Source organism: Cetorhinus maximus, chromosome 23 (assembly GCF_964194155.1).
Source record: "Cetorhinus maximus chromosome 23, sCetMax3.hap1.1, whole genome shotgun sequence".
In the NCBI taxonomy this organism is placed as follows: Eukaryota; Metazoa; Chordata; class Chondrichthyes; order Lamniformes; family Cetorhinidae; genus Cetorhinus; species Cetorhinus maximus.
Genome location: NC_135901.1, coordinates 44,997,275 through 45,069,363, shown reverse-complemented (window position 1 = coordinate 45,069,363; position 72,089 = coordinate 44,997,275).

Below are 72,089 nucleotides of genomic sequence, written 5' to 3'. Positions count from 1 at the left end.
CTGTTGCCCTTATCCTTCTGGATGGTACTGGTCTTGGAATTGGCAGTTGATGTCGAAGAAGCCTTGGTGAATCGCTACAGTGCATTTTGTAGATGGTACACACTGCTGCTACTAGTGCCTCGGTGATGGAAGGAGTGAATATTTGCTGGAGAGGTTGCAAACAATTGGGTTGCTTTGTCCTGGATGGTGTCAGGCTTCTTGAGTGCTGTGGGAGCTGCGCTCATACAGACAAGTGGGGAGCATTCCATCACACTCCTTATTTGAGCCTTGTAGATGGTGGACAGGCTTTCGGGTGTCAAGGGGTGGTCTCACGAACATCTATTTGGAACTTCTATGTGGATACGAGTTGAACTAAATGTGTTACAAATTGCCTTGGGGAAGATAACAGAGGATGCTACTTTTGACTCACGTTGAAGGCTTGACTGAAAATCAGCGAATGCCGAACAGGGGCAGCAGCTTTTTGCAGTCAATAGAGGTTATAGGTTCCTTTGAGATTTGCAAGCTTTACACAGTGACTTACCCTCTTACTCCTTCAAGCCTGCCCACCAACCACAAATCACAGGTCAGGAGTGTGGTGGATGAGCACAACAATCAACAAGCTTGACACCATCCCGGACAGAGCAGCCCACTTGATTGGCGCCATACCGATAAACATTCATTCCCTCCATCACCAACGCACGATGACAAAAGTGAGAGACTATAGGTGAAATGAGGCGAGAATGACTGTCCTTGACATCGAGGCAGCATTGGTCGGAATGCTCCATCAGGAGCCCGAGCAAAAACTGGAGTCAACGTGAATCAGGTGAAAAACTCTCCGCAGGCTGGAGTCATACCAAGTAGAAAGCAATGGCTATCTGTCAGCTGGCGAGGACACAGTACGGCGAACTTACTCAGCTCTGTTTAATGCTGTGAGTGCACCCACGTGCTGCCACTGAAACTTCCCTGGTATCTCCAGAAACTCCCTCGCATGTTTTCGTTACTTGGCCATTTTATTGGTCAGCTTCAGTGGATATTTCAGAATTTTCAAGAATTCTTCTCTGAATTTACTTTGGGTCACTGCATAAAAGCACGTGTTGATGCAGCACCTCAGGTGCTGGAGCATATTTCCGCTCTCTTGGAGAATAAACTTTGGGTCACTGAAACCTGAGATCTTTTAATCCTGCATGGTCCCCACGTAGAGGAAATTCACCTCGTAGGTCATCCATAAGAGGTTGAAACTGCCCGAGATAGTGAAGAGTAGAACGATGGACTTCTTCCAGCTCTCCATCTCTGGATCACTCTGTTTCTCTGCATTGTTCTGGGCCCGGGGCCTCCTGCGGATACTAAGTGTTGCTAGAATATGCCTGACAGTCAGGGCATTGAACAGTAACATCAGGAGGAAGGGGACACATGGAGTCAAAATGCGGTCAATCCAGTCAAATGCTGTCCATGCAAGTTCAGGATAAAAGGCTAGCTTAATGCTACAGTACCACGGGACATACTTAATCATGTACAATGACTCATATATAAAGTACCAGGGGATGTTTTTCAAACAGCTCAGAGCACAGAGCGTTCCTATTACAACAGCTGCCCTGCTGTCCGTGCAGTATTTAGTTTTAAGCTTCTGGCAACAAATGACTACAAATCGATCAAAGGGGAAGGCGATTGTTAATGAGACTGAACTGTCTCTGGCTGCGTAGGTTAAAGCGGTTTTAAGGTTGCAGACTGGAGTGACTGACAGGAAGCGTACTGGAAAAATACATGACACTGATGCGGTTTAATATCACTCCGGTGATAATGACCAACAGATCAGTCACCGCTATTCCAACCTGGTACCGAGTGATACATTGTGAGAGACCACACCTTCCAAGGGACAGGTTCACAATCGTAACAAAATTAGCTGTGCATGCAAAAGAACAGTTGAAACAAATAAATGTTTTATTTCATTGGATGTCACCGTTCATGATCAATTTCGGGTGATAAATTTGTATTTACATTTTAATTTGGAGCTGGGCATTGATGGCCAGTTTTGCTTGCTAGGTGTTCATGGACATGATAATAATTTTATGCTCCGTTCCATTTTATGTTCCATTAAAATTTCACATGATCACACCCTGACATGCAGCACCGAACTTAGCTGCGTACCAGATCCATGAATGTGGAGGGGCCTTAAATGTTTTGGTTAGAAGAGACCTTTCCGAACTGATAGGGCAACGTTCAGTCCGAACATAATTCCTTTTTCCAATCGCATTCAAGGCAATGGTCCGTGCAGTTAACTCTTGTTTTGAGCTTATGTGTCTAATACTGCGGGGCGCCAGTGACACTGACATTGTGAAGGGTGGATCACTCAGGTCATTGCCCAAGGAAGTCCAACTCAAACACGAGACGACCACAAAAAATCAACAATAGTTTTGAGGAAAGCGGCACGACTGTATCATGGATAGAAACGTAATTGATCGACTTGTACACGTTGTGATTAACAGCTCAATGAAATATAAATTAAATGGTTTCCGAAATTAATGAGTTACTTAATTATTAAAGCCAGCCAATGTTATTGATATCACTTCACATTAATGCGAGAAGATGCACTTTCCAAAGTGCTTGCTACTTGATTCTTTTAATTTCGATTGGGAAAACATGGGATGAGAAGTTGCATCTCTAGGTTTTCTTACAGGGTTGATCTCCTTAATTTAGTTCACGGTTTGAGGTGGATACTTTTACCCAGACACATGGAGAGTTCCTGAACTTCAAAAGCTGTCTGAAGATAATTAAGGGGCAGCTGGCATAACTTAGTAGACAACCGGGACCTAGAAATGAGGGACATCTGATGAACAGAAGATTTGACCATGTCATTCATCCCCACGACGCTGGAAAATGCAAATTTCGGACAGCCAGGCCGACATTCCTCTCTCTATGTACGATCCTTGCACCATTCAAGAAGATAAAATTTTTGAACCTCATCTCCGAATTCCAGGGCGAGGGATTCAGTTTACGTGGTTTTTCAATCTATCTGCACAATCTCAATGTTGGCATAGGGAGGCAGTCTGCACTGTGAACCCAAATGTGGCTTTCCCAGCTCAATTACCTACCTCCTCCCGTTACCACGGTTAGCCTCCTCCTGAATTGCAAGTCAATTTCAGCTCAAGAAATTTTCAAGGAGCTGACAGCTGTCCATGCCTCTGGCACTGTGACGTTTGGCATCAATACTGAGAAGCGAAAGGGGGGAATAGTGGGAAATTACACCATAGCATCTGAAAACGTAAACGGCTATTCCGAGAGAGGGCATGTTGTCTTTGATCTTTTCAATGTTCAGTATTTGCACCAAATTGTATTATTTTACGGGAAGGGTCTAAAATCCGAGCTCTTTCTCAAAATGTATGGGAATTCACAAGAACTATTGATGGGTGTAAATGAATGGGGCAAAAAAGGAGCATAAAAGCTGAAAACATTTTATCTTCAACGGTCCTTACAATTTCATAAGATCATCCTCTACAAGCAGTTAGCCAGTTGCTTCGGGATTATACTGGATGCTGTGCGTGGTGTGTGAAGAACTGAATGATCAGAAAGGCTTCAAACAATTTGTGACGGACCTGGATGTAGGGTACCTGATTCCACTTTGTGCTCTTCCCCACTCTATCTCTCATCAGACTGAAGTGAGGCACACCTGAAATTGTTGGTTTTTGATATATATATATATATATGTATGTATACATTGGTATATATAAACGATTTTGAATTTAATGTTGGAAGGGTTTGATCAGTAAACTCGTGGTTGACACGAAAATTCGTAGGGTGGTAAATCGTGATGAGATTAGGATACAGACAGGATGGTCAGATGGTCTGATCAGTGGCAAACGGAAGTTAATCCGGAGACGTGTGGGGACTTGCACTTGTGCAGGACAAACAAGGCAGGGGAATACAGATGGATGGTAGGACCCTGGGAAGTACTGGGGTTCAGCGGGAAGTTGGTGTGCATTTCCACTGGCCCCTTAAGCTAGCGGGGCAGGTAGATAAGGTGGTTAAGAAGGCACATGGGATACTTGCCATTGTTAGCCGAAGCATAGAATATAAGAGGAGGGAGGTTATGCTGGAGCTATATAAAACATTGGTTAGGCCATAGCTTGAGTATTGCGTGCAGTTCTGGGAATCCGCATTATAGGAAGGATGTGATTGCACGAGAGAAATCCTGGTCGGAAGAGTTTTAGTTTTGAGGAGAGATTGGGTAGGCTGTAGATGTTTTCACTGGAGCAGAGTAGATTGACCTGGGGGGTGATGGGTCGGGGAGGCATCATTGAGGCTTATACAATTTTAAGGGGTAGAGACAGGGTAGGCAGTGCGGAACTATTCCCATTGGTGGAGGTATCATATCCAGGGGTCATAGATTTAAGGCAAGGGGCGGGAGGATTAAAGTGGATGCGAGGAAATTTTTTTTTTTCACAAAGAATGTGGTGGGATTCACTGCCTGAAACGGCGGTGGAGGCAGAAACCCTCATAACATTCGGTGGTATTTGGATGTGCACTTGCGATTAGATGGCAGCAAAGGCTATGGGTCTAGTGCTGGAAAATGGTGTTAGAATAGTTAGGTACTTTTTTTAACGGTGCTGACTCTAGTGGCCGAACGGCCTCTTTCTGTACTTTGGGCCTCTATGGCTCCATAATACAAACATTCATTCCCTCCACCACCGATGCACAGTAACATCAGTGTGTACTATCTACAAGGTGCACTGCAGGAATATACCAAGGCTCGTTTGACAGCACCTTCCAAAGTCACGACCACTCCCACCTAGAAGGGTAAGGGAAGCAGATACATGGAAACACCACCATCTGGAAGTGCCCCTCCAAGTCACTCACCATCCTTACTTGGAAATATATCGCCGTTTCTCCACTGTCGCTCTGTCAATATACTGGAATTCACTTCCTAACAGCATTTTGGAATTGCTTACACCACATTGACTGCAGTCGTTCAAGAAAGCAGCTCACCATCAGCTTCTCAATAGCAACTAGGGATGGGCAATAAATGCTGGCCCAGCAAAGCGCACATCCCGTAAAGGAATAAAAACAATCTCTTATATTGATCCAAATCCATTTTCAATGCCTCCACTGCCCATCGTTCTATTTCAATCCAGCTCATAGCCTACTGCCCAACTGCAATCTAATATGAACATAACTACCCAAACCTAATTCTCTGTGAGGCATTCTATCTATCTGGGCTCTAGGGTAGGTGGGCATTGTGCTGTTGTCACTGGATTTGTTATCCAGAGACACAGGATAATGCTTTGGAGATGCGGATTTAAATTCCAGCAAGGACAGAGTGTGGCATTTAAATTCAAATCCATTATAAATCTGGAATTAAAAGTCTATGGATGACCATGAAACCATCGTCCATAGTTGTAAAAACCCATCTGGTTCATTAATTCCCTTTAGGGGAGGGAACCTGCCACACTTCCATGTTCTCAGCTACATGTGACCACCAAAACAACATGATTGACTCTTAATTGCTTTCTGAACGAGGGTAATCAGGGATTGGCAATTAATGCTGGCCAGACTGTATTCCCCACATCCCATGAATGGATAATAATAAATAAAAAAATAACTTTACTATCTCCCTGCAACGCTTTGTAAATAAGAAACGAATGATATCACCATGCTCTCTCTCCACAGCAAACCATGAACTAATCCCAATGCCAGCACTCTCCAGATCACCTGTTTATAAATATTAGATCAATCCCATTGCCCGCCTCCTTCTCAAAAGCTGACATTAATTCAAAATCCGCTCCTTTGTCCCAAACAGTACCAAAGGCCTGGACCAAATTGAATTCAGGTCCACCAGACCTGGCCCTCCCAATATAACTGTCTTCCTCACACACTCATCTGTAAGAGTTGCCACGATCTATATTACATCAGAAACATAACAGGGATTGGATGCCTCAAAGCAAGCAAAACTTCAAAGGATACAATAAGCACGCGAAAATTATCCATTTAATTTCAGTTTTAACAAACTGTAAAATCTTTAAATAACGACACTCTGTATTAACATGGACCGAGACGTATGTAAACACAGAAGTGAGGTGCAGATGACGGTGCCATGAAGTTTCCAACCTGCAGCAGAAATACTCAGTTCAAAGTAGAGTAGTGGTATGGTCACTGGGCTAACCATCTTGCGACTGTAGCTAATGCTCTGGCGACCAGGGTTGAAACCCAGCCAGAGCAGATGATAAAATATTTGAACTAAACAAAAGTCTGATGATTATGAAACCATTGCTGATTGTCATTTAAACTGATCAGGTTCAATGCTGTTCTTTAGGGAAGGAAATCTGCCGTCTTTACCTGGTCTGGCCTACATGTGACTTCAGAGCCAACACAATGTGGTTGACTCTTAAAGTGTCGTCTGAACAGGGGAATTTAGTGATGGGCAGCAAGTACTGGCCTAGCTTGTGCTGCCTACATCCCAAGAACGAATGCAAGAAGTCACTTTTTTCTTTCATGGGATGTGAATGTCACTGGCGAGGCTAGGATTCATTGCTCATGCCAAATTTCCCCTTGAGAAGTTGGTGGTGAGCCGCTTGCTTGAACTGCTGCAGTCCATGTGGTGTAGCTGCACCCAGACATCTTTTAGGAAGGGTTATGGCTCAGCGACAGAGAAGGAACGGTGATATATTTCCAAGTCAGGATGGTGAGTGCCTGGAGGGGAACTTCCAGGTGGTGATTTTCCCATCTATCTGCTGCCTTTTCCCTTCTAGATGGTAGTGGTCGTGGGTTTGGAAGGTCCTAAGGAGCCTTGGTAAATTCCTGCACTGCATCTTGTACATGGTGCGCACTGCTGCCTCTGCACATTAAAGGTGGAGGGTTTGTGGAAGAGGTGCGAATCAAGCGGGTTGCTTTGTCATGGATGTTGTCAAGTGTTGTGGGTGCTTTACTCATCCGGGCAAGTGGGGGTATTCCATGACACTTATGACTTGTGCCTTGTAGATTTTGGAGAAGGATTTGGGGAGTCAGGAGGTGACTTACTTTTTAGAACATTCCTAACCTCTGGCCCGCTTTTGCAGCCACAGTCTTTAAATGCCGATAGAGATTCAATTTCTGGTTAATGGCAACGCCCATGGTGCTGATAATGGGGGATTTAGTGATGGTACTGCCATTGAATGTCATGGGGAGATGGTCAGATTCTCGCTTTTTGGAGATGGCCGTTGCCTTGCTCATCTTTGGTGCGATTTTACTTCTCATTTATCTGATCAAGCCTTCAACATGGCTCCTTCGTCAACACCTTCCAAACCGAAGAGCACTACTACTAGAAAGACAAGGGCAGCAGATAAATGGGTACGCCACCACCTGCAAGTTTCTCTCCAAGTTACTCACCATCCAGACTTGGAAATATATCGCCGTTCCTTCACTATAGCTGAATTAAAATCCTGGAACTCCCTTCCTAAGTGCACTGTGGGTGCCGACACGGAATTAACTGCAACGTTTCAAGAAGGCAGCTCACCACCACCTTCTCAAGGGCAACTATGGAGGGGCAATAAATGCTGGCCCAGCCAGCGAAGTTCGTGAATGAATAAAATTAGCCTGACTATATTTCCAGGAATTGCTGCATTTGAATAACGGCTGCTTGCGTATTTGAAAATGTCTGAATTGTTCTGAACATTCTGACATCAAAAGCCAACAATTTCACCTCTGACGCCTTTAAGGGGGAAGGTCATTGTTAAAGGAGCAGAAGATGATTGGACCTCCATGACAGTTATCATGTGACTGAATCGTCAATGCCTCCCTATCAATAACTTGCTTTGCTTGAATCATTGGGACATTAACAGCAATGTTCAGTAATATTGGGATGTTTGCAATTCTGGCACAGTCATCTTAACTCTCAGTATTGTACTGGATTGTAATGCACAAATTCCTTATTTCAAATTACTGTGACAAACCACTACTTACTGACAAGTTACCTTCCTGTACAAGTAACCCAAGCTTTCCAGTTGGTTGATATGTGACAATAATGTACCAGTGAACCAAACATAGCAATTAGTGACCTTCCTGTGCCAGCAACAGCAACAACCCAATTTATAGACCTTCGTGCGCCAGACACCGGGATCCAAATTTACTGACAGCTGACTGTCCTGAAGCAGAGATACAAACATCACATTTACCATAACATATACAGATAATGCTGGCAAAACTCAGCAGGCCTAACAGCATCTACGGAGTGAAAAACAGAGTTGATAATTTGAGTCCTTATGCCTCTTCTTCAGAGCCGCCATGTGAAGACACTAGGCCTCTCCCTACAGCAGCACCGACTCACCCTACCTCAAAGCTGTCCTTGTCCCCAGTTTCATTTCATTCTTCATCTCATCCGACAAGCACTGAAGAATAGTCATACCGACTTGAAACGTTAAGTCCGCCTTTCTCCCCACAGATGCACTTAGACCTGATGAGTTTTTTCAGCATTTTCTGTTTTTGTTTCAGATTTTTGCTTCCAGAATATTGTGCACTTACCCCAGTTTACCACAACTGTCCCTATTGTGGCATTCTACTGTTTGAAACTATCCTTTATGTCCACAAACAAATGAGATTTTTGGTTCAGTCCACTGAATGGAGAAACATTCCCCCTTCCCAGTAATTTATCCCCATTAAGCAAACAATCTTTGTTTTTGAAACTCAATGCATTCTAACGCAATTCATATCAGGCAGATATAATCACGGTATTTATTCGTATCGTTATATAACTAATTTGCCTATGAGAGCAAGCGGATGGTGCAGCATATTATTTAATTGCTCCCTGAATTTCCTCTGGGTAACTGCATAAATAAACGTGTTTGTGCAGCAGCTCAATAGCTGGAGCATATTTGCACTTTCTCGGAGAATAAATTTGGGATCACTAAAACCTTTGACTTCATAATCAGTCATAAATTGTTCAAAAACGAACTGCACAACATACGCCGTCCACAGTAGGAGGAAACTTCCCGAAATGGAGAAGAGCAAAACGATGGACTTTCTCCGGTTCTCCATCTCTGGGTCTCTCTGTTTCTGCCCATTGCTTTGTGAACGCAGTCTCCTGCGGGCCCGAATGGCCGCGACAATGTGTCTGACTGTAACAGCATTGAGCAGAAGAATCAGAAAGAACGGGAGACAGGGAGTTAAAATACGGTCACTCCATTGGAAAGATGCCCACACTGGTGAAGTAAAAGTGATTTCCTTCAGTCTACAGTACCACAGGACATTGTTAATGATGTAGATATGTTCGTGCATGAAATACCACGGGATATTGATTAAGCACGCCAGCGCACAGACCGTCCCAATAACTATGGCCGCCATTTTCGCTGTGCAATATTTTGTTTTCAGCTTTTGACAACAAATGGCGATAAATCGATCAAAGGTAAAAGTGACTGTTAACCAGACAGAAGTATCTCTGGCTGCATAAATTAACACAATACTGAAACTGCACACAGGAGTGATGGACAGGAAGCTACTGGGAAAATAAATAGCAGGGATCCGGTTAAAAAGCACAGCAGTGACAATGACCAGGAGATCCGTCACCGCCATGGAGGCCAAATACCGCGTGATACAACTGGAGAGGCCGCACTTTCCTCGGGACAGGATCACAATCGCCATATATTAACTGCATATAAAAGAAAAATCTAGATGAGCTACATGATACATTCCTTGTGGAAATAATATTTCGATTTTAGGGGAAAGTCCCCACAAATGACAAGAAGACGATTGATCTGTTTTGACAAAAGGTCACTGACCTGACACATTAACTCTGGTTTTCTTTTAAAATGTGCTGGATGACCTACTGACTATTTTCATCATTTTCTGTTCCATTATATACGATTACTCTATCTGACTACATAGATGTTACATATACACGTACACATATGCACACACACACGGATATGCACATGCACATGCAAACACAGACAAAAATGCTTAAAGCGTCAGGAGACCTTCTGTCCTTTCTTCAACATAATCATTAACCTCCTTCCAAACCACCTAGCTGAGGCATTGGTTTATGACCCCATATGTGAGCAGAGGTTCCACATTTAAACAACCCTTCTATACTTCCTTTTCTTAAGCTAGGCGACGGTTATTTTTCAAACTGTGAACTCTCAAACGAACAGTCTTCCCAACTGAGTGAAGAATATACAATTTCAAAGAAATATAAGAAATTGAAGCAAAGGACCATGCACAGAATATCTTCAGACACTGGGGAAGGGGCTTATGCCTTTGGGTTCCTTGGAAATACCTTCCAATCTTAGCTTTAAATCGAATGGTTGAGTCGGGTGATCTTTGCAACTTGAAAGACCTTTTAATGGAAGCGAGCAGCACAAAATGGTTTGATCGCGTGTTGAAACACGCAGAGCACGGGGAAGGAAAGTGTTAGCATTGGAAACGTCCAAAAAGCTGTAGAATGCGCGGATGAGGATGTGCCTTCATACGAAGTTTGTTTTCAGCAGAGAAAGTGGGAGTGGGCAAATGCGGAAGGTGAGTGATGGATAAATAGACTGGATGGCAGGAGGGAGAGGGGAGAAAAATTAAGCCCATGACATCAGGAGCCAGGATGTGTTAGGCTGTGAAATGGATTAATTAGCAGTATAGTCACTTGCTGCGTTTGCCTTAATATTTAACACGACACTGAGCCAAAAATTCCCGGCCATAATTTCCTAACTTGATTTGTCAGTTCGCCTGTTGGTTATTTAATATTTTTTAATCAAACTGTTTACTTATTAATACGTTTGAGGAATTCAACAATAAATGACATAATGTTGGAATTAACATAACAAGTGCTTTAATTATTAAATGTGATTCGAAGCAAATCGTAACTCAATCCATGCAGCATTTCCATCAGATTTCCTCAATGCCATTTGATAATGCATGCCCCTTTCCTCCATATAAACCCTGTTGCCTTGTCTCTTAATTGAACCATGTTCGTACGCATACCATTTGTACACCCGTGTCCAGTGTTCTACTCAATTTGTTAACAACTTATCCATACTTCAAATTCCATTAAAGGACCGACCTTTTCTTACGTTGCACTCCAACAATTATGGCTTTGATTTGATGCCCTTTCATTTCATTGTTATTCGTACAGCCATGGATACTCATAGCTGTCCCCTTAGTTTCGCGCGGCTGTCGAATTTTGAGATGCTCAGGAGGTCGCATCCACCTCTTCCAATCATTTTCACTGGCGGCCCTTCAGTTCACTGGCGGAATTGACTTTGAACAGGTGGACGGAAGGTTTTGGGACTTGACACAATGTAGCACTCGTTGCCGTTCACTGTTTGTTTCTCCAACTGTCAGTCCCGTTGGAAAAAAAAACGAGAAAAGAAGGGCATTCAGCCCCTCGCTCCTGGTGTTTCATTCAATAAGGTCATAGTTAATGCGCATTTCACCTCCAATTGCCCGTGAACTGTTCCAAGTAACTTAACAAACTTTTCTCACAAAAATCTGCTGACACTTTCAAGTGACGACTGATTTTTGACGAAGCGTGTTCCAGACTAAGCCTAAACCTTTGTGTGAAGAAGATTACAAACTCGCTTAAGAACCGTCTACCTCTCGCTTTCAGGCCACGTTACCGTCCTCTTGCATCCTTCACCAGTAGGGTGGAAACGATGCCTGGAACAACCTTGGCAAATATTTTGCTTGTCTAAATACACCATAACCTTCCACACCTTGTCTATCCAATCAATTCTCCACAACTAAAACTCCAGGCCCCAGTATCAATCTGGTGAACCCCGGATTCACCCCTGGCAAAGCCAAAGGCAATGGCTGAGTTGTGGTGCCAGAAGGGCATGTCTTACTTTGGTTGGATTTTTATCTAGGGTTTCATTTATCCTGCCTCGTAGATAAAAATGATAAGAGATAAATATTAGCACCTTGCAAAAAAACTTCACCTGGAACAGCGATAACTGCAAGGACAGTGTAGTAAATGGCATATCCCAGGCCTCTGGGTGGAGCGTGCATTTTCACGGAGTGGCAGCTGTTCTGAATCGAACAAGGGCTGTGTTCGACATTCAAAGGCTTCTTTATTATACCTAACCTTAAAGCCCCGGGGGCGCAATTAGATAGCAGCATCACCAGTCACATGTTAGGTGACATCAACATTTACATTAGGTATAGTCACTGAACAAATAGTTTTGACTGCATCAACATGAGTATTAGTTACAGCCATTAAACAGATAGCTTCATGCAGTTTATTTTTAGCTTTAATTTTGATGCAATAGCATGGACATGCAGAGAGGAAAGGCTATGTTACTTAGGGAAGAAGAAACTCTTATCCTTACCATTATGGTCTACATAATAAGTGAATCATAGGAAGTTTAATGAACAGAAAGATGCCACGTGACCCATAACACCTACACCTGCAACCGAGCCAACCAGCCCACTTCCATTGTCCAGCATTTCATCCGTAGCCCTGCAGGTTACTGCACTTGAGGTGCGTACCTAGACACCTTGTAAATGAGTTGAGGGTTTCTGCCTTTATTACACTTTCAGACCTGAAAATTCTTCTGAGTAAAAAGGAAATCCTCATTCCCCCTCTAATCCACATGCCAATCACTCGTCACTGACCTGTCTGCTGAAGGAAATAGGTCCTTCTTATCCTTTCTATACAGTGCCCTCCCCAGATGGTACATCCCAATCAAATATCCCCTCAACCACCTCTTGTCCAAAGAGAACATGCCCAGCATGTCCAATCTCTCCTCATATTTTCAGTTTCCAAGCCCTAGCAGCATTTTTATAAATCTCCTCTTTACCCTCTCGAATGCAGTTGCCCCCTTTTGTCATGAGGTGACCAGAACAGCATGCAGTGCTCACCTTGTGGCATAACTAATATATAATATAGATTCAGAATAATCTGCCTGCTCATATGGCTCATCTCATAAAAGAAAAAAAAGATTCTACATGCCTTCTATAGATGTGGCTCCAATATCACTCAAATTTTTAAATGCTCTCTGAAGTGACAGTGCATGTAAGCCATTTAAAGCAAACAGCGACAAAGGAACAAAGACTGGGGGCCCTTTAGATATTGGGCTCTGGCCTGAAAGTGCAATGTCGATACAGGAACGATGCACTCAGCCCAGCCGAGCTACAAATTCACTCGCCCCAATAATTGGAACCGGGGCCAAGATTGGTGCACTCACGGCTTAATTCAAAATCAGCCCTTTCCGCCGTCCACCTGCACTCCTCCCTCACCAACTTGCGAATGTCGTGTACCGCTGGTAGGACAGAACTGCGTGTTTACAGTGGCCATGAGAATCCATAACAGTTCATAATTTCAGCGCAAACATAGGGAAGTGAACCTCCTGCTGGTTACTACCTCTGTCCCTCTCACAGCTAATGAAACAACGGTGAATGCTTTATGTTGAAATATACAGCAAGACAGCAACGAGGATGGAAAAAATAAATATAGAACATAACACATTGGGGTCCTTCAGTTTGAATCGCCTAGAGTAGCTTGTTAGTCCTGGCTGAACGAGATGGGACCTGCAGGAGATAGCTGAGATTCTGTGCTTGTGACACGTTGTCAGTTTTTTAACGTGGAAAAAAAAAGTAAACTGTTAGGCCTCGTCCTCACCAATGTTCCTGCCGGAGGTGCATCAGTCCTGTCTTCATTGCTAAAAATGACCTGTGAACAGTGCTGTGGAAGGCATGTCAGCCTTCAGAATATAACACACACGTGACTCTACAATATATGCGACAGTGCAAGGCAGACAGACAACTGGCCTTCATGGGTGTAATGTGCACCATCGAAAAAAGCAAACTTTTCTTTCTCACATTAAAACCTGCAAGTCATTGTAAAGGGGTTAACCTTATCAGGCTCCAGCACATCGCTCACCCTTCACCGCTAAGCCTGATGGTCAACTACTGGAGAACAACGAGGAAAGAAAATATTCCTAAAATGCATCATCATGCTACTTCAAAATGATGTAGCAATCAGGGTATTTTATTTTACATTCGTCATGGGGTGTGTGCATCACTGGCAATACAAATATATAGTCCACACCCACAGTTGCTCTTGATAAGTTGGTGGTAAGCGGTTTCCAGAATCCGCTGCAGTCCGTATGATTGAGGTACACTCATTGTGCCTTTAGTGAGAGAGTTCAAGGGCTTTGGCCCAGTGAAATTTAACGAACGGTGAAATATTTCCAAGTCAGAATTGTGAGTGGCTCAGTGAGGAAATCGCAGGTGGTGGTATTCTCATGCAATTTCTGCCCTTGTCCTTCTAGGTGGAAGAAGTCGTGGGTTTGGAATATGCTGTCGAAGGAGCCTTGGTCAGTTCCTGCATTGCATCTTGCAGATGATACACACTTCTGCCACTGGCATTTGTAGTGGAGGGCGTGAATGGTTATGGTGATAGAAGCCAATCAAGCGACCACTTTGCCCTGAATGATGTCAATTTTCATGAGTGTTGTGGGAGGTGCACTCATCCAGACCAGTGGAGTTAATCAACGTACAATTCTCAGTCTCTGACTTGCTCTTGTGGAGGGTTGGGGTTGGGTGTTGGTAGCATAGAGCTGTTGTCACTGAAATTGCAATCTAGAGGCCCGGGGTAATGCTTTGGAGACACAGATTTCAAATTCCTGTGAAGTGTCCTGATGAGTGCAAGGTGAAAAGCTTTAACATGTCTTCTTTTTTCAGCTTTGCGGAATGGGAGAAGCATAAGACAGTAAAGCTTGTGAAGCCATTCAATTTGTACATGGCTGATAAACAGCTGTCCAGTCCTTCTCCAACTAACTTTGAGTAAATGCCAATGCACATATAAAAATCTTTTATTTTACAATTCAGCTTCTAATATTCCTTGTTGACCTTTATGCTTCGTCAGAACATTCTGCTCAATAAAAAAAAAACAGTGAGTGCCTGCCTCTAATTGCACCTGAAAAGGTCGGGCTGAGATGCCTTCTTCAACCCCTGCAGCCCATGAGGTGTAGGTACACCCACAGTGCTGTAAGGAAGAGGGTTCCAGGATTTTGACTCAGTGACATTGATGGTACTATGGTATTTTACCAAGTCAGGATGGTGAATGGCCGGGAGGGGATCATCCAAGTGGTGGGTTTCCCATGTGTCTGCTGCCCATGTCCTTATATATGGTAGGTGTTGTGGGTTTGGAAGATGCTGAGTAAGGAGGCCTGGTGATCTCCTGCCGTACATCTTTTAGGTGGTACACGCTGCTGTTATTTGCGTGAATGTTTGTTGGTGGAGTGCCTATTAAGGGGCTGCTTTGTCCTGCACGGTGTCAAGCTTCTTGTCTGTTGTTGTAACTGCACTCATCTAGGCAGGTGTAGAATATTCTACCACACTCCTGACCTGTGCATTGTAGTTGATGGTCAGTTGGTCGCCGCGGATTTACAAGCCTCTGACATGCTCATGTAGCCATATTATTTACAGGCCTAGTCCACTTCAGTGTCTGCCGATTGTATACTCCGAGATGGTGATCGTGATTGATTCAGCGATGTTAATGCCATTGAATGTCAAGAGACGATGGCGGGATTCTCTCTTATTGGAAATGGTCATTGCCTAGCACTTGTGTGGCGCAAATGTTATTTGCTACTTGTCAGCTCAAACCTGGATATTGTCCAGGTGTTGCCACATTTGGAAATGGACTGCTTCAGTATCTGAGGAGTTACGAATGGTGCTAAACATTGTGCAATCACCAGCGATAATCGCCACTTCCGACCTAAATATGGAAGGAAGGTCATTGATGAAGCAGCTAAAGTTGTCTCGGTCGAAGGCATTATCCTTAGGAGCACATACAGTGATGTCCTGGGACTGAGATGATGCACTTCGCACTACCACACCCATCTTCCTTTGAGCTAGGTACGATTTGAACGAGCAGAGAGTTTTCCACCTGATTCCCATTGACTCCAGTTTTGCTAGAGCTGCTTGATGCCACACTCGGTCAAATGCTGCATCGATGTAAAGGGCAAGCACGTTCTCGTCACCTCTGGAGTTCAGTTCTATGGCCCTTGTTTGATCCAAGGGTATCATCATGCCATAAGCTGAGTGGCCCTGGCGGAACCCAAACTTAGCGTCAGTGAGCAGGATATCGCTAAGCAAGTGCTGCTTGAAAGCAAAGTTAATGGCCCCTCCGAAAACTTCATCATGATCGAGAGTTGTCTGATGGGCCAGTAATTTTCAAGGTTTTATTTGTCTTTCTTTTTCTGTACAGTGCATACCTGGCCAATGTTGCAGAAACTGGATTGCTGTGGGTGTTATGGCTGCACCGGAACAGCTTGGCTAGGGACGGGTCTGCTAAGAAGCACAAGTCTTCAGAACTATGGCCGGAATACTGTCAGGGCTCATAGCCTTTGCAATATTAAGTGCCCTCAACCCTTTGTTGATGTCGCTTGGAATGAATTGAATTAGGTGAATACTGGCATCTCTGTGGCAGGGGACTTTGGAGCAGGCCGAGATGGATCATCGACATGACACTTCTCGCTGACGATTGTTGCAATTATTTCAGCTGTTTCTTTTGCACTGTTCTGCTGAGGTCGTCCATCATTGAGGAGGGGATATTTAAGCATACCCCTCCTCTACTTACTTGTTTCATTGTCCTCCAACATTCATGATTGGATGTGGCAGGGCTGCATAATTTAAAGCTGTTCCTTTGGTTGTGGAATCGAATGGCTCTGCCGATCACTTTCTGCTTAGGCTGTTGAAACGCAAATAGTCCTTTTTTGTAGTTTCATCAGGTTGACATTTGATTTTTAGTTATGCCTGGATCTGCTCCTGTCAAGCCCCCCTGCACTCTTCATTGAACCAGTGCTGATCCCCTTGCTTGATAGTAAAGGCAGAGTGGCGGATCTGCCTGTCTATATGGTTACAGATTACGGTTGAGTACAATTCTATTGCAGCTGGCCCACAGCGCCTCATGGATGCCCAGTCTTGAGCTGCGAGACCGTGCTCAAAATCTCTCCCAATTAGCACGGCAGTAGTGCCTCACTACACGATGGATGGTATCCTCAATATGAAAACTGGACTTCGTCTCCACGATTACTGTGTGGTGGTCATCCTCCCGATACTGTTGTGGACACATGCATCTGCAGCAGGCAGTTTGATGAGCATGATGCCAAGTATGTTGTGTTTGTTCCCGCAGAACCAGCCCAGACCCAGTCCAGCAGCTCGATGCTCTTGTGCCCGCTCATCTCTGTCTCAGGTGTTGCTAACGAGTCACTCTTGCTAATGGAGATTGAAAACCCTAAACTGGAGCACATTTGCGCCCTCGCCGCTCTCAGTTCTTCCTCCAAGGAGTGTTCAACATAGAGGAGTACTGATTTACCAGCTGAGGGAGGGTGGTATGTGATAATCAGCAGGAAGTTTCCTTGCCCATGATTGACCTGATAGCATGCGACTTCATGGGGTCCGGGGTCGATGTTTAGGACTCCCAGGGCAATTGCCTCCCGTCTGTATACCACTTCTTCCACATTTGTTGGGTTCGTCCTGCTCGTAGGACAGGACATACACATGGGTGGGGATGATGGTGTCTGGGGCATTATCTGTAAAGTATGATTCCGTTAGTATGACTATGTCAGGTTGTTGCTTCTTTCATTTGTCTGGTCTGCCACTATTGGCACAAGCTTGCTGGAACTTTTCAGAGGGCATTGATGAGCCAATCACATTGCTGTGGATCAGGTGTCACACTCTACGGCAGACTTTCTTCAAGAGCAGTAGTTAACCAGATGAGTTTTATGACAGTCGGCAAAGGGTTCATGGTCATCATTAGACTTTTATTTCTAGATTTTATTGACTACAATTTCCACCATCAGCCAATTGGGACTCGAAACCGTGTCCCCAAATCATAACCCAGTCTTTCGGGATTACCAGTCCGATGGCAATACCACTCCGCCACCACCTCCCTGGAAAATTACTTCAGAGACGTATTTGCAAATAGTTGTCCAGTAGTATCTTAATAACAGCCAGTAATGAAAAATGAGCAACATATATTCTAGTGCCGCCCAAGTCCTGAAAATTGAGCAAGACATTTAATATTTATGAAAACTTTGACATTTATATTTGCAAGAGAAACATACGGACACAAAAACATATGGATGCACATATCTATTGATATATGCATTTTCATGCGCCACATTTCAAACTGAGGGATTCGTGAGTTTTTACGCAAGTAGTCCACACTCTTGACAGCAAATCTGTCTGCAAGTCATAACCAGCTTTCGCGACATCGGATCCACATTTGTTTTCCTCCAAACATTGGTCTAAATGTTTTTTTTCTCTTATTTTCACTCTCCATTCCTCCAATGTCTGTTTACTATATTCCTCAATGTTAGACGATTAGCTGTTAAACAGTAAAGCAATTCTGTTTATTTATCCACTGCCAAGAGTGTCAGTCCCCAGGGAAAATATTCGTCTCCGTAGATTGCACCCCAGCATAAATATGACACTCCTTTCTATTCCCGATCTCATTGACTCACTGGCTGCACCGTCAATAGCGCTGATAAGTTTGCTCTCCCCTGCCAAAAGTGGAATCATGATTCGGGAGTTCTCTATAATACTTCAGGTACTAGGGACACTCTGGAGCGTGCAGAGGACGTACTATCCCATCATCGCTGTATTTGGCGTTCGCTGTAAGTCACTCCATGCATTTTGTTCAACTGTAGTGCTGTCACTCTTTATCTACTAATTCCTTTCACAGTCTCAGGTCATTGTTGACCCTAGTGAGTACCTTATGTTCAGGTATCATTGTTGTTGATGAAGAATCCTTAAGCCTTAATTTACCTATCAGTCTCTCGCTGTGGCATATATTAAAACGGATACCCACAAATTTACCAGAAATGAGTTAAACCTAATATTCATTGAGTGAACAAAGAAATTGCATGCACAAGTGACTATTACTTACCACTTCATCGCCAGTAGTTATTTATATATTCCCATTCAGCTAGTTATATTAAACATGTTCCATTAATATATGTTTTGTGACTCAAATCGAAATATGCATCTGTTAACTAATTTCCACGTATCCGTCTTCGTTTACCAGAGTGCAATATATCTGTTTTAATATGTTATTTACGCAATTGCCTTCTCACATGTCTGATAGTTTTTCTTTTTGGCTTAACTGATCTGGGAGTCTAATTTTCCAGCATTTCCTACCCATTCGTTAAACCAAATAGTGAGGTGCTGTTGAAACACCTTCTTGCACTGATGCTATACTTTGTGATATAGCAAGCACAGTGCTGGAGTTCACGGATTTGGATCCGGCGACCATGCAGGAAGTGCAATATATTTCCAAGTTTCGAAACAGAATACAATTCTGATGCCTGCTTAACAGTGTGTGAGATCAAAGTATACTTTGTTAGTTTAATACGTAATTTACACACTTTGTTGAAGCCTCAAGCAAAAAATTATATTTTCTTTTAGCTCAGGCATAACTTCAAGATTTTGTTTTTCCCAATACTTCATTCCGCCTACAATTTTGTATGTAGAGCAGCAAGGTCAGAATTACACGGGAAAATTTGAAAATACACACCAGCTCCACTCCAACAGCCATCTGACTTTCCACTACCGCCCGCTCTGTATTTTTCCGTTTAGTTTAGGATGCTTGAACCCTTATTGATTGTGCAACGCTTGTTCCAGTAATATGGTCAGTTAAACCTATCCCAGCAAATTTACTGATAATCAATACACTTTCACCTGAAGGTAAACCCATGGTTGCCTTGCCAGATCAGGGGACTTTCCCAATATGTTCGAACATATCAACCTAAAACCACAGGAAACCTGCACAGTTCGGCCACTCTGGCAGTGAGGCGCAACTAAAGCTTTCATAATTGCATATTTACATTATATAAATAACTGTTAACCTGAACAGTTGACATGCATTATTAATCACATTTTTGGTTCTTGTCCTGGCAAATAGATCACGTTTGCCAAATAATTGGGAATTAGCTGTAGAATGAGCTGCAATGCACATAGGGAATAGGCACATTCATTTTAAATTAGAATAGATATGTTTGGGCAACATAGCAAAAATTTCTTGCGAAAAGTAGCGAATGTTTTCCATTCACACTTATGAATTAGAGGAAAAGTGCCGCAAAATAATCCACCACTTCTTAGAGCAATTGGACAAATTAAGCATTAATGTTTCCTCTCGTAGCAATGCAAGTTCTGATGCTGAAACTTGCATGCCCTTCATTACATATTGCCATTTTTCACATCCCATCAGAGAGTCGAGTTGGGAAAGCTGATCGCTGGACAACCTCTGCCTCAACAGAGGACGGTCAGAGAGTTCGGCGCCCCAGCACTGAGCTGGAGTGTTAACCTTTCTTGCTTCCCATTTCGGGTTCTTTCTTATAATAGTCAGTGACCAGTGATTAAAGGAATATCCTTGCCCAAGGTCTCTTTCTGATACAATAGCAATATGATATCTACGACAGTGAAAGCCCAATTTTGCACAACATTCGTTTTGTCCTTGGGAAGTTTGAGTGATAACTGTATTGACTAACAATAATTTATTATTTTCTACATGATGCAGCAGGAATCCTTCATCTCAGGATGAGCATTCTTCAAGTTTGTTGCAGACTCTGTTTATTATTGCGGTTAATTTTATCCTGCGAGTTGTTTATTTCACAGCTCAATGCTACTTTCTTTGTAGTGCCTGCCTCCAACAGGAAGAACTGCAACTGGTATCAAAAAAGTAAACTGTATACCTGGGGATTAATGAAACATCTAAATTCGGATTGTACTCGAATTGACTGCTGCTGCTTTTATTTTGCAAACGCCCTTACAGTGAACTTAATGACGATTTTGATACTATCCCAAGGAAGATGCGGTCTCTCCAAATGTGTGAATCGATACCTGGTGTACATGGCAGCGGCTGATCTACTGGTCATTATAATTGAAATGTTACTGAGGCAGATTCCCATTGCTTACGCAGCATTCTTCTTTTTTGTACAGAACATTAAATTGTGTAATGTACATGTCGTCTGGCTTTATGCAGTAACTGATTGTTCAGTGTGGTACACAGTTGCTTTTAACTTTGATCGATTTGTGGCGATTTGTTGCCAGAAGCTGAAAGGAATATATTGCACCGAGAAAACGGCAGCTACAGTTCAATGAATAGTGACTGCGCTGATCTTCATGACAAATATGTTTTGGTACTTTATTTTGACAAGAGAATATATACATTTTAATGCTCCATGGTTTAGCAATATTTTGGAGAGCTTTCTTCTTTCAAAGGTATGGGATGCATTAGAAACTATTCACTATATTTTAACTCCATTTGTCCCCTTCCCTCTGATTCTACTGTTCAATGCTTTGACTGTTAGGCACATTCTAGTATCGAGCAGAGAACGAAGGAGACTCCATGACCACAGAAGTGGGGAGAGCCACAGTGATCCAGAAATGGAGAAACAAAGGAAATCCATCATCTTACTGTTTCTCATATCGCGGAGCTTTATCTTGCTATGGGTTCTGCTTTTGGTTAATTCTATAAACCTGCGAAGTATTATGATGCAAGATAATGCAACAATTAGCATTTCAGATGCACTGCAAGAAATCGGATTTATACTTCAGCTTTTGAGTTCATGCACAAATACGTGCATTTACGCAGTCACTAAGAATCAATTCAGAAAGGAGTTGAAGTTACTGTTTATATACCCCATCACTTTCATTTTAAATAATTATGGAACAGTGGGTAGAGAATAAAGCCATCCACCTGGTGGCTGAACTACAAATTAAATGTAAAATACCCCTGGTACAGTACCTATTTCATTGTTAGGTTAAAGTAATTACGCAACAAGGCATACATTAAACAAGCAGCTGGATATGTTATTCACAACTGCAAAGGCATTTCAATAATTATGTATCAAAACTTTAACAGGACAATAATATAAGGAAAAATGTACAACGTTCCAATTGTAAAGAAAATAAAAATGCTGCTTGCCCTTGATTTATTCTTGTGCAGAGAGTGTGCCTTCTACTCCGGTGCTTCGCATAACTTGCCATGGGACAGAGCCTGAGGTCCCAGCTGCAAGAACCATCCACGGGATTATTTAGCTAGTTCCAGGATGCATGTTCGTTGCACTGCGTTGGTATTATTTTTTGAAAAGATGGACCAAAGTTCCAACGAATGCAGTAAAATTGTTTATTACTGAATCGATATTGACTTCATGGCATTGGTGATCAAGATTAAATAAAAAAGCACACACCCTATCCATACAACTTTAGTATGTGTTGGTAAGTTTTCAGCCAGAATTGTGTGCCCACTTTTCCGTGTTCTGAGTACCTACGCAATAAGCGTGTCCTGCTCTTTCAATGTTTTCTTGAATGGGTTTATGGCGGACAGAATGAAATTTCTCGATCTCTCCCGATCACTTTATGCGAGAGCTAACAAATGAAATTATGACAAGTTATTGTAGTCCATGATTACACTTGGCACGATTGACAACAAACAAATATTTGGATCCTTTTACCCACCTCCAATATTCTCCCTCCACCTGGACCCCTCCCTCTGGATTCTTACCTTCTCTTGATCTTTTCATTGAGAACTGTCGGCGTGACATTAGCCATCTCAATTTCTCTGCTCCTCTCACCCATTCTAATCTGTCTCTCTCTGAACTTACTGCACTCCATTTGCACAGATCCGACCCCAACATTGTCATCAAACCCGCTGACAAGGGTGGTGCTGTTGTTGTCTGGCGCACTGACCTCTACCTTTTGGAGGCTGAGCGTCAGCTCGCAGACACTTCCTCCTACCTCTCCCTGGACCATGACCCCACTACTGAACATCAATCCATTGTTTCCAGGACTGTCACTGACCTCTTCTCCTCTAGAGATCTTCCTCCCACAGCTTCCAACCTGATAGTGGCCCACCCTCGGACGGCCTACTTCTACTTCCTACCCAAAATCCACAAACAGAACTGTCCTGGCAGACCGATCATGTCAGCCTGTTCCTGCCCCACGGAAGTCATTTCTTGTTATTTTGACTCCCTTCTCTCTCCCCTTGTCCAGTCCCTTCCTACCTACATCCATGATTCCTCTGACACCTTACGTCACATCAACAATTTCCAGTTCCCTGGCCCCAACCGCTTCCTCTTCACCATGGACGTCCAATCCCTCGACACCACCATCCCCCACCAGGATGGTCTGAGGGACCTTAGCTTCTTCCGTGAACAGAGGCCCGAACAATCCCCATCCATCACTACTCTCCTCCTTCTGGCTGAACTTGTTCTCACACTGAACAATTTCTCCTTTAACTCCTCTCGCTTCCTTCAAATAAAAGGTGTGGCTATGGGAACCCGCATGTGCCCCAGCTATGTCTGTCTCTTTATGGGGTATGTGGAACATTCCTTGTACCAGTCCTACTCTGGCCCCTTCCCACAACTCTTTCTCAGATACATCGATGATTACTTTGTTGCGGCTTCATGCTCTCGTCTGGACTTGGAAAAATTTATTAATTTTGCTTCCAATCTCCACCCCTCCATCATTTTCACATGGTCCATCTCTGACACTTCCCTTCCCTTCCTTGACCTCTCTGTCTCAATTTCTGATGATAGACTGTCCACCAATATCCAATTCAAGCCTACCGACTCTTACAGCTACCTCGACTACAGCTCCTCACACCCTGCCTCCTGTAAGGACTCCATCCCATTCTCTCAGTTCCTTCGCCTCCGTCGCATCTGTTCTGATGATGCTACCTTCAAAAACAGTTCCTCTGACATGCCTTCCTTCTTCCTTAACCAAGGTTTTCCACCCACGGTCGTTGACAGGGCCCTCAACCGTGTCCGGCCCATCTCCCGCGCATCCACCCTCATGCCTTCTTCTCCCTCCCAGAAACATGATAGGGTCCCCCTTGTCCTCACTTATCACCCCACCAGCCTCCGTATTCAAAGGATCAAACTCCACCATTTCTGCCAACTCCAGCATGATGCCACCACCAAACACATCTTCCCTTCACCCCCCCGGCGGCATTCCGTAAGGCTCGTTCCCTCCGGGACACGCTGGTCCACTCCTACATCACCGCCTTCTCCTCAACCCCCACCTATGGCACCTCCCCATGCCCACACAGAAGATGCAACACTTGCTACTTTACTTCCTGTCTCCTCACCGTCCAAAGGCCCAAACATTCCTTTCAAAGGAAGCAGCATTTCACTTGCATTTCCCCTTACTTAGTCTACTGCATTCCCAATGTGGTCTCCTCTACATTGGAGAGACCGAACGCAAACTGGGCGACCGCTTTGCAGAACACCTGCGGTCTGTCCGCAAGAAAGACCCAAACCTCCCTGTCGCTTGCCATTTTAACACTCCACCCTGCTCTCTTGCCCACATGTCTGTCCTTGGCTTGCTGCACTGTTCCAGTGAAGCCCAACACAAACCGGAGGAACAGCACCTCATCTTCCGACTAGGCACTTTACAGCCTTCCGGGCTGAATATTGAATTCAACAGCTTTAGATATTAAACTCCCTCCCCCCATCCCCACCCCGTTTCTTCCCCCTCCCTTTTTTTTTCAATAATTTATGAAGATTTTTCTTTTCCCACCTATTTCCATTATTTTAAAATCTACAACTAATACCTTGTCAGTCTTTCCACCCCACCCCTACTAGAGCTGTACCTTGAGTGTCCTGCCATCCATTCTGAATTAGCACATTTTCTTAGATAATATCACCACCTTCAACACCTCTTTGATCATTTTGTCTGTGAAATCTTTTGATTATCTGCTCCTATCACTGCTTGCTTGTCCCTACAACAAACCCACTCTCAACTCCTCTCCCCCCTCACCCCCCACCGCCCCCCACCTTAGACCAGCATATATTTCACCCCTCTCCTAACTATACTCAGTTCTGTTGAAGGGTCATGAGGACTCGAACCGTTGAGTCTTTTCTTCTCCGCCGATGCTACCAGACCTGTTGAGTTTTTCCAGGTAATTCTATTTTTGTTTTGGATTTCCAGCATCCGCAGTAGTTTTTTGTTTTTAGCAAATATTTGGTGGTAATTGAGAGGCAGCGGGAATGAAACAGCTTAATGTGTTATGAGCGAAACATGATGATACTCCTAAAGACATAATTTAATAGCATGGAATGTAATGCAAATTTGCCAAGACAGATATTTAGCCTGAGAATTGGGAGAGCTTTATACACCAGCAACAATGATGATAAGACCATAAGACCATAAGACATAGGAGCAGAAATTAGGCCATTCGGCCCATCGAGTCTGCTTCGCCATTCAATCATGGCTGATTAGTTTCTCAACCCCATTCACCCGCCTTCTCCCCGTAACCTTTGATCCCTTTACCAATCAAGAACCTATCTATCTCGGTCTTAAATATACTCAATGACCTGGCCTCCACAGCCTTGTGTGACAATGAATTCCATAGATTCACCACGATCTGGCTAAAGAAGTTTCTCCTCATCTCTGTTCTGAAAGGTCTTCCCTTTACTCTGAGGCTGTGCCCTCGGGTCCTATTCTCTCCTACTAATGGAAATACCTTCCCCACGTCCGCTGCATCCAGACCTTTCAGTATTCTGTAAGTTTTAATCAGATCCCCCCTCATCCTTCTAAACTCCATCGAGCATAGACCCAAAGTTTTCAAACTTCCCCATATGTCAAGCCTTTCATTCCTGCGATCATTCTCGTGAAACTCCTCTGGACCACCTCCAGGGCCAGCACATCCTTCCTGAGATACAGAGCCCAATATTGCTCACAATATTCTAAATGTGGTCTGACCAGAGCCTTATAAACCCTCAGCAGCACATCCCTGCAGTTATATTCTAGGCCTCTTGAAATAAATGCCAACATTGCATTTGCCTTCCTAACTGCCGACTCAACCTGCAAGGTAACCTCCAGAGAATCCTGGACTCGGACTCCCAAGTCCTTTTGCACTCCAGATTTCTGAATTCTCTCCCCATTTAGAAAATAGTCTATGCCTCTATTCTTCCTACCAAAGTGCATGACCTCACAATTCCCCACGTTGTATGCCATCTGGCACTTCTTTTCCCATTCTCCTAACCTGTCCAAATCCTTCTGCAGCCTCCCCGCCTCCTCAATGCTACCTGTCCCTCCACCTATCTTTCTATCATCTACAAACTTAGCCAGAATGCCCTCAGTTCCTTCATCTAGATCATTAATCTATAAAGAGAAAAGTTGTGGTCCCAACACTGACCCCTGCGGAACTCCACTAGTCACCAGCCGCCATCCTGAGAAGGACCCCCTTATCCCACTCTCTGCCTCCTGCCAGACAGCCAATCTTCTATCCATGCTTGTACCTTGCCTCTAATACCATGGGCTCTTATCTTACTGAGCAGCCTCCTGTGCGGCACCCTGTCAAAGGCCTTCTGGAAGTCCAAGTAGATAACATCCATTGGCTATCCTTTGTCTAACCTACTCGTTACCTCCCCAAATATTTCTAACAGATTTGTCAGGCATGTCCTCCCCTTGATGAAACCATGCTGGCTTTGCCCGATTTTACCATGCACATCTAAGTATTCTGAAATCTCATCCTTAATAATGGCCTCGAAAATCTTACCAATGACCAAGGTCAGGCTAATCAGCCTGAAATTTCCCGTCTTTTGCCTCACTCCTATCTTAAATAGGAGGGTTACATTAGCGATCTTCCAGTCGTCTGGGACCCTCCCTGGCTCGAGTGATTCCTGAAAGGTCACCACTAACGCCTCCATTATCTCTTCAGCTATCTCCTTCAGAACTTTGGGGTGTAACTTATCCGGTCCAGGTGATTTATCCACCGTCAGACCTTTCAGTTTTCCTAGCACCTTCTCCTTTGTAATGGCCACCATACTCACCTCTGCCCCCCGACTCTCTTGAACTTTGTGGATGTCACTCGTGTCTTCCACTGTGAAGAGTGACGCAAAGTATTTATTCAGTTCCTCCGCTATTTCTTTGTTCCCCACTAGTACTTCTCCAGCGTCGTTTTCCAGCAGGCAAATGTCCACATTTGCCTGTCTCTCACCCTTTATATATCTAAAAAATACTCTTGCAATCTTCTTTTATATTACTGGCTAGTTTAGCCTCATAATTAATCTTCTCCCTCCTTATTTCATATTTAATTGTCCCCTGTTGGTCTTTCTACGCTTCCCAATCCCTTGGTTTCCCATTGCTCTTCGCCGCATTTTATGCTTTCTCTTTAGCTTTTATGCTGTCCCTGACTTCCCTTGTCAGCCATGGTTGCCTCGTCCTCCCTTTAGTATGCTTCATCTTCCTAGGGATGAATTTTTCCTGTGTCTCCCAAATCACGCCCAGAAACTCCTGCCATTGCTGTTCCATTGTCTTTCCTGGTAGGTTCATCTCCCAGTCAATTCTGGCCAACTCCTCCCTCATGCCTCTGTAGTTGCCTTTCTTCAACTGTAATACCGTTACATCTGATTCAAGCTTTTTCCTCTCAAATTGCAGGGTAAATTCTATCATATTATGGTCACTTCCTCCTAGGTGTTCCTTCACCTTAAGCTCCCTTATCAAATCTGCCTCATTACACATCACTAAATCTAGAATTGCCTGTTCCCTAGTGGGCTCCACCACAAGCTGCTCCAAAAAGCCATCTCATCGAAATTCCACAAATTCCTTTTGTTGGGATCCATTACCAACCTGAAATTCCCAGTCTACCTGCATATTGAAATCCCCCACGATCACTGTAACCTTGCCTTTCTTACACACCTTTTCTCTCTCCTGATGTATCTTGTACCCCACATCCTGACTACTGTTCGGAGGCCTGTACATAACTCCCATTATGTTTTTTTTTTACCTTTGTGGTTCCTCAACTCTAACAACACAGATTCTATATCATCTGACCCTACATCATTTCTTGATATCGATTTAATTTCATTTCTTACTAACAAAGCAACCCCACCCCTCTGACAACCTGCCTATCTTTTCGATAGAATTTGTATCCTTGGATATTTAGCTCCCAGTCCTGATCCCCTTGCAGCCATGTCTCCGTGATGCCCACCAGATCATACCTGCCAATTTCAAGCTGCGCCACAAGCTCATTTAAGTTATTTCGTATACTGCGTGCATTCAGATACAACACCTTCAGTCCTGTATTTCCCGTCCCCTTTCTCATTGTCGTCCCTTTATCTGATGTGCTTGAAGTTAATTTCCTAGCCCTTTCCAAACACCCTGTCCTATTTTGTGTTCTGGAGACTTTATTAGCCTCTCCTGGGCTTTCCTTTCTTATCAGTTTTTTGATAATTTTCCATGAAGTTTAATCCAAACCACCTCCCACCCCCCCCCCCCCCCCACCCCCCCCCCCCCCCCCCCCCCCCCCACCACCCCTCACCACGCTAACCTGCTGCTTAGTTTCCCATTACTCATACTTCTTGGAGTTTTACCCTTCCCTTTAGTAAAATAAAACAAACAATGATGACGGAGAAAACATTATGTTGAGTTTAAAAGGTGCTACATTGTTCCTCGCCCTGGGACACAAGGTGTCCACCACTTCTGACCTCTTAGTTTTGTTGACTCCCAGATGATTTCAGTTAAAAATTGAACTGTGCATTGTAGACAAGGGCGATCACGAGGCGGGCGACGCTCTTCATTGATGACACTCTCTATCAGCTGACAATATAGCAGCTATGCATGATCAATGATACAGCCTCGTGGACAAAGTGGGAGGCACTTTATCACAATCTTGGTGGTTCTGTCTAACTCCATTACACTTTCCATGAGATTTATGGAGATTATAAATGTCGCACGGGTTTGTGTTTTCATAACTCAAATGTAATTTGTAAACATTTTACATTGCATTGGTTTCATTGTATTCACGTTTGTCTCATTGCATTGTGTTGCACATGAATTCGGGAGAGAGCAAAATGATCCAGCACACCTCATTGTTGGCATGTATTAATGCTTTTGAGGAGTTAGGGAAGTTTCCTTTATTGTGGAAGGAACTATGTTTCTGTGATTATGTTCCAGCCCAGTGATCTACGTACCACCTTGTGGGAAATGGTTGAACTTACAGGTAGAACTGCCTCTCCCATCTGTGCATTATTAAATGCGAAGGTCACTCTCAAAGGGGATAATTGGAATGTTCTCAGTGAATTAAACGCACTGTAAGAACCTTTCCAGCTAACAGCATGAGACAGACACACTTTGAACAGTTCGGAAAAGGCCCTTAAGGAGCCTAATTTTTTTACATTGACTGACTGTTTCCACCAACCCTAATGCATCCAGGACTGCAGGCGGCTCCCAATTCAGTTATTATTAGCTGACAAGACATTATGTCATCATTCGGATCGGCCTTCCACTCTCTAATACCCCCATGCCACCACACAACCTCCTTATCACCATTGGACCCTGCTTGCTGGCTGCGAGCCGCCATATAAGATACGAATCTCCGGCTCCCCTCCCAGGTGCTACAGAGTTCAGCAAGGAAAAGCACTGATCTCACATTCATTTACATTAAGTGAACTGTTACACGCCACGTTGAAAGAAACGTGAACAGCGTGCCATGAGATTCTCGTGCGCCAGTGACATTATCCGAATGGTCAGATGTAACTAAAGCAAAGTTTTAATTCAACCAGTATTCATTGCATGGAAATGTAATACAATGAAGAACTCGCCATGGAGCTGCTGAATAAAGTCACCCACCACTTTCCCCACTTATAAGTCTGATAACGCCAATCACTCAATCCAGCCTCTTAAAATGCTAGTAAATTAAGAATAAATGTAAAGCATGCCCGAGCAGCATAACAACGCATACAAAAAAGATTAGATTCGCGCGAAAGTAACGATACCAAACTGGAAATGTGCACACCGAATGTCACCATAGTGAAGTAAACTCTCCAGAGTGAACACGATGATGCAAAATTGGATGTTTTCAAAATACACATAAGACTAATGGGAGGGACCAGTCCAAAATAAAAAGTAACGCGCAGACTTTGGCCTAAACATACTACAAGCAAGCTTCCTGAACGAGACATGCCGCACGAATTAAAGCTGTGTTGAAGTGGAGGAGTTCGTATTAGCAGCAATCGTGCTGAATCACGCCTGTGCACATTTAGTGTACATTGAGGGTGAACTGGAGCTCTCCTTATTGAGATAAAGATGCAAAGCTCCTTCTGTGCATTCTGAATCTAAACGTGCTGAATTAGACATGTTCACCTGATTATCTGTAGAACTCGACAAGGCGACACTGAATATGACCGTGTTCACTGAACGCGGACAGTGAGAAGGGAGAAGGTCAAGGGACAGGTGCTGCACCTTCTGCCATTGCATGCAAAGGCGCTGTGGGAGGGAGATTAGCTGTTTGTTCTATGGAGGAGTGGATCAGGGTGTCGCGGAGGGAACCGCCCCTACGTTTTACCGACAGCAGGGGGTGAAGGGACGATGTGTTTGGTGTTGGCATCATGCTGGAATTGGCCGAAATGGCAGAGGATGATCCTATGAATGCGGAGTTTGTTGGGGTGAAAAGATAGGACAACGGCGTCCCTATTATAGTTCAGGGAGGGAAACACTTCTGACCGTTCTTCCTTCTCCCTTAAACAAGGTTTCCCACTCACTGTGGTTGACAGGGCCCTCAGCCGAGTTCAAAACATCTGCTGCACCTCTGACCTCACACCTTCCTTTCCCGGACAGAACCATGTAAGGGCAACCCTTGTCCTTATGTTTCATCCCACAAGCCGTTGATTTTAAAGAATCATCCTCCGTCATTTCCACCAATTCCAGCACCATGCCACATCTTCCCTTCAACCACCGTGTCGGCATTCCGTGTAGTCTGTTAGCTCCTGGACAACCAGATCCACACCTCCATCACCCCCAATACCTAATTGCCCTCCCACAGCTCCTTCCCAAGCGATCACAGAAGGTGCAACACCTGTCCCTTTACCTCCACACTCCTCACCCGCCCAAGGGCCCAAACACTCCGTTCAGGTGAAGCAGCGCTTCACTTACACCTCATTCAGTTTGGTCCACTGTATTCGCTACTACCAATGCGGTCTCCTCTACATTAGAGAGGCAAAATGCAGACTGGGTGACTGCTTTGAGGAACACCTTTTGTCTGTCCGCAAGCATGACCAAGACCTTTCTGCCTCTTGCCATTTCAACACATCAACCTGTTCTCATGACCAAATGCCCGTCCTTGGCCTGCTGCAATGTTCCAGTGAAGCCCAACGCAAACTGGAGGAACAGCACCTCATCTTCCGATTACACACTTTACAGCCTCCCAGACTTAACATTGAGTTCAACAACTTCAGGCTATGAACTCTCTCCTCCATCCCCAATTCCTATTCATACTCTTTAATCAGTATTAATGTGTTTTCATTCTTATTTTTTCTTTTATTCTTTTTATCCACTGTTTTATTTATCTTCATTTTTGTTCATTGTTTTATCTCCATCTTTTGTCCCATTTTCAATATTTTTTCCCACTGCCGTACTCTGCTCCCACCCCACCCCCACAATGGCCAACTGTCACATGTTCATGTTGTTCTTTCCAGAGTGCTTACCCTGGTTCTGCTCTTATCACATTTTAATTTCTGACTTTTATGCCACCATCAGCAATTCCTTTAGCCAGTGCCTCTATCATTAACACCCCTTTGTTCTTTTGTCCATGACATCTCTGGCAATCTCTCCTTGGCCTCCACATTTTTACTTCTATTTAGGTCTGAAGTAGAGTCATATAGAGTTGAAACGCCAACGCATTTTTTCCTGCACAGATGCTGTTAGGCCTGCTGAGTTTTTCCAGCGTTCTCTGTTTCAGCTTCCAGCATCCACAATGTTTTGCCTTTACCTTAGTCTTTGTGTAAGCTCTGTAACTTTGCAATTCCTGGAAGACTACGAAGCACTACGCACTTTTTTTTACTCTATTTAATTAACTGATGGCATGAACTGGAAGATATGGCAAAACATTTAATGGCCAGTACATTCGCTCAGTGAAAACATACTTAATAGCGACTGTCTTGATGAGAATGCTACAGGGCACACCATCTTGACACCTGTACTTCGATTAGATATTTACAAAGATGAGTTCCAAATTTTAATCATTAGAGTAAGACATGACACGCTCTCTTATCTTAAAAAAATCGACACTGAATCAGCCGGCAGGCCCTCGTTATCTTGGTAAAAAGTAATACAACTGAATGAAATATCAGGAAATAAAAACAATAATGGGCATCATTGTCCCATGTGTAATTGACCCTTTAGCGAGCCAGTCAGGAGGAAACAGGGAATGACATAAATACGTAAATTAAACCCTCAAAAAAACAAAGAAACTCATCATGGATTCAACAAACCAATAGGGGGCTGATCAAGCGCTGAACAACCAAGCAAAATTCAGCAACACCACCGATCCTGCAACTGGGTTGTGGTGTGCAAAGAGTTAGAAAATTCCAGCTTTCAGTTGCCAAGCCAGCTGAATTTGAAACTGAAGTCTGTTTTCCAGCTGGGAAGAGAGACCCAAGGAATCGGGGGGGAGGGAGAGAGAGGGAGAGTGTGGGGGTTGATGGGATGGTTGGCGTTGGGAGAGGGTGTTGGGGGTTGAGAGAGAGAGAAAAAGGGAGAGAGGGAGAGGATGTGGGTTGATGGGATGATTGGCGTTGAGAGAGGGTGTTGGGGGTTGAGAGAGAGAGAGAGAAAGGGAGAGAGGGAGAGGGTGTGGGTTGATGGGATGGTTGGCGGTAGCGGAGGGTGTTGGGGGTTGAGAGAGAGAGAGAAAGGGATAGATGGAGAGGGTGGGGGTTGGTGGGTTTGTTGGGGAGGGTAGAAAGAGAGGGATAGTGTGATGGTTGGTGGTGGATGTGTTTGAGGGCGAGGGTTGACAGAGAGACTGAGAGGGCCACGTGTCGCTTCGCACCTGAGGCTGTATAGGAAGGCTAGGACTGCGTTGAGCCGGCAACGTTGCTAACAAGCTTGTAACATATAGCTTTTGTTGCTTAATTAATTTTCCTGAATAGCTTGAATAGATTGTGTCCTATTGACTGCAATGTTGGAGACTGAAAAGAACGTTTTAATACCGAGTTGGTGAGATTGGAGGCTAAACACGCCCAAAAAACTAACAGCAGATTGCACCATGGGACATGATGATCATCAATTCATATTTGGGGGAAAAGATTCAATGCTTGCATCCTAGATGAGCTGCACAATGGTCTTTCAATTCTATCAAAGTAGAAGATTTTGTCTGCCACGGCAGACGATCACCCCATCCTCAAACCCTCCACTTCCTACAGCCTCGTCAACACCCCCTTCCCCTCTCCCCTGCACCCTACCACTTCCACCCTCCATCCTCAGCCTCAGTAAAGATATGGTTCATTCAGAAAGAAAGAGCCTACGATGCCAGGAAAATAATAATTTTCATAACATTGTGTGATGCTTGTAGAAGTAGGTTAATAGTAGAATTTTGATTGGTTTCCCTGTGTGACTTTATGTGTCTGCGTGTGGAGCGCAGTTAGTTGTATTGGAGGCAGATGCTCTGTCGTTTTGGAGTTATCAAAATGGAAGCTAGGCTTGAAGCGTTAAATAGGTAAACATGGCTGATGTTTCAGGATGTGAGGTATGAGGAACAGTTGCATTTTTAGCTAAATTATGTTAGTTTGAATTTCAAAGAGTTAAAGAGATGTCAATCCTAGCCACAAGAGGCTAAGCGAAATGGTGTGTTTATTTTTCCGAATGTTAATGATAATATGAGTACTGTGAACAATTTATATCATGAGAAAAGTAGAATTGCAAAGACACAGTGGAACAATGGATTTTATATTTACAAAGGGAGAAATATATATCATGTAGATGAGGTTATTTGTAAGGTGGAAGGCATTCTTAGACCTAAAAAAAAGTGTGAGAAGCCTCCAGCCTCTATGCCATCAAGTTGCTGTTCACAGGAACCAATGCTAAGAAAACTCACTGTGAATATCACTGCCCAGCGCATTTTGTGCTTTACCTGGGTCTGTTGAAGCTTATTTGTTTTTACAGTTGCATTAATGGAATTGTAACTGGTGGTCAGATTAACCAGGGAAATTAGGAGTTATTAGAGTGGTATTTTGTAGGCCTAAGTATGTGCTTAAAACATTTCCCTCTATTCATAAATGTTTAATATAGTTTTGTAAGGAGTCTCCTAAGACTCGATGCACTTATTACACCTGAATTCAAGGCACACATCTCGAAATAAAATACAAACTGCAAACCAGTTGTGGCAGCTTTTTCAAGATTCCCTCTAGGACTTCATCAGCTCGGCATTCGCCATCCACTGTGCAATAACAATGAGAAGGGGAAACCAATGGTTGATAACTAAGGAAGTTAAGAAAATTATTAAATTGAAAGCAAAGCTGTAAAATGCTGCAAATATTAGTGTAGGCCAGAAGGTTAGGAAAGCTTTCAAAACTTGCAGCGTAGATACAGATAGAAAAATAGCAAATAAAAAGATAGATAGATAGATAGATAGATAGATAGATAGATAGATAGATAGATAGATAGATAGATAGATAGATAGATAGATAGATAGATAGATAGATAGATAGATAGATAGATAGATAGATAGATAGATAGATAGATAGATAGATAGATAGATAGATAGATAGATAGATAGATAGATAGATAGATAGATAGATAGATAGATAGATAGATAGATAGATAGATAGATAGATAGATAGATAGATAGATAGATAGATAGATAGATAGATAGATAGATAGATAGATAGATAGATAGATAGATAGATAGATAGATAGATAGATAGATAGATAGATAGATAGATAGATAGATAGATAGATAGATAGATAGATAGATAGATAGATAGATAGATAGATAGATAGATAGATAGATAGATAGATAGATAGATAGATAGATAGATAGATAGATAGATAGATAGATAGATAGATAGATAGATAGATAGATAGATAGATAGATAGATAGATAGATAGATAGATAGATAGATAGATAGATAGCTGGATGGATGGAGGGATGGATGGATGGATGGATGGACACATACACAAATACATACATATAACAGGGCAGTAATATTTCCTAAAACGTGATAATAGTGGAATTGAATTTTGGCACTTTAGCGGGTGAAACAGGGAATCAATAATGGGAAACAGGAAAATGGCAGATATTTTAACATGCATCTTGCATGTGTTCTTAAAGCTTAAGGAACCAAAACATCCCTAGAATAGGAAGAACTCTCTGGTCAAAATGGGGACAAGAAATTGAAACAAATCGTATCAAACAGCAGGTCTCAGCCGCTGTTGAAACATTGTGCCTGTTTCAGCAATAAGCAAAACAAGAGGCGGCCATTCGCTGACACCTTCCTCAGAGAATGCCCTGACCAATCAGGGTCAATCTATCAGTGTTATATTTCAAACAATTCTTGCCAGTTAACTGTCAGTCACCATCAACTGGTCCATTCGCCATGGCAGCGCCCCTACCAATCAGAGTCCACTTGGCGACCAATCAGCACTCTCTCCTCACAAGACAGAAAATGTTGTTTTTCCCCTCATATCGGTATTCTTGCGAAGAGTCCTGATGAGTGCAATCGATAAGCTTCGATTGGTCTCTTTGTTCAGCAGTGCTCAAGTTTTATCCTGCCAAATGACTATCTGCATTTGGAGTTCCAAAAAGCATTCTGTTACATATAATCTCACTTTACATGATAAAAGCTCCTAGCATATTTGATAAAATATTGGTCGGATTAGAAGGTTGATTAACTAATAATAGACCGGGAAACAGGGTGAAAGGGTAACTAACAACTTGGTGAACTGTGAGGAGTAGATTGCCATAGGAGTGAGCCCTGGGTCTTCAAATACTTCCGGTATATATTCATGGCTTTGATAACTGTTCTTTAGCCAAAATTTCAAACGATACAAAGGTGGGGAGGAAAGTAAGTTGTAAGGGGGTCGCAAATTGATATCGATAGGTTAAGTGCATGGAAAAATATTCGGCAGATGGTGTGTGATGTGGAAAAATGTAGCGTTGTCCGCTTTTACAAAAATAATATTAAATCACAATGAATCTAAACTTGATGAATTGGCCCGGTAGATATGACACGTTACCGTGTCGATGTGCAGTTATCCACGCTGGCATCAAATATGATGAACTGAGCCTGTGCAGACTGAATGTAAGCGTGATGAGCTAGGACAGTCGACAGTGCATGGAGCCCTGGTGAACAGGACTCAACTTGTAAGTGTGCTGAACTACAGATGTGGGCACTGAGTGGTGCTGAACAAACATTTCCCTCTGCACATCAAATACAAACGTGTAGAATTAATACAATAGGCACAGTCATTATGCCTGCTGATTTGGAATTGCCCATAGTGAACGTAAGAGTGACAAAACGAGCCTGTGAACACGGCTGTGGAATTGCTGACCTGACCCTGCTCAAAGTAAACGCTGCTGTTCTGACTTGATCCATTCACTTTATTCCGACTGAACCTTCCGGCAGTGTGTATAATCCTGCGAACCTGGCCAAAGACTCAACTTAACTGCTCACCTGGACTTGTCGTCATTGAATGTAGCTGCACTGACCTGATCAATCAATCGTGCTAAACTGGACCAGTGAAACTGGACCTGGGCAAAATGACTGTTACTATGTTTCACCAGTTAACACTGTATGTGAGAGGGCTGAACGAGAAGGATCTATATTGAAAACAGCTGAACTGAACCGTGCTGTTTGACAAGTAAGAATTGCAATTTGTTGTAATATTTGGCTATTTCACTTCAGAACCTTTAAATTTAATTTTTAAAGAAAACAGTCCATTACACCAAAACAAACACCAGTCTGATTGCATCATGACTGATCTGTTTGTTTCAATTAGCGTAATTAAGGTACACATTTAATTACCTCCTTGGATCCTGACTTCGGGTATAAATGTAACAATTTTCTAATGTAGTGCAGTGTTCTCTAGTTCTCTGATAGAAATGCACGGATTACCGAAAGGCCTGGTGTTTGCCGTTTACTATACGGTTCTTGCAGCAATCGGAGTTCCAGGTAAAGTACTGCAATTAGCGATAACACTGCTTTTACTTCTGTTGTAACTCTCCTTGGGAACTATGTTCAACATTTGTTGCCCATCCCTAATTGACCTTGAACAGAGTGCCTTGCTAGGTCATTCCAGGTTGCAGCTAAGAGTCAGCCACCTTTCTGTTGGCCTGTAATCGCATGTTGGACAGGTCAGGTAAGAACGACAGGTTTGCTTTCCTGAAGGACATTAGTGTTCCAGATGTTTTTATTTCAATGACAATCGACAATGGTTTCACGCCATTATTACCGAGACTGGCTTTTAATTGCAGAGTTTCAATCATTGAATTTAAATTCAAGCAGCTGCTATGTTAGGGTGTGAACACCTGTAATGGCAATGACTTCCAGAATGCTCATTTCTTCTTCCTCCTTAATAATTTTGATATTACTACAGCAGAGAACAGTAACATCAACAGCAGAGATGGCAAAGGTAACATGTATTAAATAGAGCACTACCTGCAGTAGCTCAAAAATACTAAAGCTGTTAAGTTAACTTCCATAGAAATGGCATGACAGTGATACATTGCAACCTCCTCAACCCTCACCCCATTTCCAGACCAACAAAATAACCCATGAAGCAATAACTATGTTTAATGAAGGCAGAGCAATCGCCTGAACCTCTAGATTACTAGTCCAGTGATATTAGCAAGACACCACCGCCTCCAACTAATGCATCTCTTCTGCATCATTGACACCTCGACTTTTGGTGAATTGCCACACTGCTAACATACTGTAAAGGGAAATCTCACTGCATCCTTGACAGTCACTGTGTGTGGAATATGAAACTGTTATCAACCAAAACATAAAGATCTAACGTGTTATTGATACTGTTATTCTGGGTGAAATCTCGCATTTTTGTCAGAATGTAAACGTAGTTCTGTTATTTCATGGGCATGTTAATGTGGCAAATTGACAAAGTTGTTACAACGGGGTACATGGGGAAAGTCTATTGTCTAATTGACAGTGCCAAGATGGTTTCGACACAAGAATCACATATTTAGATGTTTCAATAGCAAAGAAATGCATAATTGAATTTAATGATTGATGTTTGAAAGGACGCCATGAGTTAATGTGACAAAAATATGAACAGAGTGACAAGCAGCTGTTGTGTGAATGAATCTGCATTTACACCAAACTCACAAAATGTCAGTCCCTAACTTTAATTCGATCAGCCTAGCTCCCATTCCACAATATTGCTGCTGTCATTTCAACAGTGATCACTGCTAACCCGGGATTTCCTTCAGCCCCTATCGCCAGGCGATGCCCCAGACGGTTCCCGTCTTCTCTCAAATCCTCGCGTTGATTGAGGCCCGATAACTGTTAGTATCTGTGTGAAAGAAGGACTTAGTGTTTATTGCCTACTGTGCAGTCAAACCAGTTAGTTTCCCTGACATCTTAACGCAGTTATGAGGAACCATCTCGGAAGGAGACTGCATCATGTAAGGGTTCCAGGGGACAGGTGGAAAAATAGCGCCCCAGCTAATCATCAGGGGAAGACCTTGGACTGGACACAGCGTCCTTACCAACAGCCCTCCGTCCATTTGTTTCCCTCAGTCTGAGAATAGATTCGAAAAGCTTAACAGACCAATTTTCCAAAAGTGAACAGAATTGCCGAATGAGGGAGCTTAAGGATGTATCCAGCTTTAAGTAAATTTTCCTTATTACCTAATTAGTTCAAAACATTTCGTTGATCGTTGCATCAATCTAAATTTACATGCATTTAAATGTCACCTACAATGCATTTGTCTAGTTTTTTTCTCTCCTTTCTATCAGAGTTTCCAAAGTCGGCTTAAATGTGTTGTATTTTACTTATTTATCTACATTATGCTTTCACAGAATCACAGAATCTTAATGGCACAGAAGGAGCACATTTGTCCAGTCGTGTCGGCACCGGCTCTGTAAATGAGCATTTTGACCTCGTGCCAAGGCTCTGCCATTTCCTCCTAAACCTGCACGTTACTTCCATTCAAATAGTCATCTAATGCCCTCTTGAATGCCTGGCTTGAACATACCAACGAGATTGTAATATCCAATTCGAGTGAGGGTAAATATTTATAGAGAAAATCATTGTCCATGCTGGAAGTGATAACTTCCAACCCAATATAACAAGTCAATTTTTGTAAGTTGCACATATAATACTGTAAAAATGGCTGAACTTTCTGGGCATTAGACCAGCCTGGTCACTTACACTCTCACTAGCACATACAATATCATTGACTCCCTCTGTTTCTTTCCCTCTGTTGCAGCTAACTTTTCAGTGATCGTGATCATGTCCCGAAGAAGATGCGGCCTCTCCAGATGCATCACTTACTACCTGGTGTCCATGGCGGTGACGGATCTTTTAGTAATTATCACCGCTGTGATTCTCAACCGGGTTGCTCGCCTTTACTTCCCATTTAGTTTCCTGTCCATCACACCAGTATGCAGTGTCCGGTCTGTCTTAATCTATGCATCAATTTATAGTTCTGTCTGGTTAACGGTCGCTTTCACCTTTGACAGATTTATGGCCATTTGTTGCCAGAAGCAGAAAATAAGATATTGTACCCAGAAAATTGCGATCTGGGTCATAGCAATCGTATGTACACTGAGTTATTTAATAAACTCTTTCCTGTATTTTATATATGAACCTTTGTATGTAGTTAAACATATACCCAGGCGCTGTAGCGTAAAAAAAACATTTTATACCTCAACTGCATGGGCCGGGTACGATTGGTTCCACCGCATTTTAACCCCTTGTCTGCCAGTCATTCTGATTTTACTGCTCAATATTTTGACTGTCAGACATATCCTAGCAGCCAATGGAGCCCGCAGGAGGCTCCGTGCCCATAGAAACAATCACAGCGACCCAGAAATGGAGAGCCGACGAAAGTCCATTGCTTTACTCTTTGCCATCTCGGGCAGTTTCATTCTATTGTACTCAGTATTTTTTATGACATTTCTCTATGTCCGAATTGCCAGACTTACTTATTTCTCTGGCTCAAATTTCAGTGAATCAAATTTTATTCTCGAGGAAAGTGGATTCATGCTTCAGCTTTTGAGTTCCTGTGTCAACCCGTTTATTTATGCCGGAACACAGAGGAAATTCAGAGAGGAGCTCAAGAATGGTGTGAAACATCCATTGAGACTAATTCTTAAATCATTTCAATAAAGTAAAATCCAACATGAATTGCATAGCTTTGTTTGGACATTTTTCTTCTTCTCAGTGCCAAACACGGTTGTCCCTCCTGGATACATAGTCACTCGTTGTGTGATCCTGTATGACTGTGTAAATAGAATAATGTGCAGGTACGCTGCAGCAGTTCAGTGTTTCAACTTATTCTGAACAAATTTGCATGTCTCTTCCCATTGCAGTCTCAGGCCTGGTACATTCCCAATAGCTTCTCGTTACTGGAATGCCTTTATATCAATGCCAGAGGCAGACCGTCCTATCTGTAGTGCATCATTGTGTATCAAGTGTGGCTTTCTTAATAAAGAGAGTTTGATATCCCTGCTGTGCATGGATTAGTTCTTGAGATTATGAGACATTCTTAAATGGAAATATACTCTGTACACATGCTGTTCTTGGCGCATTAGGCACCGCCCACAGCCCTTTATTCACAAACATAGCAACAGTGGAACTGTTGGAGGACCAAAGACAAAACACCACCTAGTTCATCATTTTGCAAATTTCAATTGGTCAATTAGGACGACGTCCCCAGTGTATTCAGTCAACTTCAAATTAATTCAACAAGGAACATGTGCAATAAACATCTGTATGTCAAAAGTAACCGTGTCAAATTAAAATAAACTTTGTATTTATTAACCACTACATTCTACTGCCTAAATGTATTTCTATCATGCTGGTAATTAACTGATATATAGGAATGATAGAACCAAAGTTGACTTTACCCCACATACAATCCTGCGCTTCACACGTATTATGCCTCCAAATTGCTCAGATCTTGAATTTCAAAATGTTACGCAACGAATCAAGTTACCTAATTTACATTGACCGAATCGATATCAACAGTTTGTGCCATACCTATAGATAGAGTGGTCGAACACTGAATGATTTATTGTTTCAGCAGTTTGCTTTCTAATTTGTCTCCTTCAAGCACAAGTTGTTTGGTCTGTTTCTACCTTTCTGGACAATGTCAAATGAGTTCCCTTGCTCTTGATCATATGCCTCGCTTAGAACCTTGCAAATATAAACAACAATTACATCACATTTCCTCCTTGTCCTTTCCAAAGAGAAATAGCTCAAATTGTATGATCGTTCCAGTTCAATCCATGCATTCGAAGTGATCTTGTTCCTCTCCTCCATGTCCATTCGACGGTTGCATTATCCTATGTTGTGCAAAACTGCACAGGCTAAGCTAAGTGCAGTGGTGGTTGTAATTTAGAAAGCGACTGTATTACCTCAGCATATCGAATCAATATTCACAACTCAATAAATTCCAGTTTCAGGTTTGATTTGCTCATTGTTGGCAGCAGCTTAATTTAGTTGTCATAAGGAGCTCTGGGAATTGTTTCATTTCTTTGCATTTTTCTCTCATTCTCAGAGATCCTCCGATCCTCTGTTTATCTTCTCCACGTGGATCATTTCCCATTTCGCTACATTCTGAAGTAAATTGTGATTTCAAATCATATTTTTGTGGGGAGTGTTCTGGTGGTGGGGGAGGGGGCGGTGGGGGGTGGGTGGTGGCTTTGGTCACATCCTATCTGAAAGGCAATTGAACCATCTGTGCTCCAGGGAAATTAAAACTGAAAGCAGAAGAGGAATAGAAACTGAAGATGGTTGCAATCAGGGAAACTACACAGAGCCAACCAAGCTCAAATGATCCAATATTACAGAGCAAAAAGTACGATGAAATCTGGATCAAGGAGCAGGGATATGGGAAGCTAAGATCATTTCCAATGCTTCTATAAGTTGTGAAGGAGCTAATTGAACAGAACCTTCCATACAAATGCAAAGGGCTGCTATTGAGGGTTTGGATTATGATGTTTCTGGTGAATTGATGTCAATGAACCAGTCGTAAGTAGAGCTGTGAAGATTTTGCAGATGTGTGTCATTTTGGTGAAGACAGTGCCTGCGGAATTCGGCTTGGTTGCAATCTACTATCGCATGAGCTTCAGTGGTTTGGCGGTACTGGAAAATCAGCTGGAACTGTACCTGAGAATGTTCAGGATTTTACAGCAGTTTGTGGATGAAATTGGTGCTATGTGGCCAGCCAATTAAATTCATGAACAAAAACAAAAATACCTTGAAAAACTCAGCAGGTCTGACAGCATCTGTGGAGAGGGATACAGTTGACTTTTCTAGACCTTATGATCCTTCATCAGAACTAAGACATATAGAAATGAGAAGAAATATAAGCTGGTAGAAGGGGGTGGGACAGGAGAGCTCGATAAGGGGCCAGTAATAGGTGGAGGCCAAGAAGAGACTGCCAAAGATGTCATAGACAAAAGGACAAAGGGGTGTTGACGATGGTGATATTATCTAAAAGATGTGCTAATGGGGAAATACAGGGAAACAAGCTAGTGGCAGATGGCCCTGGTGCGGGTAGGGTGGGTGGAAGGGATCGAAATGGGCTAAAAGGTGGAGATGAAACAATAGATCGAAATTAATTTTAAAATAGGAGGGAACAGAAAGAAGCATATTGTTGCAAAAAAATGTATTAATTATTGGGAAAGGGGGGATCGGAAAGGGGGTGGAGATGGAGGAGGGAGTTCATGATCTGAAGTTGTTGAACTCAATGTTAAGTCCAGAAGGCTCTAAAGTGCCTAGTCGGAAGATGAGGTGCTGTTCCTCCAGTTTGCATTGAGCTTCACTGGAACATTGCAGCAGGCCAAGGACGGACATGTAGGCACGAGAGCAGGATGGTGTGTTGAAATGTCAAGTGACAGGGAGGTCTGGGTCTTACTTGCGAACAGACCGAAGGTGTTCAAGTAAATTCCTGATATTTATCCATGTATTGCCTGCCGTTTTAGTGTAATATATAGTTTATATTAACTGCAATTTGTCAGTTAATTCATGTTTAATTTATGTTCACATGGAATTAATTGTTAAGTAAACATTATAATATAAAACTCCCTTTATTGATTTGTTTTCCATTCTAGTCATTAGTTGAATTGGTTCTTTCGGTTTCTTCGTCTCCACGAGGAACATGCTTACATCGGAAGTCATTTTACACCTTCATGCCAAATTTTGGCATAGTTAATACCTATTGTACATTCTCTTCTTCATCTTTTCAGTTTATCACCTTCATTAGGTTGGTTTCATCTGCAAATATTCCTGCTGCAAAAATGCAATTGCTCCTTTGATCTCCAATTACATGTCATTTATCAAAGTTCTGAGAATATGAGGCCTAAGACAAAACTCTCGGAAATGTACTTGGAACATTCTGTCAGACCGATGATAATCCACGTATCACCACGCTCTGGGTTCCATCCATCAACGAATTATAATGTTGTGATTGTAAAAGCTATTTTTAAAAATCCACAGGTTCTGGGCGATACTTGTTGTCAAGCACATTCTTTATAAATGCCATGCACCAAAGCCTACTGGAATCCTCAGTTACAGGGGTCATCCTTCCAAAATGGAAGTTTAACGCCACTCATTCCTGGGATGCAGAGCTTACCTCATATAAATAGTTGAACAGGTTGGGCCCAGCCCCACTGGAGTTTAGAAGAATGAGATCTGATCTTACTGGTTGTTATTATATCTTGAGGTGCTTGATAAGGTGGATAGCGGAGCATGGTTCCTCTTGCAGGAGAGGCTAAACCTAGGGGAAATAGTTTAATAATAAGAAGTGAGGAGATTTGTTTTTTTTTATCACTAGAAGGTCGTTAGTTTGTGGAATTGCATTAGTGGGGGATGGGAATTTAAATTCATTCAAGGCTGACTCAGATACACTTTTGATAGGCAAGGGAGTCGATGGTGATGGGGTGGGGTGGGGGATGGGGTGGGAAGGTGGGTAGGCAGGAAAGTGGAGCTAAGATCACAGCCAGATCATCCATGATTATGTTGAAAGGCAGACCAGGCTCGAAGGGCGAGATGCCCTATTCCTGCTCCGATGTTCAATGTCCCTATGTTCCAAGTTCCCCAAAACTTCTCTGCCACACAATCCATACAGAACTGTGAACTACATGACAAGGTCTCTCCTTTCTGAGCTTAGATTGGCTTTCTTTGGGTTAGAAAGCTACACAGACGTTTACGGTGTTTTCCTTGGTAAGTTTTCACATAATTGGGTCGCAGTAGACATCTAAATCAATATTGTTCGTTTCCCACGTTCATAGGAATTCCGAGCTGTTACCCTTCATCAACTTGACGGTTTTCTTCTTCCTGTGATTTTTTAGCTGCATAGCTTCCAGGTTCAGTTTATAGCGCACAATGCTTACTGATAGGTCAAGATGTCGTAACATCGGTGGAAACATATGCTCCTATAGAATGACAGATATTTTATACATCCTGCTCCCTCTTAGTCTCTCTCTCTCTCTCCTAAAGATAGTGATGCTTGCTGGGTTCTTCAAGTGTACATTAAAACCTGATGTACTCTCGCTTTTTCTGGAGCTCCTCTCTGATGGGAATATCCCAAGGTCAAGAGTGGACTATTCAGTAGCACGATTATGCCCGTCTATTAAACTAGATCATGGAAAATTTCTATATTATTTTAAGCAACTCTACAGAATCACAGAATTGTTACAGCGCAGGAGGAGGCCATTTGGCCAAACCTTCTTGTTCAGCTCTCCCAATGAACAATTCATTCGTGCCATGCTCCCGACATATGCCAGTAACACTGCATTCGTCCTTTTCAGAAACAATCAGGATTCCCTCCAAATAATGCGATTGAGCATTCCTCCAGTGCACTCTCTGGCAGGGCATTCCAAACCCTAGCGATTCGCTGCAAGATGTTTGCTTTTTCTCTCTTATTTCATTTATGTTTCTCTTTTCAATGACTTTTGATCTGTGGCCTCTTCGCTCCGATCTTTCATGAGCAGAAGACATTTTTCCCTACCGAATTTTGAATACCCCTATCGAATCTTCACTGGGCTGTTGGTCATACTAATTCTCCTAAACAGCAGACGGATATTAATCTCAGTGTTGGCTTTAAAAAAAAGTTACATCCCCAGTATCAAGGGCTCTTTGAAAAAGCGGATTGCACATGTTGTGAAAACATTATGTTACTGAGCTAATAATCCTGAAAATTAGATCAATGATCCAGAAATATGAGCTCCCAATCTTCATAGCAGTGGAGGAACTCAAATTCTGCCAATTAAATAAACAGGGATCTATTGCTTTGTTGTAAAACTTATCTAGTTCACGTGTTGCCCTTTAGAGAAGACATCTATCTTTTTTGTCTGTTCTTGCTTATATGCGACTTGAAACCAACAGGAATGCGGCTGAGTCTTAACTGAACGAGGAAATGGCCGAGCAAGGCATTTAGTTTTATCAAACTGTGAGAGGTTGTTTAATATTAAGCAAAACAGTTGGTTCTGATATCGACCGAGGGCTTGGACATGGCAAAGGGATACCAGCCCAATCAGCCATGTTAAGTTCTCCTCAGTATCATTTGAGTATTTGGAACAAATCTCAAGAGCTCTCCCATGGGCTAGGCAAACAGCAGCCTGACTTCGTGTTGCACAAAAAGTGGTATATTTCAAAAATATTATATAATCCTCCATTTTCATTTTGATGTTTCTAATTAAGAGGGTAGGCAAACCACAGTTGGCACAGGCAGGAATACCGTAATGCAGATTGTCCCTAGAAGTCCTCAATATTGACCTATCTCCTATTATGACAGCGGGTCAAACATGGGCAAGTAATCCCTCAGGCGGCCACCACCTACAGCTGGCCTCAGCTGAAGAAGTGCTCTGCAATTTTGAACTTCACTTGTAAGAAGCATTGAGAGTAGCAAGGTCACATAAAGTATTCTGAATGGGTAACTTCACTGACCATCAGTAAAAGTAAGTCTATGGCAACATAACTGAAGTAGCACACAAGCCAAGTCCTGATTGATATGGCTAATTAACAAGGCATTCCACAGTTGAGGAGGGAACCAAAGCATGGGGAAAAACCCATCCCTGTATTTCCAGTATGTCCTCCTTTTCTTCAGAGGGCAATTTCCTCTTTCTACATCACCCTCTCCAACACCACCACGCCAGAAGTGTTGGACCAGTCCCTGGACCGTGACCAACAGGTTTAACGCAGTACGGTTATCACTCTGTCACCTACACATTCAGAGGAATTATCATGTCTGATCCCTCGCTCCCAATATCCTCAGACATTGGTAGGGAGAGCTGGATCGCCATTTCACAGAAGCGTAACTAGACTCGTCAGTTGATACTGTGCCTACAAGTGCAGGACACACTTAGATATCCTGCTGCTAGTAATCCAACGTCTGTTCCAGCAAATTCAATACACAATATATAAGGAGAATGTCAGGAGTGTGATGGAATACTATATACTTACCTGGACAAGTGCAGCTCTGAAAGTAATTATCAAAACCAGCAAAATTCAAAGCAAACCATTTGGTTGGAATCAGAGCCAAGATGTTACTTTATACATCTGTTCCTCCGCGATTGCTGCACTGTCAGCAGTGTCTGCCATCTGTAGGATGCACTGTAGAAACAGTTGGAGCTCCAACCGATCGCAGCTACTAAAGTGGTAACTTCTGCTGCATAATGGGACAAATGACAGAAGAATCATTGTAGCCCCGCCTGTGGCATGTTCTCTTCCGTTTCGTATATCGTCTTGAGACGGAAAAAGATTGTCATTTCGTCATTGAAGCTGGGACAAAATTCTGTACGGGCACTCCCACCATAATATTCTGTGAAAATTCCTGCAGTTCAATGACTGCAGTTGTGGAAGCAGGCGGATAACGTCCCTAATGGCAATTTGCGATGGGGAATAAATGCTAGTCTTAACAGCAACACCAATAGCAAACAACTGAGCAGATCTAGGCAGCCCAGGTCATATCGATCTGCTGTTCCAGGAAAAAATATTTCCACATTATCCTCTTTTTGATAATTATAAATTTAGTGAGCATTCAAAAACTTAATATGTTTCTCTCTGTACCCCGACCCCCCCAACCACCCCCTTCCCCCTCCCCCCGCAACACCCCCCCCCACCCCCCCCACCCCCCACCCCCACCAATAGCACATAAATTTGGAACACATTTATTGCAACGTCCATTAAGATTCCTTGATCGAAATAATGAAGCCCCAGCTTCTATCGGCAAGCTGCTTAACTGAAGTTCCTCATGCGTTTCCAAATCTGTTACACCGCCTCGATGTTCTGAAGACAGTTCCTGTAGTGTCATGCTCATAAATTGACACGTTACAAAATGGAAGTAATGTTCTTGATAATTAAATCTTAGATTTGGGAGCAATCGCAGCAAATCGTCTGTTTAAAAAGACGTAGCACCGTAAAAATGTAACACCACTATTCAAGAAAACAGGGAAAACGGGTGGGTGTTGGGAACGTCAACCCAGCTTTCTTCACATCAGTCTCCGGGAAGATATTGAAATGTATCAAGAGGGAAGTTCGAACAATGCGCTTCGAAAATCAAATGCGTTTTGAACAAGCCAACATGATTTTGCGAAGGAGGAGACTTGGTTAACACATTTCTTAGTGTTAGCTTTTTTGAGAATGTATCAGGAAGCTGCACAGATACTCAGTAGATGGAGCATTTTTGGCTTTCCAAAGGCACTCGATAACGTGCCACGGAATATGACACTAAACAAGATTTGTTCTCATCTTTTTGGGTTTGACATATTTTAATAGATAGGGGAATGATTAATCGCCAGGAAGTAGAGGGTAGGTTTAAATGATACATATTCAGATTGGCAAACCGTGTTTAGAGGAGCGCCGCAAGAGTCCAAGTTGAGAATCTAGCTATTTACAATTTACATGAATGAGTTAGTCGAAGAGACGGGGATGCTTACCTGTCTCTGTTGAACGCACAAAACTATGTGGAAACCTAAGCTATGAGGAGGACACAGATTCGATACAAGTGATAACGTCATGAGAAGTGTGTGGCAGCGAGATGCCGGATCGAATGTTATGTGTGGGAGTGTGAGGTTAATCACAATGGGCTTAAGAATGGATGAGGACTGTTTTTTTTTGTCTTTTTCAAGGCGTGAACTTTGTAGAATGTGAATGCTTGGATACTTGTGGCTCTGCACGTAAAGAGAAAAAAATGCTTTTGCATGCAGGCACAGCAAGCCGCCAGAATGGAAAGTGGCATTTTCACTTTTATTGCAAGGCAATTTGAGTACAGGAATAAAGTACTTTTTGGAACCCTATTGTTTTTAAGATGAATTGTTACAATTATGAGTTTTATAAAGTTGTTAATGGTTTGGGTTTTATCTTTAATTTAGAATAGGATGAAGGGTGCATGTGACCTGTTCAGAACTCCCCCTGACAGCAAGCCCTGATGAATTTGTTGATAAGGATTACGGAGGAGTGGGTAGGAATGGGTGGGGTGGTGTGCCGTTATGTTACTGGGATAAACGTGCAAGGTTTTCATAATTACGACAATGCCAGAAGCAGCTGTGCTGAGAGTGGATGTACTGATAGTCTGCAAAGCAACATGGGCATGTGAAGAATGAGAGGCTTTGTAAACAATTATACTTAAATCGGATAATTAATTTCAAGATGGAACAGAAGTGGAGGTCTTAATTATATTTAGTAAGTATGTCTCCCTGGATACAGGCCCATGTGAGTGACGGTGACATTAAATGTAATTCTGGAGAGAACAAAGTTCCGTGGAGGATCGGATTACACGAATTACGCCTTTCTTAGACAGGGAAGTCTTCCAGCATGCGAGAGAGGAAGAGAAGCTGAGCAGAGAGAGGGAGCAAACCTCCATGGTTCACTGCTCAGGGATGTTGGTGGGAGCACAGAATCAAATTGAAAAGACAAAATTCATGGGCATTTAAAACGAGACTGGAGGAATCTCGAGCAATTCCCTCACTTTGAAAGACAGATCTGGGGTCAGAAGTTACCCACCTGGAAAAGGGGAAAACAAAACTGAGGTGAACCATGTGGAGCTGTGAATCACTTTTGTCTTGTTCCGGGAGAACTGGATGTTGACTTAATAAATTGTGTGAAATATAATCATAGGCTGGGATTTTCATTTGCGCAAATGTAGAAACGTTTTTTTTCATGTAATAGGGTGTAATTGATAGCTTGTGGGGAAGTGGGTAGCTCCCCTGACTCTGAGACAGGAGCTTTGATTTCCAGTCCTCCTGAAGAGCACGATGCACAAGGAAGGTGCATTTATAACATGGCCAAACTGGCTGAAAATCAAATTGAAAATCCTTCCAACCAACATGATAGGCAGGTAGTATGAATAAGCGGAGATTCTAGCAAAGTCATGCGGTGTTCAGAAATTGAAGGCTCGAACATCACTATCGCTAGCTCCAGGCTGCACCATGCTTGTAAATCTGTATGCTTCCACAGCAAATCCGCCTTCTTGGGATATCTTTCTCCCCAGTTAGCTGGACGGCCAGTGTGGATCAGATTGGTGCCACCATCAGGTGGTCCCGAACTACTATCTAGCAGGCCAGATTCTGAACCTGTCTCCTTGCTCTACCCGTAAAAGCAAACTGTGAAAATCATAACGATGTAGTTCAATAAGTCAAGACTGGTTTTATGCAAAGACGAATTCAAAGTGAGGTGGTGCCACTCTAAAGATGGTGATTGAAAATAGAGAAAATAGATGGATGAAGTGTTGAAAGTGTTAAACCAAGTTCAGAACGACGTTTGTGATCCACTGGTACCTTAGCGCTTGACATAGTGAAATAGATAACCAATGTCTCGTCATTATGTTAAACACTTATACGATAATGCGTTTCAGCTTTAGCTTTAAAATTATCTTTGTTTCTCGACACCAAACTTGATTCGGCTCACAAGGGCTTGCACTCAGATTCACTTACACCCAACACAGATAGGTTCCCCATTTCACAATCAGGCCCAGGTGAGAATTATTTCCACAGCTCAAGCACACAACACAGCCCTTTTCCAAATTAGAGGAGATTCACTGCCCGAGGCACCCACCGCAAGTAGAGTTTGGTCGCCTCCAACGGTACCGCCCATTGAAGAGGTTACCACGCTAGAGGATGCGTATTCAGTTTAGGGCTGTTAGCCAATGGCAGGGCGTGCCACGCCATGCAGCCAGTTACTCAATCCTTGGCTGCGCGATCACACAGGTATGGTTTCCTCGCCTTACCTCTGCCCAGACATCACGAGAGATAAACCTCATCTCGATTACAGCCGCTAAGAGTAGTGGCTGCACAGCAGCACCGTATTAGCGCGCGAAAGAGAATCATTTGTTCAGCTGTTGCACTGGTAACAGATCTGAATTTTAACATGTTTCCCACGGTTGAGCGTCCAGACCCTGAGGAACTCCAGTCCAGCGTCCATGCGTAGTTTTACCTGGGAATTTCATATTGAGATGGGCAGAATTACGCTGACCTGACCACCTGTGAATGTCCTGGACACTTACCTTGCTATCAGAGATCTGGGCTTTATACCTCAGGCTTAGATATTCGCCCTTTTATTCTCATCCTGTTAATCACAGGTAGAGGACCGGGTTTTTTGTTGGTTATCAGAAGAATTTGCATAAGGAAGGATTAAATATATTTTAAACCTAAATCCTTAATAACAAACACTCAGCCTCACGCCCCACCCACCCCCATCCCCACACCAGAAACTGCTATCCATCTCGGGCTGTCAACATTGCTCAGCCCCTGACGCTCTTGGGACACGCCACACTGCTTCCTGACCAAGAGAATTCTGACAATGCTCATCCCCCAAACTATCAAGGGTGCTGAGGCAACGCACTGCAAACAAGTCTCTACTCAAGTTCTCTCAACAATGCTTAACACTTGCCGGCGAGACACTTATCCATCCCTCCACCTCCAAAAACCTCAACACCACCAGCTCTCGAAATTGCTCTGCCCCAATCCGTCTCTCTGACACTTCATTCCTACACACTCACTTTGCTTTTTCCCAGACAACCAACCCCAACAAGGCTCAGTCCCGCACCAAGACACACAGGTTACTTCATTTACTTTTTCCCAGGCAATTCACGTCAACTTCAATAATCTGCAAATTACTACAATGTTCATATCCGCCAGTGGTCACCACCTCCTGCAATGCTTATTCCCCACAAACAAAGACACTGCCCAGCAACTCCACACGTCCCTTCCGTGAATAATCTGGCCATGATTCAGTAGCAATGTTCATCCCCCGCCACCTCAACACTGCTGATGACTCCACACCCATGCATGTCCTCATATCCTCTTGACAAATCTCACCTGGCCGTCCAGTCAATTATAAACCCCCCTCACGTCCAACGATGCTCACTTCCAGTTATCCACACTCACCATTCTCTCCCAGAGCGCCACCCAACAATACATTGCCCCACCCGGAGCGGCTGGAGCTTTTGAACCTGAAAAGACACAGCGTGGTGCGTTTGTCTTAGTTTTTACAAACCGAGATATGTCCTTCTTGAACCAACCCCGCCTCAAACCGCCAGAAAATCGTGCTGGAACCGAGGCTGATAGGTTGACTGGTAAAAATTTCAGGAAGGTGGGTCAGAACATTTGGCAAGGCAATGATTCCAGTTTTCCACCTTAAATGTTGTATTTTGGGTCTTGAGACTGTTGGGAAACCCGACACTTTCATCCGGGACTGGAGTTGGATGATTTTAGGGTGTGCGCGCTTTCACCACTACCTTCTGGTGCCTCAATTCCACTGACGTTTTCCCAGGAATGGGAAATAAACATAAATGGAATATAAACTAACACCCACACACAATCTCCCTCCATTACACACACCGGCACAATCAGAAAGGTATATTCTCTCTCTCACAAAAACACAGACACGTACAGATATATACCTTCTCATACACTCAAACACACGCACAGACACACACACAGACACACACACAAACACACACAGAAACACACACACATATGGCAGCCCCCAGTCACTTTCCACTCGCCTCTGGCCTGCACTCCGCCCAGAGGTCTCTGTTATAGGTTCCTACAGGGATGTGATCGCCCACTCCCCATATGAAGACTCCAGATCACCTCAATATAGCACTCACATTCACCCAACCAACCCACCACACCGCATATCGGCACACTTCCCTGTATGAGAGTTCTTTCAGACTTACCAATATCTATGTAAACTTCTGACTTGTCTTCATTACTTTCAATCCCCCCGCCCCTCAACCACAACCCTTGACCACATCTCGAAAGTTTCAGGTCTTCTTCTACCTGGTCACCTACAACGCCCCCCCTCCACCACCCCACCCCACTCCCCCACCCCCACGATCTTATCTCACTGATCAAGCCCACATTGATTGACTCCATCACTCTGATCATATATTCAGTAATGCACACCTTAGCATCGTTCCAAAGGACTAACCATTCCCAGATGTGTATCTAAAGCATCACATTCAGTCCTTCTGGTTCAGCGACCTCACCCTCCAAGCGAACCCCCAGCCTTGATACACTTGCTCCATAGCCAGCTAAAACTGTATCTGTAATTCAGGCTCTGCTCTGCTCAGGGAACAGATTAATGACATCATGGACTTCCTGTGAATTTGTCAGTGCAAAAAACTTTGAGGGATCATGAATTACGGGTAAACCCAGAGCACTCTGGCATCCCCTATCCGATGGTTCAGGGAAATGTAATCCCCCTCCCACCACGAAGCGCCTTCACCAACACTAGACCCGCTCCACATAGTTTATGATGCGCGCCAGAGGCTTTGCATTCAAAAGATCCTGATCACAATCCAACTGTTTTCCATGCTCTACGTCCTGCTCACACCATGTTCAGTCGCATTGACCTATTTTGGTAACATTCACTGTTGTACCGTAGATTTATTCAGTGCCCCTTTGTAATTAGCCATTCAAAATTGTAGGTTTGCTCAGTGCCTCCTTGTGGCCTTACCTGGTAGGTTAATCCAGTGTTCCAATGTAGGTTTAGTTATTGAAATCTTGCTAACTTTTTCATTTTTCACAGAGTAAGTGTATTTAATGATCTATTCTAGCTTTTTCCATGCAGGCTTCCTGAAGATCCTTCATAGGTTTGTTCAGTGGTAGATTGCAAAGATTTTGTGATATACTAAATGTTTCTCCAGCATCAATTGATAAAGGCGGCTTGAAGTTGTCATAGCCTGGATCAGTAAGCATGCGGGTGTCAGTTGTGAAACGTTGCACCCCTCTAAACAGCTAAACAATTTGAGTGGTTTGTGTCAAAAAAACAACTTTTTTTCTTGATTATTTCATGAGTTACCCAGGTCAGTGGCAAGGCGAGCACTTGTTCCCATTTCTAATTGCCCTTGAACTGAATGGCTTGTTAGCCCATTTCAGAGGGAAGTTAAGTGTCAACCACATTGCTTTGTGTCTTGATTTAAATGTAGGCGAGAACGGCGGATTTATTTCACTAAAGGACACTGGTGAACCAGATAGGATATTTATCACAACTGATGTTCGTTTCATGGTTACCATCACTGAGGAAAAACGTTCAATTCCCCTTTGTATTAATTGAATTTGAATTCCGCCACCTGCCGTGCTGAGATTACAACCCATGTCGCGAAAGCATTAGCCTAGACCCTCTCAATTACTAGTCCAGCAACATCACCACTGCGCCAATTGCGCATGCGCAATGCTTATGGAAGTTGTGTGATTGACGAAAAAGGTTCAAGCTTTTCTCCGATGCATTTTGAACGACTGAATAATGGTGTGTAAACCCAGGAACTGTCAACTAGTGTGCGGCATCTCCATTCCCCAAGCTCACCACCTAGAGACATTGCTTAAATCTTTTGAAAACAATAAACAGCGCAATTGTGTTCCGAAATAATATTTGCATATTCATTCATAGAGAACACAATTAAGTCACTTAAAAATGTTCGATCAAAGCAAAAAAATTGTGATATAACGACGGAATTCCAAAACTGTTTGTACTTATCCCTGAACCGGCAGGAACATTTTCAACTGACACAACCTGTAGCTTTGGTTCTACATTTGCAGGAGCATTGGCATTCTTCGGCTAGTTGTCCAAAGCCGAAATTGAAGAAACTCAGTCTCTATGACGAGCCTTAAACCAAGGCCAAGTCCGCGTTCTTAGGTGTGCATCTAAAAACTGAGACATGGCAGTATGTCGAAGAAGAGTGAGGGAAGATACCTATGTTGAAATGTCTGCTCTCACACAGTGAATAACATTGCCCCCTTTGCACCGCAAGGCTGTGAATTAAAGTTAAGTTCGACGGCGGACGCATAAAAAAATACAGCTGGCAAACGCATTGCACAGTTGAAAGCGCTGACTTTCAGTATGAGATTCGGAACTGAGGCGCCGCCTATCGCTCAGCAGGTGTAATAGATCGCCTAGCGCTCTTACGAAGAAGAGTGAAATCCTCCCTCGTGCCGAGGCCAAAGTTAACGCAAAAGCTCCAAGTGCTAATTGGTGAGAGCAATTGGCAGAAGAACCAGCAGAGCGATGAGAGTTTATTTATGGCAGAGATTTATGGTTTGGAGTGATCTGCCTCAAGGGACGGTGAATGCTGATCCAGGGGTAACTCAAAAAGGGAATAAGTAAATACTTCAAAAAGAGAAATTCAAAGAGAATAAAGAAAAGAGACTTATTGTGGTCCTAACTGTATAAACCTTCAAAAGATTCGGCAAAGGCACGATGGGCAAAATGGCCTCCTTTTGTGTTTTAAGATTCTATGATTCAGCTACGAGAGAGATAAACATTCCTCACTGATGGTGAACTCCTCGCTTTTAAAGGCCGAGCATATTGTTTGCATAAACCATTTTACTTTGATGACTAATGTTAGACATTTAAATGCCACTTTGGTTAACATACGGAGTGGTGTGGCTTCTACTGACTGGAGACTGTCCATATAAACCAATAACGAGAACACTTGTATCTCTTTACATATCCACACCAACTTCCTGAAAGTTTATCCCGTGACCTATTGTTGGTTTACCTGTTGAACTATTGCAATTTGATACATATCAGCTTGTGTCAGCGACCGAATCTATGGTGTACAGTGGCTTTTGAAGGGATCTTTTGAAGGTCTTTCTAGTGACCCATTAAAGTCGTTTTAGAGGCGTATTTTGCATTAATCCAGTGATCTACTGGAAGCTTGACCCAGAGAATATTGGGGGTAATTGCGGGAACCAATTTCTTAATGATGGAGGTTGTTGTAACTCATTTAATCCAGAGTAAACGGCTCCTCTGTGTAGACGGAGCTTGCAAAATGTGTTTCTGATGTTATGCAAGAATAAACATAATTCAACGTGACCTTGAAAAAAATGTCAGCCTCAGCTAATTGTGTCTGAGAGTGTGACAACAGCGTGGTGACCAATGATGGACATACGTTGGATGAGAATAATGTGTGATCCCCGGTAAAGTGACTGTCCTGTTCACAAACAATAAACTATTGCACGTTCAGTTTCTTCCAATAAACCCTCAGCTCAATGGTTAAAATGTCACAATACTGAAAACTTTTCTCCGGGTTTTCCTGCACTGCCAGGTGCAACTTGAGATCAGAAGCTTTGCCCTGATCCTATCTCAAAGGCTGACGTTGGCCCCTGACGCTAGCTCTGGTTCCGAGCGCTGAACAAGAATCACAGCCTGATGGAGCTACCGATTATGATGCTTGCAAAAGCCTGGAAATCAAGTAATAGTCTGAGATAGAGAAACTATCAAGTTCCATTGTAGAAACTCGACACAAAGTGGGACAGCAGGACACGCCGCAACTTTCTCTTGACAGGATCAGAAATACCAATAATGTAAACGTAGATTTGACAAAGGGAAACCGGTGGTGATGCTGGGCGACCATCTCACTTCTACTTATTTCCTCTTATGAGAAATGTGCAAACTTGTTCGTTCATAATGCCAGAAGCGTGCTAAAAGTCAAGTTGGAGCATTAAGCATATTTGTTTTGTGATTTATGACTTTAATTATTGAACGAGTTTCGCAAGTATTCTGAATAAAATTTTAAAATCATTCTGTAATTCCTCTCTAAATTTACTCTGGGTCACGGTATAAATAAATGTGTTAGTGCAGCAGCTCAAGAGTTGGAGCACATTTCCACTTTCCTGCAGAATTAATTTCGGATCATCAATATTGGAGCCGGCAAAATAATAATCGTTTGTAATTCGTATATAAAGAAATTCTACAAGGTAGACCATCCATAGTAAGATGAATCTGCCCGAGATGGCGAAGAGTAAAACGATGGACTTTCTCCGATTCTCCATCTCTGGGTCACTCTGATTCTCTACAGCGCTTTTGACCCGGAGTCGCCTGCGGGCTCGACTAGCAACCAGAATGTGTCCGACAGTCAGATTATTGAACAGTAAAATCAGGAAGAACGGTATACAAGGGGTTAAAATACGATCACTCCAGTGAAACGCGGCCCATAGGGGTGAAGAGTAGAAAAATAATTTGATGCTGCAGAACCACGGCACGTTGTTCATTATATATAAAGGTTCATACACAAAGTACCAGGGGATATTTTTTAAACAACACAGGGCGCATATGATTGTTATAACCCTCGTGGCATTTTCCTTGGTACAATATTTTGTTTTCAGGTTTGGGCAACAAATCGCCACAAACCTATCAAAGGTGAAAGCGACTGTTAACCAGACAGAACAGTCCCTGGCTGCATGAACTAATGCATTACTGAGGCAGCACAGCGGAGTGTGGAACAAAAAACTGTGGCGAAGATAAATCCCACCAATCCGATTCAGTATTACTCCAGCGATAATCACCAATAGATCCGTCACTGCCATGGACATCAGGTACTGAGTGATGCATCGGGTGAGACCGCATCTTCCTCGTGCTAGGATCAGAATCGCCACTAAGTTGACTGAAGGAGTGACAAAGGGAAACAAGTGTTGAGACTGAGAGCGACCATATCAGTTCTACAGTTTATTTTTAAAATGTACAGCACTGTTACATCATAAATCCGGAATATTGTACAGTTTTTCTGGAATTATGGTTTAAATGAAATGAAATGGAATACTGAAATGCCAAAGATACGACAGCAGTATAGGTGAGAAGGGGACCAATCTAGGACATAGAGGTAGGTTTTAAAGAGTGCATTAATGGGGGAAACCGTGGTGCAAGAGCAGAGAGGAGCAAGGGTCTAATTCCAGGGTTTATGGCCTAGCCAAAGCAAAACAACGTGCTGTGTTTCAAATAGACGTTGTATACGAGGTCGAAATTAGTGTGGCACATTGATCTTAGATGGTTGTGGATGAGGAGTGGATCGCAGGAATAGGGAGCGGTGATTGCATGGAAGGATTTGCAAACATTTGCAATGATTTTAAAATCAAGGCTTTACTTGAGTGAGAACAAGCAGAGGCCAACGTGCACAGGTGGTATAGAGTGATGTGAGTTAGGACATCGACATCAGAGTTTAACAAGGAAGGGAGTTCGATAAATGTTCAAATGTTTTGGCAGCATTTTTAAAGAGAGGAAGAGATTTTCTGTTTTGAGTACAATAAGACTCATCTTTGGGGTTTCATGTCCTCATTTTCACGGAAGCAAGAATTTGGGAGAGCAGCCATGAATCTTTTCTGATAGTTTAGTCTGGACAATGGCGTTTTTTATGAGGGCATGAGTATCATAAACACCGAGACCGGGGCAAAATCGAGCGATCTTACCGATGAAAAGTGTGAGATGATACACTTGGAAAGGAGTAATTTGACAAGCAAGTATTCAATGAACGGCATGACACTAAGAAGTTCAGGGGGACAACGGGACCTTGGCGTGTACGTCCATAGATCTCTGAAGGTGGATGGGCAGGTTAGTGGGGTGGTGAAAAAGGCATATGGGGCACTTGCCTTTATCAATCGAGGCATAGATTACAAAAATTAGGCAGGACATGTTGGAGTTGTATAGAATTTTGGTGAGGCCACAGCTGGAGCACTGTGTGCAGTTCTGGTCGCCACATTATAGGAAGGATATGATTGCACTGGAAGGGGTTCAGAGGAGATTCACCAGGAGGTTGCCTGGGATGAAACATTTAACTTATGTAGAGATGTTTGATAGACTTCGGTCGTTTTCGTTGGAGCAGAGAAGACTGAAATGCGACCTGATCGATGTGTACAACATTTTGAGGGGCATGGACATTGTATATAGGGAGCAGCTGTTCCCCTTAGTTGAAGGGTCAGGTATAAGGAGGCATAAGTTCAAGGTGAGGGGCAGGAGGTTTAGTGGGGTTATGAGGAAAAACATTTTTACCCAGAGTGTGGTGACGGTCTGGAGTACACTGCCTGAGAGGCTGGGACACCCTGGTCCACTCCTCCATCACTCCCTATACATCAACCCCCTCCCATGGCACCTTCCCATGCAACTGCAGAAGTTGCAACACCTGCCCCTTTACTTCCTCTCTCCTCACCGTCCAAGGGTCCAAACAATCCTTTCAAGTGAAGCAGCATTTCACTTGCATTTCCCTCAATTTAGTCTACTGTATTCCTTGCTCCCAGTGCGGTTTCCTCTACATTGGAGAAACCAAACGCAGACTGGGTGACCGCTTTGTAGAACACCTTTGTCTGCTTGCAAGCATTACCCAGACCTCCATGTTACTTGCCATTTCAACATTCCACCCTGCTCTCATGCCCACATGTCTGTCCTTGGCCTGCTGCATTGTTCCAGAGAAGCTCAACGCAAACTGGAGGAACAGCACTTCATCTTCCGACTCGGCACTTTACAGCCTTCTGGACTGAATATTGAGTAAAACAATTTTAGATCAGGAACTATCTCCTCCATCCCCACCCTCTTTCCGATCCCCCTCTTTTTATTCCAATAATTTATATAGATTTTTCTTTTCCCACCTATTTTCATTATTTTTAAATGCATTTCCATCCATTGTTTTATCTCTACCTTTTAGCCTCTTTCGATCCCTTCCCTTCACCCCACCGCGCCCCCACTAGAGCTATGTGTACTTTGCTTGTCCTGCTTTCTACCCTTAATTAGCACATTCCTTAGAATATACCACCACCTTCAACACCTCTTTGCCCTTTTGTACGTGACATCTTTTGGTTATCTCCACCTATCACTGGCCCCCTATCCAGCTCTACCTGTCCCACCCCACTACCCTTAAACCAGCTTATATTTGACCTCTTTTCTATTTTTACTTAGTTCTGTTGAAGAGTCATTCGGACTCGAAACGTTAACTGTGCTCCTCTCCGCAGATGCTGCCAGACCTGCTGAGTTTTTCCAGGTATTTTTATTTTTGTTTTGTATTTCCAGCACCCGCATTTTTTTGCTTTTATCGGGGTGGTGGAGGCGGGTTGCCTCACATCCTTTAAATATACCTGGATGAGCACGTCATAGCAATCAAGGCTATGGACCAAGTGCTGGTAAATGGGATTAGGTAGGTAGGTCAGGTGTTTCTTACGTGTTGCTGCAGGCTCAATGGGCCGAATTTCATCTTCTGCACTGTTTGATTCTGTGTTTCTGTGCAAATAAATAGTCTGAGTCTTGGCACAGATATAAGTTTGGAAACTCATCTCAGATCAAATGTGGCTATACGTTTGCGAAGAGAACGGCTTAAGTTAAGGCTCTTGCCAGGGAGCGGGACGGAGTCGGTCACTTAGGACTGAGATTGCAATGTGCAGTTCCCAAGTACCCTTAGTGAAAGTAACTGTCGGTGCTGGCATCGAATAAGCAGCCTGATGATTTAACAACGGTCGTGGAGTCGAGAGAAGTGGTGCTAGGGAAGAGACTGGTGTCAGCGCAGTGCTTCTGGGTGATGTTGCGGAGGGACAACCTGTCAAGAAGAAATTGGGGTGGGGTGGGGGGTGGGGGTGGGGGGGTGGTTGGGGTGCTGGGAGGTGGTGGTGGTGTCAAGTCTCAAACTTGGCGGACTCCAGAGGTAACAGTTCGAGAGGGGAAGGAAAGCCCTTGCAATTGTAACTCTGCCGACGATTAGATAGATAATTATGGAACCAGGTGGGAGCAGTCCCAAGGAACCTAAAGACTGTGAAGTCGTTTTGGACGAGAATATTGCGGCCAACATCGTTAAGACATTATAACGGGGCACATAGATAAATCCAACATAATCAGGCAGAATCTGCATAGTTTTGTGAAAGGGAAATTATGCTTAACCAATTATTTCCAGTTCTTCGACTAAGTAACAGGTATGTGGAGAAGGGGATCGGGTGCTTGTCTTGAACTTGTTTTTCATGGGCATTTGCTCAGATCACTCATCATAGCTTATTGCGGAATATAAAAGCTCATGGTGCAGAGAGTAATATGTTGGCATGGATGGAAGATTGGCTGGATGACAGGAAACTGAGAGTAGGCATAAATTGTTCATTCTCTCGTTGACAGGATGTGACGAGTGGTTTCCCACAGTGTTCAGCGCTCGGGCCTCAACTCTTTTCAATTTATATCAATTAATTGGATGAAGGGTGCGATGATATTGCTGCTAAATTTTGTAAGGGCACAAAAAATAGTAGGAAAGTTATTTCTGAAGAGGATATAAGGAGGCTACCACGGCATATAGATAATCTAGGTGAGTGGGGAAAAAGACCAGGTAAATGGAGCAGCATGTGGTAAAATGTGAGGTTCTTAATTTTGCCATGACAATTAATAAAGAGGCATATTATCGAAATGGTGAGAGATTGCAGAGCTCTTAGATGCAGAGGGAACTGGCTGTCTTAGTGCATGATTCGCTAAAAAAAAACATTAGTGTGCAGGTGCAGCAAGTAATTGACAAAGCTAATGGAACGGTGCAGACTCGATGGGCCGAAGTGCCTTTTCTGCACTGTGACTCTGTGATTCTGTGAATGTTATCGTTTATTGAAAGGGCAATTTAATTAAGGGTTATGGAGTTTATGCTTCATTTATACAGGACGTTGGTGAGACCATATGTGTGTGCAGTATTGGCCCCCTTGCTTGGTAAAAATGTAAATGCAGTTCATAGGTTATTTACTAGTTAATACATGGAATGGGCGGGTTGCTTTCTGCTAAAAGGCTGGATAGGCTTGTATCTGCTGGAGCGTGGAAATGTAAAATACGAATTGATTAAAACATATAAGATTCCGAGGGGACTTGACAGGGTGGTTGTGGAGCGTATGATTACCCGTGTAGGATATTCTAGAGCTCGGGGCCACTGTTTAAAAATCTGCCTTTGTCTTCCAGCTTGGGTCTGGGAGTGGGGTGAGAAAGAGAACTCTCACCTGGTCCGCACTTAGCTATGTAATCGTAGCCAGAGAATCACTTCCAAAGTCTTATCTCCCTGCTCCTATACCATTACGTGTTTTGTGCTCGGAGGACATACACATAGTTAGTCAGCATTTCATTAGGGATGGAATCAAAGGAGAAGGAGGTGCGTGTAATGGAGAAAGATGAATTGTGAAAAGATATGAGAGGATATTGGAGAAAAAATTGAGATTGATTTCTGTTCCAGGTGTTGGCAGAGGGCTATTATAATACGCTCTGTCTGGTGCTCTTATGGAAGTAAGGAATGCAACAGAGAAAACTGATAGTATTGTCTGAAACTTCATGTCAAAGAAATCAATACTGTACTCACACTTACATTTGGAGAATAGGACGGAAAGGAAAGCAGGGAGTGGTTAAAGAAACGGCATCAGTGAAACGACTTAATGGTTATGTTTGCATTCTATGATGATCAGAGAATAGCGCGCAGTATAAACAGATGATAGCAGGGTCCATTAATACTTTGTTTGATCGATTTTATCTGATGGTTGAAGGCTGAGCCTATTGTCAGCCATAAAGCTTCAGTCCACTGTCATTGTACTTCTAGAGGTGAATGAGGGCTGTTCCCGGGGGAAACAAAAGCCATGGAGAATGATAATTTTGTTTCTCATTTGGAGCGACAACGTATAAGTTGTACGGGGTGGGGAATGCAATTGTGGGAAATAGCAGCAGAAAAAATGTTGTGGAGATGGACCAACAAAATACTCGACAGTTGGGATGTTGAACGTGAACATTTAAGTCAATGGGTGCATTTTTGTCCACGGTTCCATGCCGAAGAGGGACGCTGCTGGGGCTTGGAGGGCTGTGGGTTTTGAGCAATACAACAAAATTATCTCTTAGCTGCCTATGATACAAATGGGTGTAGCAAGGCGACATAAGATGCCAAGATCGAGGCAGTGCAATTATGGGTTTTTGAAGTTTCCCTGATGTACTTAGGGATGATAAGAGGGCAGTGAACTCAAAGGAGGAAGAGGATGTGATGAGCTAAGATCGATCTAGAAAGTAGTAAAGGTGAGAAGAAAAGCGAGGGTGGTGCAGGGTGTAAGGGAGGCAAAGCCAAATGTACCTCGGGTAGCGCGATGGAGAGTTTTGATTTTGAAAGAGGTGTGAGCTGGAGGAAACAGTGTGAAATGCTCAAGGGATAGGAGTGTACCAGAGATGTACACAGTCACTAAATGGTGTGACCTGGTGATAAGTGCAACATCACCACAACGATGGTCGACCCTGTGCAAGTCATATAGATGTAGCTGGGAGTTTTGTGGAGGAAGCTTCATTAATTGGCATGGTGCCCTTTTCTCCCAGCCACGTTTCCAGTAAGGCAAACATGCCGAGGTGATCATCCATAAGACGTTCATGAACGACAAGTGTGTTGTTCACAATTGGATAGACATTTTGCACATCTCCCCGCTGGCAGTATCGACAGAGTCAGCAGAATGAGGGGAAAGTTTAACAGGGTGTCATCATTAGGGAGTCAGCATGGAACTTCAAGGAGCTCCGCTTTGAGGTCAGGGACAGGGGAAGCGACAGATCTCTTTAAGGTATTTGAAGCTTGAATGTCAGAGGTCACCCAGATAGAGTTGCTTTCGTCAGAAAAAGTAATAAAAATCCAGTACTTGCACAGTCAGACACAGGATATGCAGTTGAGGATGATGTTGAAAAGTCTATCAAGCCCTGAAGCAGCAGCTATTCGGTCTTTCGTCAATGGGATTACATTCTGTTCAGAACAGGCAAGAGGGTTTGAGTGCAGGAGCAAAGAATTCTTCCTGCAGTTGTTAAAAAAAATAGCTTTGATGAGACCTACGATGGAGCTTTGGTGCAGTATTGGTCGCTGTGTCTGAGGTGGGATATATACACCATAGAGGGAATGTAACTGTAGTTCAACAGGCTATTCATTGGGATGGCGGCATTGTTCTATTAGAAGAAAATGAGAAAATTGGGTCTGTGTTATCTGGAGATTAGAAGAATGGGAGGTGACTTCATTGAGGTGTGCAGAATTCTTCCATAATAGATCACAATAGGCAGGCAAGATGTTTCCCTAGCTGGGGTGGTCTTGGGCCGGGGACAGAATCTAAATATAAAAGGGAGGCAGCTTAGGGCAGAGATGAGGGAGAATTTATTCAGTCAGAGCGTGGAGAGTCTTTGAAATTGCCTACCCTTGAGGCCTGTGGAGGCTCCATCATTCAATATGTTCAAACCAGAGTTCGATTGATTTCTCGGCACTAATGACATTAAAATAAATATCTTTGAGGTAGAAGATCAACCTTAGATCTAGTCAATAGACAGAACAGGTTCGAGGGGTGGAATGGCCGATTCTGATCCCATGTTTCTATGTTCCTGAACAGAATCTGACATGAGTACAAACAGCGAGAATACACAAGCTCAGCAGGGAACAGGCATCTATCAATCGGAGCCGTCATAGTACAAAGCCAGGAGACTTATAATTGGCTGTAATACCACATCGGGAAACAGCAGCAAATAAAAGGCAGGGGTTGAGTCATAGAGTATAAACATTGTAGCCAGAGCAAAAGCGCGTCCTGGATGTCCAGAGTAGTGCATTAATTTGAAGCAAAGTTTCAAAGAATATTTCCATTACTTGCGGAATATTTGCAACAGTTTGGTGATTGAAAGCAAACAGCAGCAGCTTACATAGAGAAGCAATGATAAATGCAACAAAAATGCAAAACGAAATTTTATCATAGCATTATAGCATCGTACAGGAATATAACATCCCAATAACTCCCACAATCCAGCTCTTCCCCTATAGCTCTTCAATGATTCCCTTTAAAACACATGTCGTCATCATAGTCCAAAATGCCCCCCGTTCTCCAGTCAAATCTCATGATTCCATTCACCATTCTAAGAACCGGTGTATTTTTTAGCTGCTTCCTTGACTGAGGATTATTCAATAACTGCCAGCCTAAAAACAACATTTTCACCGTTTCATGTAAACAACCAATGGCCATTCGAATTATGCTTTAAATGCCTGCAAAAACTTCAAAATTTGTAAGTTCGGAAGTGTTGCCATTGCTGAATCAAAACAAAGCGGAATTGAAAGCAACACTAACAGCAGCACATTCGCCATCACTTGCATTGTATTATAAGCTGTTTAGCTATAATATGGAATAGTTTAATATATCAGACTTCAACGATGCCAGTTCACGAGTCATGCCAATGCAGACAGAACGGAAATGTCAATATGCATTAGGAGCTGTATTAAGTCAATATGCTGTGTTTGGAATTATAGGTGATGTATATTCGGAGCTGAGACTTTAAGAACAACGTTAAATCAACTCATGGGAAAGAATTGGAAATAAACGGCCAAGCTGTCAATTCTGTTACAGATTAATATTTATGTTGGAGTCTAGGGAAGTTAGAAATTTCAGAAAAATGACACATTGAGCACACATAGGAAGGCAATAGCATTCAGCTCATTGGACGGCTAAATGTGGAGAGATGGTAGGTTATGGAACATTGAAAGGAAGACGGTGAACACCGCAGAGTCGCAGAACAAGCACGAACGCAGTTTAACAAAGATTTTTATGCCGGTCAAAGTAGGTTGAATAACTCACCTGGTGCACCAAGAGCTGCAAGAACAGGATACAGTGCGGAAAAGACAGGATTATTAGTCGGAGTAAGCATTCTCGTATAGCCAAGAGGTTAACGTCTTGGTAGGTGTCATGTGGCAGATTCTAATTCTTTATACAAACAGCTAATCTCTAGAGGGGCAATTAGATGGCACCATCGAGGTCATTAGTTCCAATCATTTGAACAAAGATGGTCAGGCAAACATTGTACAAATTGTTTTAATAAATGTATATTCTAGAGAAAGAAATTGATGTTTTTTTTTAGAAACTGGAAGGCGTTCTTCATCACAGTTCTTCATAATTAAACATATTGTTCGATAAATGGATCCAGACACAGGAGGCAGATTTGGGGTTAAGTCGTTGATTAAAGCTGAGAGAGAAAACGTAGGTCTGGGGCATTCCGTGATGAATGGCTTGAATCGCACATCCAGAAGCAGGAACGCTCATGGACCTAGACGCCCTCTTCCGCTTTCCAGATAAGGAGGAGCATAGAGGTCAATCTCTGGAAAATATAACCGAAAAATGTTACATTTTTTCTTGGTTCAATGAAAAAAATAAAAGCATACTGTTTATACTCTTCAAGGTATGAATGATTGCGCTAGCGAGATAGTAAAAGATGTTTTGCAACTGACAGACCGAATCCAGTTCAGTGGAATAGAGAGGTTAGAATGTGCATACATCCCTGTACAGTGGAGGTGCTGAATTAACATGTGTCAGGTGCATCATTGCATTGCATTTTTTCTATTCATCCTCGTGATGTGCTCGTCACTGGCTGGACCAGCATTTATTGCACATCAATAATTACCCTTGAGAAGATTGTTAGCTCCCTTCTTGAACCGCTGACACCCATGTATTGCAGGAACACTCACTGTGCTATTAACAATGGCAAATGGAGTTGACCCAGCAACACAGATCGAGGGTCGGTGTAATTTCAAATCAGGATCGCGTGTGGCATGGAGGACAAATTGAAGGTGATGGTGCTTCCATGTATATGCTGCTCTAGTCCGTCTCCTTGTAGCAGATTTGGTAGGTGCTTCGAAGGAGCCTTGATGAGCTCCTGCAATGCATCTTGTAGACGATACACACTACTGCCACTGTGCGTCAGTGGCAGAGTGAGTGTATGTTTAAGATGGTGCATAGGGTGCCAATCAAGCGGCCTTCTTTATCAAGGATAGTGTAGGGCTTCTTGAGTGTCGTCAGAGTTGCACTCACCCAGACAATTGGAGTGAATTAAATCACACTCCTGGCTTGTGCATGGCAAATGGTGGACAGATTTTTGGGAGTCAGAAGGTGAGTTACTCTCGGAAGGATTACCAGTCTCTGATCTGTTCTTATAACCATAGTATTAAGACGGCTAGCCCAATTCAGTTTCTGCTCAACGGTAAATCCTAGGATTTTGATAGTGGTGGATTCAGCGATGGTGCTGCCACTGAACACAAAGAGAGGATGATTGGATTCTGTCTTGTCTTTGCCTGGCACTGGTGTTACGCTAATGTTACTTACACGTAGTGCTAATAATGGTTGGCTATGCAGCTTACAATATGTTCACCCATTGCTTGTACGGGAATAAAATAAATTAAACATGTCAGAAAAACCACTGACAATATTCACACAGCCACGGAATATTTGCCCATGTGTCAGATACACCACTTCTAAACCGGAATATATACCTAAAAACCTTGATGTATGTGAATATCCGAAGATTTTAAAAAAATATTATTTCATGGGTGTGTGCACCTGTGGCAAGGCCATCATTTGTTGCCCATTCCTAATGGCACTTTAACTTAATTTCTTGTCAGGCTATTTCGAACGGCACCTATCAGTCAACAACATTGCTGGAGGCCTGTAGTCACAAGCAGATCAGACCAGGTAAGGATGGCAGATTTCCTTCCGTAAACGATGAGTGAATCGGTTCGCTTTTTACAGCAATCTATTATGTGTGACATGATCACTATTTCAGATATATTAATTTAATTGAAATTTCACTATCTGCCATGGTGGTTTGTAAACCCATGTTCCCAGAGCATTGGTTAGACTTTCTCGATTGCTAGTCTAGGGAATTACCATTTCCCACCAAATGACCCAATTCAATCATCTGTGACGCAGCAGAAGCGTCATTTGTTAAATGGTGAACCCAGAACAAGGGCTGGTTTGAGCCTGAATCAGGTAAGACGAAACCTGTCATTGATCCAAAGAACAAAGCCTGCCGAAACAACATAGGTCCAATAACTGAAACATTACACGGCCTGAAATTAGCTAAATTAGCTGTACAAAAGATAGGGAGACACAGAGAGAAAGAAACACTTGATCCGCTTATGGCAAAAAAACGAATACTTTTTGACAATGGAAACCTGTGAGCTATGGACCAAATAATCAAGAGGGCGCTTTGCCCTGCCATCATCAAAGTTGCTCCCCGACGATTGATGGGTAGCCCTCACCGACAGAAGAAACAGAAGTGCTGCTGGGCTGAGCAGTACACGGAATTGCAATCCTCAGACACAGACATCTCTCAGTCTGCGCTTGGCACTCTTCGACAACTCCCTGTCATGGATGATTTAGGTGAAAAACCATTATCACCTAAGCTCGAGGAGGCCATAAAAAGCACAACTAAAAGAAGGGCGTCCGACACGGATGGACTCCCTGCTGAACTGCTGCAGCTCTCTACGTCACATCCAACGCTACACCTTTATGACCCTCTCCTTCTCTGTTGGAATGTAAGCTCCATTTCACCGGAGATACATTGCGCCAATTCATCATATTGCACAAAAAAGTGGGCCTGAGAAAAAGAAAAAAAAACTACAGGGGCATTTAATTCCTTACGTAAAACTAAAGGCCTTTGCTAGGTCAACACTGGAATGACTCCATCTAACTGCAGAACGAATCCACAGGAAGAGGCAATCTGTCCCCTGATGCTGAGCTCGAGATATGGAAATAGGGGAAGCAGCTTCAGGCATTGGCTGAATCGGGAAATGCAGGTTGGATAAAACCAAGCGGACCTTTAGAACCATTAGTAATGCTTGTAAGCCATGTGTTCAGAGTAGCTTTATGGCAGGCAGTGAAACATATGCAACTTACAGCAAGCAGGAAAAGACGCTCAATAATTTATAGCTTTACATTCTATGTTGAATTATGAAATGATCAAGCACGACAAAAGCATGAATAATGTAGTCTTCTCAGAGCTCCCAAATGTGTTGCAAATAAACTAGCGGAAGTGGCTTCAGTGGATGGATGACACATCTATAAGCAAGAATTTTCCAATTGGTGAGGGAGCCGGAGCCAGTTGACCAATGTGGCGCCCAAGACTCCGCCTCATGGATTCCAGCAAGCGTGACATGAGGCCATAAACAAGGGCGTTCGGAAAATGAAGTTACTCGTTGGCGAAAGATGGAAATGTTGACACTTCATGTCACCACCATAACAAAAAGTGTCTACAACTGCATCACAGCTGGCTCCAAAAGCAGAAGTAAGATACCACAGAGCCACGTGGCAGCTGCATGTGCAGCGCTTGTGACGGGGCCTTCACAACCCACAGCAATGGTGCACAAAATCAAAACCGAAATGGATTGCTCGCTGCGTGTCCATCACCTATCCTCGATGGAAGGCGGCCAACACAACGTTCCAGTGAAGAAGTGTAATACGGACTCGAAACGTTAACCCTTGTTCCCTCTCCACAGATGCTGCCAGACCTGCTGAGTTTTTCATGCATTTTCTGTTTTCTTGTTCTGTTAGTAAACAAGATGTGTTTTTACAACTGGCAATGAATGTTTCCTGGTCATCATTACTCAGACTGGCTTTTATTACTTAGAATTTGCATTCCACCAGCTTCCATTGTGGGATTGGAACCCCTGTCCCCAGGAATGTTTCGGGGCCTCGGGGTTACCTGTCCCATGAAATCACCATGTTGAAATGTTAAATTGGGTTAGGAAAAATGTGGGAGGGCCAACTAAATTAAGTGGCAGAATTTTAAAATAAACACCAGGGCAACCATTTGTACCAACCTTTGAACAGTAATAAGTTTTCAAGAAGCAAATGGGAAATTTTATTTTAGTAACGCTGCAGACTGAAAGAGAAGAAATCAAATATATGATGGCCAGAAATTGTAAAATACCATTTTCAGCTCAGCTGCATAATTCTTTTCACATCTGGGTGCAGAATTCATGGAAACATTTAAGACCTTAGTTCAACTGTGCAATATATTCTCTCGTATGATACAAAGGCGTAGGGACTTTAGCTATGTCGACAGACTGGATAAAATAACGACTACAAACATGAGTCGCCAATGTGGCCGCTCAATCGTGTGTCACCATTCAATACGATCACCGCTGGTGAAGTCTAAGCTATGTGAATATGTAGTTAAATGAGAGTCAGACCATTCATGAGAGCCGCTAAGAAATGCGTCCTCATGAACAAATATACATGTGGACCTGCATCCCTTGATAAACAGAAAATTTTGCTTCATTTAATAATTCTAAATCTCTGAGAGACAAATTCTTGCTAGCCAAGGTCATAACATATGGAGCCAATGCAGGTAGATGCCGATAATAGACATATCAGCCATTATATAATAGAATGGAAGAACAGGATGGAGGATCAGAATGGCATCCTCCGAAATCCCACAGACCTCCTCATGTATATTCACAGTCACATCCAGTGCATCAATTTCAGTAATTCCATTCATTAATGACAAACCAACAAACGACTAGGTATCATTCAGACTGTGTGCATTTGATTAAAAACAAAGAGAGATCGGCACAGAGGACAACGTCATAACCGCTTTCAAGAGCTCGAAACTTGGGAGAAATGGCAGACTTGGATTTATAGCAGGGCTGATTGGAAGGGAATGGAAAGAAAATACGACTATACTGTTTATTGAGCAGTTACATTAGAGTTGCTACTTTCTAATTCAAAAGTAGCATCGAGAAAGTAAGGCCATTCTTTAATCAAAATCTTGCAAGCACTCTCTGTGCCAGAAACTCTTATAAAACCGCAGGGCATAAGAAATCATTGCCTAGGGCATTGATGAACTTTTATCACAACGACTTTAAAATAGGTGCTGGCAAATGGACTGGATATCTTGCTTTCTCAATATAAATATTGATAGAACATCCATTCTAACGTTGGAGGGGACGCAGTCCACGAAGCAGTCCAGAACATGACAAATGTAAATAGTGGGTCTACCACATGACAGAAATGAGCCTTTCAGACCCCAAAAGGAAGAGTTGGTGGTTATTCATTTCTAGTTCCACCAATGTCTTAATGGCTATCTGAATTTAATGCTACAAATTGTTGCATTGCACTGTTAAAAAGATAATCTTTAGAAAACGTTAAGCTCTTGATTTCCCTCCACTCTAGGTAGCGTAAAGAGATGGAGCAACATCTTATGCAGATGTTGCAAGGTCAGGAATTCTAGGAAACTGACAAATATTTTTAATTGTTTCGAAATTTTCGATGCAAAAACAAACAATGGGCGGGCGTTCGGTGACACTTTAGACAATAAAGTTAGGAGGACACTGCTGAAATATTACGGTTATAAACAGCAAACTAAGTTGGAAGGGGCTTGGCCTGAAAATGTTGATTTCTCGGAGTTTCACAGTGCTTTCTCTCCCTATTGTTTCAAATTCAAAGACTTCTCAGCTAATAAAATTCTCAGTTGTATGGAATGAAAATGGAAAGCAATAAGGTGATGTTGGCGTCGCTGGCTCGAACAGCATTTATTTGCCATCCTTAATTGCCGGAAAGAAGCTGATGGTGAGCTGGGTTTTGAACCAATGCTATCCATGTGGTGTAGGTACATAATGTAACATATTTTTGGGTAAGTGGATCCACATACAGAAGGCAGATTTGGGATTAAGTCGCTGATTGTTACTGAGTGGGAAAACGTCAGTTTGGGGCATTCGTTGATGATTGGCTTGAGTCTTGCATCCAGCAGCAGGAACGTTCATGGTGGTACATGCTCCCTTCTGCTGTCCAGTTGGAGGGTAGCATGGTGGTCAGTCTCTGGAAAATATAACTGAAAAATTTAAATTTCTCCTTGATTCAATACAAAAAAACCAAAAAGAAACTTATTGTTTTGACTCATCAAAGTAAGAATTATCATGCGGGTCAGACTGGAAAAGGTGCCTCGTAGCTGACAGTTAGAATCCAGGAGTCAGGCAGCGCGTTCAGTGGAATAGAGAGTTTAGAATGTGCATACGCCTCTGTAAAGTCCCAGCACTGAACGAAAATGTATCAGGTACAGTAATTACGTTTTTTTTTCTTCGATTCATTCACGGGATGCGGGCTTCGCTGACTAGGATAGTCTTTGTTGCACGTTGATAATTACACTTGAGAAGGTGGAGAGATCCCTTCTTGAACCACTCATATCCCTGTGCTGTAGGAACACCCATAATGCCATTAGGAAATGGGGCGCCAGGATTTTGATCCAGCGACAGTGAAGGAATGGCGATATATTTCCAAGTCAGGATGGTGAGTGACTTGGAGGGGAACTTACAGGTGATGGTTCTCCCAACTATCTGCTGCCCTTGTCCTTCTACATGGTAGCGTACTTGGGTGTGGAAGGTGTTACCTGAGGAGCTATAGTAAGTTCCTGCAGTGCATCTTATAGATGGTACACACTGTTGCTACCGTGCATGGGCGTTGGAGGGAGTGAATGGTTCGTGGATGGAGTGCCAATCAAACGGTGGGGAGCGAAATTCAGGTATGGTAATGCCATTGAATGTCAAGGGACGATGTTTAGATTCTCTATTCGTTGGAGGTAGTCATTACCTTGCACATGTTTGGCGCGAAACATGCTTGCTAATTGTGATCCTAAGCCTGCATATTTTGCAGATCTTGCTACATTTGACACATGGACTGCTTCTGTATCTGAGGGATCGCGAATGGTGCTGAACATTTTGCAATCATCAGCGAACATCCCCACTTCTGACCTTGTGATGGAAGGAAGGTCACTGATGAAGCAGCTAATGATGGTTGGGCTGAGGGCACTTCCCTGAAGAACTCCTGCAGTGATGTTCCAGAGCTGAGATGATTGACCTTCAACAATTACAATCTCCCTCTGTGCTAGGCATGACTCCAACCAGCGGAAATTTTTTTTCTCCAGAATGTTTTTTTTTTCTCTCTCCAGAAAGAAAGCGGGAAACCATCGGCAGTTAGGTTAACATCTACCATAATGAAAATGTTAGAAGCTATTGTTAAAGACGTTATAACAGGGCACTTGAATAATTTCAATATAATCACACAGAATCAACGTGGTTTGTGCAAGTGAAATCATGTTTCACGAATTTTTTGGAGATCCTTGAAGAAGTGAAGTGCTGTGCATAATGGGGTACCGGTGAATGTAATGTACTTAGAATTTCAGAAGGCATTTTATAAGGAGCCTCATGAACGTTTATTGTGGATAAT